This window comes from Dermacentor andersoni, chromosome 9, assembly GCF_023375885.2.
Source record: "Dermacentor andersoni chromosome 9, qqDerAnde1_hic_scaffold, whole genome shotgun sequence".
Classification (NCBI taxonomy): domain Eukaryota; kingdom Metazoa; phylum Arthropoda; class Arachnida; order Ixodida; family Ixodidae; genus Dermacentor; species Dermacentor andersoni.
The window spans coordinates 99,052,131-99,123,286 of record NC_092822.1 but is presented as its reverse complement, the minus strand read 5'-3'; the positions used below and the strand labels follow the sequence as shown (position 1 = coordinate 99,123,286).

The 71,156-nt window shown below is 46.0% G+C and overlaps 3 protein-coding genes across 3 annotated transcripts; all 3 read left to right on the top strand.

Annotated features, from left to right (window-relative positions):
* Positions 1–17,542: 17,542 nt before the first annotated feature.
* On the top strand, positions 17,543–23,705 carry LOC140213331 (uncharacterized). The gene is made up of 5 exons (XM_072284579.1): positions 17,543–17,642; positions 18,006–18,262; positions 19,477–20,442; positions 20,602–21,612; positions 23,682–23,705. Exons 1-5 carry the CDS (start codon positions 17,543–17,545, stop codon positions 23,703–23,705), a joined length of 2,358 nt encoding a protein of 785 aa, XP_072140680.1.
* A 499-nt stretch (positions 23,706–24,204) lies between these two features.
* On the top strand, positions 24,205–34,732 carry LOC140213238 (ATP-binding cassette subfamily C member 4-like). The gene is made up of 3 exons (XM_072284381.1): positions 24,205–24,663; positions 33,614–33,741; positions 34,498–34,732. Exons 1-3 carry the CDS (start codon positions 24,235–24,237, stop codon positions 34,727–34,729), a joined length of 789 nt encoding a protein of 262 aa, XP_072140482.1. The 5' UTR covers positions 24,205–24,234; the 3' UTR covers positions 34,730–34,732.
* Positions 34,733–43,565: 8,833 nt separating this feature from the next.
* LOC140213330 (ATP-binding cassette sub-family C member 2-like) lies at positions 43,566–61,669 on the top strand. Its single transcript, XM_072284578.1, has 5 exons — positions 43,566–43,595; positions 44,929–45,087; positions 48,712–48,878; positions 59,128–59,322; positions 60,707–61,669. Exons 1-5 carry the CDS (start codon positions 43,566–43,568, stop codon positions 60,855–60,857), a joined length of 702 nt encoding a protein of 233 aa, XP_072140679.1. The 3' UTR covers positions 60,858–61,669.
* The last annotated feature ends 9,487 nt before the right edge of the window (positions 61,670–71,156 follow it).

Genomic DNA, 71,156 nt, shown 5'->3' with positions numbered 1-71,156 from the left:
TGCGAAGAGCACACTCGGAGCTGAAGCTGGCGGATGAAGAGACAAGGCAGTGAACTGCAGTTATGGTGTTTGCAGTGTTCCATCGATGGTTTATCAATGGTCAAGCACTACGGGCGCGGAAGCCAGTTTCCCCAAAGCCTCTTTGCCCAGAAGCATCGAGGTGTACCTAGAAAGGAATTGGGCGAATACCTGCATGTACAAAGAACGGCTGTGAGCTTGTGGCCACGGTGATTTCGGGCCCCGCAGTGAATAAGTCTCCGCGAGAGCCGGTATCGGATGCTGAATTTAAATGAGCGAAACTTTAGAAAAGCACCATTTATTGAGAAAGAGATGCTTTAGATGGGGCGGGGGGGGGGGGGGGGGGGGGTTAACGTCAGGCCTATATACTCTAGTATGCTTGCGTGCCTTTGCGATGCTCAGTCTGCGAGTCTATGTGGGATGCTTGAACGTGCACAAATTAGACCTTCCAGGTTTGTTTCAAATGAATATTTCTAGAAAGAGCGTAGGTTAGGGCGTGTTGGTGTTCCATAACTGAGGTTTTTGGCACACGAAAAGGGACGAGAGACAGCGGCAAGACGCGGACAAAGCGCTAACTTCCAACAACTGTTGGAAGTTAGCTTCGCTCCAAGTTGAAGTTCCGCGCCTGTCCTGTGTGTTTCCTTCTTTGTTCTTTGTCGTTTGCGCGGTTACAAGATGTATTAAATTATGAGGCGCCACTTACGTCATGCGCCTCAGAATGTCAGACTTGTAGCGTACAAATCACTTATCAGGCCTAAAGTCGAATATGCGTCACCAATCTGGAACCCATATAAAGAATATCTCGTTAACGCACTTGAGCGCTTCCAAAATTGTGCAGTAAGATACATTCATTCATCCTACTCATATGAAGTAAGCATATCATCCTTAAAAGAGAAATCTGAGTTAGAGTCGCTCTCGCACCGCCGTAAGATAGCCGGCGTTGCTCTTTTTCATAAGTTTTTCTATAGTTCACTTAATCGTATGCCATACATCATTCCATCCGCAAGAATATCACAACGCGCTCGTCATCCACTCCAAGTTTCAAAACCATGCTCACACACCACTACCTTCACTGCTTCTTTTTTTTTCTCGAATAGCAACTGATTGGAATGCCCTTCCCCACCATGTTGTATATACAAATAATCACCATGTGCTCATTGCTGAGGTTGCTTCAATTTTGTCAATTTAATTACCTTTCTGTACAAATTCATCATCTACCGTACGTTTTCGATTGTATGCAATGTATCTGCCTTTTTTCAAATGTTCCACTAGTTACTGAAGTGAATTGTCCATTGCCACTGTTTCTTCTCTTCGGCCAAAATCATTGTTGCTTTTTTCTTCTAATTGACAACTTTTCACGAGTAGGTACTTCTTTCTACAGGGTATCTAGCACTTTTCAAATGTTTCTTTTGTTATGACATTGAATTGTTGTTGCAAGATGTACCCCACCCTTTTGTAACACCCCTGATAAAGGGGCCTTTGAGGAAATAAACTGACCTGACCTGACCTAATCCGAAATAGTTGTTTATGAAGCATTGCGACTGCCACTAACCATGCTATGCCTGTATTTTCACCTTTGTTGTGTGCCTTGCGTGTTCGCTATATTAAATTTGTGTTGCGACACGTCTTCTTTTCAGACTCGCATAATGGTCTGCAACCAAGGGCATTACCTGAAGGAGATGGACAAGCTTGTCTTGGTACATGGAAAGCGAATCAGAGTGTACGACAAGTTGGAAGATCTTATCAGCGACCCCGAGTCACCGCAAAATTTTCGCGAAGCGCTTGAGCAGGGTACTTCACAGCGAGGCGACAAAAGTGGGTGAGAAGCTTGTTTCTGCATCATCCCAATCGAGTCCCGCATCCAATTGGAGCTCTTGCTGAAATGGTTCGGTAGGATTTCTGAGGAAGTAGCGAGGGAATAATAAACTTAGTTCATATAAGTGGATGCGGCAAGCAGTAGAACTTCGGCAGTTGATTCTTCTCCTGCCTCGCGGTAAGACGTCATGATTAGGAATGTATATGATAGGCTCACGCATCCCAACTATTTTGCTTTCACTAGTCGGTGTTCTTCTCACTAAACTTATGAAACCATTATCTTCTTATTTATTTATTTATTTATTTATTTATTTATTTATTTATTTATTTATTTATCTGTCTGTCTCTCTGCCTATCTATTTGGATATACAGACCCGTTCAGGGATTGACTAGTCGCGTCATAAAGAAAGAGAGATTAGTTAAAAGAAACAGAAAATCATGTTAGAATAAGTGTAGTACCAGAAAATAAAATATAGAGGATATTATAAGAATTGTGGTGTTTTTAGCAAACAAGGCGTGGATATAAAATGTTTGAGTAAAACACGGGTACAAGCGTATTAGGACAACTGTAGCACAAGCACAACAAACTACAGTTTTGCATTTTTGTTTTACATAAACATTTGCAATGCTTTTCTCACGAGTGAATCCCTGACACTCAAGTAAAGCGGGAAGCATCACCACATAATGGAACTTCATTGTCAATGAGACAGTGCTTAGAATACCGCATAACGGTTCTGCCCACTTAAAGTGTATTCACAAGTGCTATGTTCTAGTGCAAAACTTCAACACCGAATCGATAGCGATCATGAGATGCATGTCCTCTTCAGACAATCATGTGCAACGTCATATACTGCCCAGTCATTTATGCCTATTAGAAATGGCGCTAACGGAAATTTCAACCAGCATTGCCAGGTGGGATCACACCGACTGTGCTACATACACTAATGGCGCCACCTACTTCATGGCATTAAGGGGTGAATGTCGTGGATGCATACAGAAGAAACAACGGTTGTACCGCCGATGACTTTGTGGTTCTTCATTACATTCGCATATTCGAGAACCTATTGGTCTTTACTGCTATTCCACAAATGTCATGGCTTTATGATTGCAAGGCTTCATGTTTTTGTAGTTCTTTATCATCCCAGGATTGCTTTTACAGCGGTGTTAATGCGACAAGAAGCGTTCAGAAACATCTTATGCCATTTCTTACGCCTATCAAAAAAAAGAAGATTATATAAATCACAAAGCTTACATTTCAGCAGAATGTGAGGACTGTTAGGGGCAATAAGCAGGCAAGCTTTGACGCGTGTGTGACAATTAATGGCTCAATAAAAGCTTAATAAACTATTGTTTTCGGCCCGTTTCGAAGCGCTATATAAAATGCTTAAAAATTTACGCCACTTTCCTGAGACGACCAAACACGCAAGAACTGTAATATTTGAAGAGAAAGGGAGCCACTCCGCAGATGACGTGTAGTGAAAGTTTGAAATATGCTGGTTTATTTTGTGTTTTCATATTATTTACTGAATACTTGTCTTCCCCGAAATATTATGCACCATACGAGGCATGTAGCTGTTTTTCCCTGGTCTCCTCGGCGAACTATGCGAGGTAGAGTGCTTACGTTCCGATAAAGTAGGAAACATGTTGTGACGGACGAACCACATATGTCTAATTAACCAGCGTAAGTTATTTACAACCTTTGCAGAAAGATGCTGATTCAAGCGTTCCAGTGTAGCGACAGCTTTTAATTGCGTAAGCATTTCTATGCCGACCCAACGAAGAAATCCGTCCGTCCGTCTGTCCGTCACGCAAGACGAATCAGCGTAAAAAAATGTATAAAACAAAATAAATTCGAAACTACGACCCCACGATCAGAAGCCCAGTCTCTTACGCTCTAGACTAAATACCCACGCTCGCAGAAGGTGAATATATCTGAACCATACGAATATGTTGTACCGGTGGTACGCAACAAATGCCAAAGGAGAACAGTTTCTATGAAGGCTTTCTCGAAAGATTTGACCATGATTGAATAAAAGCCTTATATACCCTTATATATATAGCCTTCATATATAGCTCATATATGACCTTTATATGTAGCTTTCATTGATTACGAGAAAGCGTTTGGTTCAGTCGAAACCTCAGCAGTCGTGCAGGCATTACGGAATCAGGGTGTAGACGAGCCGTACGTAAAAATACTGAGATATATCTATAGCGGCTCCGCAGCCACCGTAGTCCTCCATAAAGAAAGCAACAATATCCCAATAAAGAAAGGCGTCAGGCAGGGAGATACGATCTCTCCAATGCTATTCACAGCATGTTTACAAGGGGTATTCAGAGACCTGGACTGGCAAGAATTGGGGATAAGAGTGAACGGAGAATACCTTAGTGACTTCCGATTCGCTGATGATATTGGCTTGCTTAGTAACTCAGGAAACCAATTGCAATGCATGCTTACTGACCTGGAGAGGTAAAGCAGAAAAGTGGGTCTAAAAATTAATCTGCAGAAAACTAATGTTTAACAGTCTCGGAAGAGAACAGCAGCTTACGATAGGCAGCGAGGCACTGGAAGTGGTAATTGAATACATCTACTTAGGGCAGGTAGTGACCACGGATCCGGATCATGCGACAAATAATCAGAAGAATAGGATTGGGCTGGGGTGCGTTTGGCAGGCATTGTCAGATCATGAACAGCAGGTTGCCATTATCGCTCCAGAAAAAAATGTATAACAGATGTGTTTTACCAGTACTCACCTACGGTGCAGAAACCTGGAGGCTTACGAAAAGGGTTCTACTTAAATTGAGGACGGCACAACGAGCTATGGAAAGATGCATGATGGGTGTGACGTTAAGGGATAAGAGCAGATTTGGTGAGGGAACAAACGCGAGTTAATGACATCTTAGTGGAAATCAATAAAAGCAAATGGGCATGGGCAGGGCATGTAATGAGGAGGGAAGATAACCAATGGTCATTAAGGGTTACGGACTGGATTCCAAGAGAAGGGAAGCGTAGCAGGGGGCGGCTGAAAGATAGGTGGGCGGGTGAGATCAAGAAGTTTGCAGAGGGACAACATGGCCACAATTAGCACATTGCCGGAGTAGTTGGAGAAGTATGGGAGAGGCCTTTGCTCTGCAGAGGTCGTAACCAGGCTGATGTTGATGATAATGATGATGGTGGTGGTGGTGGTGGTGGTGATGATGATGATGATGATGATGATGATGATGATGATGATGATGAATAAAAGCCATGTGAGGCGAAGAGGAGCAGTGTAGTTATCAGGAAAATTCCGACTTTATGAAATATCAATGCCAAACGCACCACATACCGGATGCGTTTCAGAAATAGCAGTATGCGCCTTCCGTTGGACGTTCTTCACCTACCGAAATACCACCGATCTCTGAGCGCTCGTGCGCTTCACTTCGCGCAACACTGACAGATAAGCAGTCACTGAATTGGTAAGGATAATAAGTACTGATTAAGGGTTTTATGGGTCTCATCACGGTTTATAATGGTTCGACACATAGAAATAAGCTTCTAAATAGCAATAAGGACTTACAATAATTGGAGCACTTCTGATAATATTGACAAGGAACGATAAGGGACGGATCAAGTCGGATAAGATTGATAAGGACCGCTAATAGTTTGTAAGAGTCAGATCATGTCCTATAACATTGATGCGGACCGATAAGAATTGATAAGGCCCGGATCAATTGTTATAAGGTTCATAACGACCGATAAGGGTTGATGAAAGTCGGATCGAGTCTGATGAGGGTGATAACATACGATAAGAGCTGATACGGGTCGTATCTAGTACCATAAGGTTAATAATAACCGATAAGGGTTGATAAGTGCTATACTGGTCGGATCAAGTTTGATTATATCGATAATGAAATCGCGCTGAGTGGAGATGAGCAAGTGGCACGACGCTTGCGCATACTTATTCAACACCAGTGGAGTTTCTGCCGCAATTATTTTCCACAATATTTCCCATAGTTCTAGAACGGCTGTACGAGACGCCAGCTTCGAATATGCCGAAAGCAAATTAGGTACTATCACGTTCTGGCTTAAATAGAAGCGTTACAAAGTAGTACTCAACCCTCGTAGTGTTCCTGTTATCACGTGTCATAAGGGGTTGCTAGTTGGTTCCTCCAGTGTCTACGGCGAACAAAACAACGCACCGTAGTTATATGTGGCGAACAATAAGGACACGTTATAATTAATGTGTAGGCAAAGTTCGAAGTGTGCAGACTAAATTCGGCCGTTGCAATAAATTTCGCATGCAAGTGCTCGGGAGCCTATGACAGTATTCTACGAGCGGCGCGATATTTATACCGCTTCCCTGGCATAACTCCCCGAGCCACCGAGATCAAATTTAGCCAACATGAAGGGAAAAAGAAGGAAAAAATTTTCTGTAAATCCATGTGCCTTCGTAAAACATTTTTTTTTATTGTGGTTGAAAGCATTATCTGACAATTTTACCCTATGTTTCTGACTGTTCTCAGGGAACGACCCTTTAGACAGAGTTGATATTTTGCGAAAATAAGGGGAACGTTGTGGGTTGTGAGTGGACGAAATTCGAAGTTTTGGGGATCATTATAGCCTGCGCGATATATTACGCATGTAGACGCTTTTAGGCTTATGTTTAGGCTTTTACAAGCGCCGCAACATTTAGCACTCAGCCCAGACATCACTATATATGTAACTAACATCAAATTTAGCGAAAATGGGGGTAATCTGGTGGCAAATCTCTTTGTTGAATTAGATGTGTGTAGGTAAAGTATTGCTTTGGAATTGCTAATCAAATGTGTGAAAGTGTTATGCTGCCGTTATTCCCTATATTTTCCGGAATAGTAAAACAATCGTACAGACACAAAATTAATCTCAATATTGTTCAGCTACATTTGATGTTTAATTCGTTGCAAAACTATCACGTGCGGGTTCAATTATTACTTTCGCAAATCATTGCCTCAACCCTCATTTTTTGCCTTATTTTCATTTGTTATAAGGAATTCACAGTAGGCTATCTAGACAAGAAACCTGGCTTATGTCTAACAAACATGAGGGGAACATAATGAGCAAAGCCTAAGCAAATCCCGAAGTGTGTGGGTTAATTGTGGCCTTTGGAATGAATTACGTGTACAAGAGCTCCAGATTGGTATAAGTGTGTTTTCGAAGCCGTGCGAAATTGTGCATGCTGCCCTGGTATAACTACAAGTGCCAGAAGGATCCAACTTAGCATAATGGAGCTGACTAATATAGCAAATTTATGTGCGAAGTTCTGTGTGCATGTGGTTTAAATGCAACTTTTGCCAAAAATTTCTTTAGAAGTGTGAGAAAATGCCACACGGCCGTTTTCCGTTCCGTTTCCCAATTTACCAGGCGCCTTCTTTATGTTTGTTGAATGACAAGATCAGTTAATGAGTGACGTGCAGGTAAATTTGAAAGCGGCTGGGCGAATTGCGTCCTTTGTAATAAATCACGTAAGCATGCGCTTCCGAACGGTTTGAGTGTTTTACAATTCTGGCGCAATTTTTTGCTCGTTATCTTGCCAATACTACAAATGCAAATGAAATGTAATTTAGCAAAAATTCGGGGATCGCTATGGCAAATCTCTGTCCGATGGTAAATGTGTGTGTATGAACTGTAGTACTTAAAAAAAATTGTGATGAATTGTTCGAAAATCTCGCACGGCCGTTTTCAGCTATGTTTGTCACTGCCCTGAGATACACTAGGCCAAGTTTGTGCTTTGGTGAAATGGCCGTTGTGTTAAGTGCTTTCTGGGGCGAAAGTTTAGCCTGTTTGGCCTAATTAGAAGTGCTTTTTCAAGGTAGTACCAGTACGCTGCATTTGTTTCTTGGAGCTTGCACGTTTGCTGGTATTTCGCAAACCGGTTATCCTCTATGTACACGCCATTCCCCACGAATGTTTGTCGACTTGGCCGTAAATACTAGTATAAGCGGTTGACCTGACGCACTTAGTAAATACATGAAGTAGATGTGCCATGGCATAAGCTGAGCGTGTGTGACCTAAAGCACCAAGTAATACACCACATTTATTGCCTTACTTCTGGGTTATGGAAATGCCCAGCCCTGCTTTTACTAAGTATCTACATTTTAACTCGCCTTTTCAAGCAAGTCGATACTGTTTATATACTTAGTTCGTGGAGCCGGCATAGGAACTTCATAAACTCAACATACTCCTCTAAAGGCAATTCTAAATATGTAAATTTGCAGGCGTTTAGGGAACTTACTGTCAAATACTAGAAACTGATGATGAAAGTATCGCATTTGAATGTCTGGCATAACGCTTATTTCAGCGCTGCAGTGGAAACGCTAGAAGAAAATTACACAGAGGGACGAATAACTCGAGAGGAGCTCGGAAAATCAACAAAGGTGAGAACACTTCGCTAATCTTGCACTGTCCATTATAGCGGCTTTCCCAATGGCAGCTAGAAGTTCACGACGCGTCGCTGTAGGTATCAAAGCTCCAACGTTTAGCTTATGCGTATTTTGTTTCATCCGTTACGGCTTATCATGAACATAGTGCAACTTACAATAAGTGCATTGTTCATATGAATATTGGAGAGAGAGAGAGAGGAGGAAAGGAAGGTTTAATGTGGAAATTTTAACTAGGAAAATGTGTGGCCGGCTACCCAACACTTCAAAAAGGGCAAAGCGCAGTTGTGTTGCCAAAAATATGGACACGTGTACTCATTTATCCCTTTCTCGGGGACTGCATTTCACCCACTAACAACTTAAGTTATCGCTCAGCGCAACACACGCCTGCATGATTAGAACATACTGGAACGTTATCGATGGTTTACGCGTTGTCATCACCGAAGCTTGAGTAATCTGATTATATACGAGACACGAATAGCATAGTACTTTCTGGAAGACGCGCGGGCACCAGCGATTACTCTGGAAACTTCGATGACTCGTGTAATGCCCACGCGCTCGACCGGCAGATCAGGTTTTCGATGATCGCCGACTGCGTTCGCCGGAAGTCGGGCAAGGTAGCATGAAGTCTGGGTCGAGGTGCACCGGTCTCGCGCTATCTAGTAAAAAATAAATTTAAATTACCGGGTTTTACGTGCGAAAATCACTTTCTGATTATGACGCACGCCGTAGTGGAGGACTCCGAAAATTTCGGCCACCTGGGGTTCTTTCACGTGCACCTAAATCTAAATACACGGGTGTTTTCGCACTTCGCCCCCATCGAAATGCGACCGCCGTGGCCGCGATTCGATCCCGCGACCTCGTGCTCCGCAGCCCAACACCATAGCCACTGAGCCACCACGGCGGGTCTGCTATCTAGTAGGTGTTCGCCAAGCGTCTCAACGCGCTCGCTTGCCCGCGAGGATTTCATAACTCGAAGGAGCGCTCAGCGGCGTTCAAATGGACAATAATGATTTCGCTTTCACAACTCTTAAGACGTGCTTAGGCGTCCTCGGATTGCTTGTTGCCAAAATTACAATGGGCCTCTTGCCTATATCACCAAAACACCGACGTGTTATCCCGTCTGGTTTTTGACCACAAGCGGGGACCATGACGCAAAAATCTTCAGGCGGCCAGCACGCACCATCAATTAGAATGGCCGACGGCAAGGTCTACTTTGATAATTTAACCAATTTCCTAGGCTATTGAAGAATACTTTTTCTTCTCTATAATAATCTTCAACCCTACTCTTACACTTTTTCGATTACGGTCCTCACTCATTGTTCCTATTCATCCCCAGTGTTGCTGAACAGGATAATATGTAATTTGCAGACCTTAGGTTGTTGACACATCTGCCATTGATCCTCACTCCCGAGCCTCCCCGTTTAATAGCTTGAATGCCTCCTCTAAGCATGCATTGAATACCTTGGAGAGATTGTCTCTCTGGCTGACCACTCTCTTTATAGGCAATTTTCTAATTTTCTCGTGGAGAACCAACGTAGCTCTGGATTCTTTGTAGATATTTCCCAGGATATTTATATATGCCTCCAGTACTCCTTGATTAAGTATGCCTGCATGAGTGCTGGTATCTCTACTGAATCAAATGTTTCTTCGTAATCTATGAAAGTCATATAGAGAGGTTGATTGTAATCTGCTAATTGCTTATTTACCCGATTGGTGACATGTATGTAGTCCATTGTAGAATATCCCTTTCTGATGCCAGCCTTCTATGTTGGTTGATTAAAGTCAGGTGTTGCCTTGATTCAATTGGAAATTACCTTGGTGAATACTTCATACAAAGCTAATCGGCCTATAATTCGTCAATTATTTAACGTCTCCCTTCTTATGGGTTAGTATAGCGTTGGCACTCTTCCAGCTATCTGGTACACTTGAAGTCGTGAAGCATTATGTATAAAGGGCCGGAAGCTTTTCAAGCATATCGCCTCCATCTTTGATTAAGTCGACTGTTATTCCACCTTCGCCTGCCGCTTTTCCCCAGGACATGTCTTGCAAGTCCCTTCTAACTTCTTCGCTAGTTGTAGGAGCCTCTGTATTGTGTTCGTCGGTGCTTCCAATGAAGGTTCGATGGCTGCTATGGGTACTCTACAGGTCATCATAGTATTATTCTGCTATTTTACTATATCATCATAATTACTAATGACATTACTCTCCTTATATTTGCATACACCTTGCCTCATCCTATTAAAAGTTCTAGTCGCCCTGATTTCATACTGCGGCCATATTTTACGGCTTTTTCAATTTTTCCGACGCTACAATTTCGAATAGTGCTTACTTTCAGATCTACCAGTTTAAACAGTTCAATTAATTCTACATGATATCTTGAGTCCGACACTTGCATGCTTTATTGTTTCTTTATAAACTCCTTTCTTACTGCCGGACTGAAATAACCCCGTATTCCGCATAACTCCTATATTAAATAAAATCATTTGAATATGAGAAAAACGGGTTTTTGTGTGGGATCCTATATGTCGCATATCCGATTATTGGATATGGGACTTATGAGGCATATGGATTTTTCAAGAGGGCTGGAAGAGCTTACCTCCTGGTTGCCGTGGTGCCTTTAGAGTCTCTGAAAGGGTACGTATGTCTGGTCAATTACTCGTAAGACACCCGGATTATAAGATATGAAATCTAGAACAGAATAAAACTGTGCTCGCGCAAGACAGACGTGAGCGCAGACCGCTGAGAGAGACCTTCATCCTGCAGAGGACATAAAAAAGCCGGCAGTTCTCACGCCCTCTGCGAAACGATGTTATGCGAAGCAGTGTGCCGGGAGAGGAGCATACCAAGTTAAGGAAACGACCATGACAGCACCAAGGCCTAGGCGGCTGTTTAATGACCTAGATGACACGCACCGCGTGACAGTGATGTCATGAGCTATCATTTATGTACATCACACACTCTTGACATACTATGCCAATTTAGGTACATACTAAGTTAAAGAAACGATCATGAGAGAATCAAGACGTAGAGGGCTGTTATATGACCTACATGACACACGTGTCATGACATTCATGTCATGACCGATCATTTATGTTCGTCATACACTCTTGTCATACTATGCCAATTTTGATACATACCAACATGAGGGCGCCTGTTTCATGACCGACATGGCACGCATGTCATGACACGCTTGTCATGTCATAACCTATCATTTACGTTCCTCACACACTCTTGTCATACTATGCTAATTTTTGTACATACCATGTTAACGAAACGACGATGAGAGCACGAAGACATGGGCGGCTAGATAGATAGATAGATAGATAGATAGATAGATAGATAGATGGATGGATGGATGGATGGATGGATGGATGGATGGATGGATGGATGGATGGATGGATGGATGGATGGATGGATGGATGGATGGATGGATGGATGGATGGATGGATGGATGGATGGATGGATGGATGGATGGATGGATGGATGGATGGATGGATGGATGGATGGATGGATGGATGGATGGATGGATGGATGGATGGATGGATGGATGGATGGATGGATGGATGGATGGATGGATGGATGGATGGATGGATGGATGGATGGATGGATGGATGGATGGATGGATGGATGGATGGATGGATGGATGGATGGATGGATGGATGGATGGATGGATGGATGGATGGATGGATGGATGGATGGATGGATGGATGGATGGATGGATGGATGGATGGATGGATGGATGGATGGATGGATGGATGGATGGATGGATGGATGGATGGATGGATGGATGGATGGATGGATGGATGGATGGATGGATGGATGGATGGATGATGGATGAACGGAGGAGGAGGAAAAGAGAGAGATACACACGCGAGACAGATTATGTGATTTGATAGCTTGTTGAAGATTGTATTTTTGCAACGTTGAAGCTGAATGAAGACACATTTCTTTCAGTTACAAAGTTTTTATTTGAGATCATGCAGCCGTTGATTACAAGCACACACTCGCCCTTTCATGGACGGCTCTGCACTTGCACTGGATGGATGGATGGATGGATGGATGGATGGATGGATGGATGGATGGATGGATGGATGGATGGATGGATGGATGGATGGATGGATGGATGGATGGATGGATGGATGGATGGATGGATGGATGGATGGATGGATGGATGGATGGATGGATGGATGGATGGATGGATGGATGGATGGATGGATGGATGGATGGATGGATGGATGGATGGATGGATGGATGGATGGATGGATGGATGGATGGATGGATGGATGGATGGATGGATGGATGGATGGATGGATGGATGGATGGATGGATGGATGGATGGATGGATGGATGGATGGATGGATGGATGGATGGATGGATGGATGGATGGATGGATGGATGGATGGATGGATGGATGGATGGATGGATGGATGGATGGATGGATGGATGGATGGATGGATGGATGGATGGATGGATGGATGGATGGATGGATGGATGGATGGATGGATGGATGGATGGATGGATGGATGGATGGATGGATGGATGGATGGATGGATGGATGGATGGATGGATGGATGGATGGATGGATGGATGGATGGATGGATGGATGGATGGATGGATGGATGGATGGATGGATGGATGGATGGATGGATGGATGGATGGATGGATGGATGGATGGATGGACGGACGGACGGACGGACGGACGGACGGACGGACGGACGGACGGACGGACGGACGGACGGACGGACGGACGGACGGACGGACGGACGGACGGACGGACGGACGGACGGACGGACGGACGGACGGACGGACGGACGGACGGACGGACGGACGGACGGACGGACGGACGGACGGACGGACGGACGGACGGACGGACGGACGGACGGACGGACGGACGGACGGACGGACGGACGGACGGACGGACGGACGGACGGACGGACGGACGGACGGACGGACGGACGGACGGACGGACGGACGGACGGACGGACGGACGGACGGACGGACGGACGGACGGACGGACGGACGGACGGACGGACGGACGGACGGACGGACGGACGGACGGACGGACAGATAGATAGATAGATAGATAGATAGATAGATAGATACTGTCAAAGTGGCAAATGTTCGCCAAGAAATGCTTCACATTTAAAATAGGATAATGATAATGATGATTTAGATGGGGCATAAAACTATGCACAAATGACTCGTATTGCTTCCAGACAACGTGGCAGGTGCTGGGAAGCCTGCTCCGCTTGGCGCAGTGGCCAGCGCCCATCAGCGTCCTCATGTTCCTTGGTTCTGCGGGCGCCTTCGGAATGCAGCAGCTCTGGATCAAGCGATGGACTGACGCCTCCGCGGTTCACGACTCGGCGGCTTCATCGGCATCGCAACCACCATGGGTTGGCATCCTCGTCGCCTTGTGTCTCGCAGATGGTAGGTCACGTGTAGACGGTGTTTGTCCCGCTTTGTACCGGTTACTGTGACCCGGTTTCTCACCAGCTTCCGTTATTTTAACTCCGTCAATTCAGTTTTTCACTTAAATCTAACGTACTGGGAAGCCTCGGCGAGGAAATCCTCGAAGAATAAATTGTTTCGTTTCAATTCGAAAGCATGCTGCTTCTGTTCATTCGGCCTCCACCGACACCCACTGACGCCTCCTACTTAGGTGCATAAAGATACTAGAAGTTTGAAATCAGAAGAAATTCCGCGAACGGCGCTACTGCTTCCATAAGCGTGAAACTGTTTTATTTTATTTCTTACTTTACTTTCTTTTTACAATTTCTTTTTGATACCTTTTTTGTGTTGTCGCAAGAGCTTTTAAACTAGTCGGCGCTCCTTGCCGCTTGCTGGTCTAATCGCGCTTCTAGAGCAAAAAGTGAATGCCTATTACAGACTACATCAAGCAATGACATGGAACTCGTTCATTCTGGCGTTCATTCGTTCATGCGGATAATTTGATAAATGCTCGCACTCTTTCAAAGGTTGAATTACGGCAGTGAACTTCACAGAGAACGATGGGGCGGAAGTATAGCGCCTAGATTCTGTCTTGCGTAGATTTCTAAGCGCAGTGCAAACGGCTTTTTGCTAAAGCGCTGCAGGCTCATTTGTGATTAAACTTTCGACGGAAGCGACAGTTTGGGGGCACCTTTGGGGAATCTTGCGTTGGTAATGACTTGCAGCGGAGACGAAAAAAAGAACATGTAAACGTTGTCGGAAGAACAAACGATGGCTCCTATTATTGACAGCGGAAAAAATCTGCTGTGGATTCTGTCTTCCCAACAGGCTTTGCATGTTGAACCCTCATGGCACGCACTACTAACCTCAAATTGAGCCAACGCAATCCACAGTCAGAGTAAATTCGACTAGCAGAGCGTCCACTTTTCATCTATCGGATTCTGGAACACACTACCACTATATATAAAAACACTTAAAATTCACTAATTTAAGAAACAACTAAAAGATTACATTCTGTTGAACACTGATGCCTACTTCACAATCACAACCATTCTTTCAGGGTGCCTTCATTTCGTTTTCATTGCCATACTATTAGGTTTCTGCTTCTGCCTTATATGTAGATTCGAGTTAGCAAATTATACTGTATTCGTCACGTCACCTACGCTGTTACTCTATTATTTGTCAGCGATATTATGTTACAGTGCTTTATTTTTCATAACAGTTATGCACATGTAATTCTTCAGTCATGCTATTCATACTAATAGCTGTAATTCTTCCACGCTACCGATTTGTTGAAACTGCTGTAATTTTTGTTCTATTACGTTTACTTTGTCAAGGAGGTCCCATTCCAGTCTTTGACTTCGGTACCTCCTTCTGTGTATGAACATCTTGTAATCTTTCTAATCATCTCAATAAAAACTGATTCTGATTCTGACGTAAACGACATACCTGAAGCCCTCTTGCAGACTAGATTTGAAGAATTTTAAAGCGAACCTTTGGCTCTTTCGGCCGTTCTCGTCGGCGGTCGGTGGTACCACGCTGGTCGCAATTGGGGTAAGGAGGAAACGCGCCGAGGGAGAGCGGTGCGTACTCTCGGGTAACCATGTGGCGAAGAAGGGCGAGAGGGGGAAGAGGGGGCGCACTGTCCCTCGTTAGCTTGCTCGCTCGCTCACTCGTCACGAGAAGATGAGGGAACGTTCAGAATAGTGTTTGCCCTGAGCTCGTTGGTTGCACATAGTACGATCGGTTTCCAGCAGAACGTTCTGACACGGACAGGAAGAGACGACGACGCACGCTGGACTAGCAACTAAAGGTTTATTATTGCTTTCTTACACTTTTTATAGCGCAAGACAGCCAATGCTTCTTTTTTGTGTCACGCCGATTATCCGACTCCTCAGGTTGAAACATCTCTTTGGGCAGAAGAATTGACGATGCCTTAAAAGACAACCACGTTCTAGCAGTTTTTCGCTACGTGGAGTATTTTCTCGTGTTTTGCAATACACCGGACGAGCTAGAGCTGAACAAATGTAGCTGAACAAAATGAGCTGAACAAAAGCTGTCCTCACCACTTTCCATGAAGCGCGTCCTGGTTTAAACTTCCCCTTCGAAATGTCAGAAAAAAACATTCGGTTTCTTGATAGAGTGATAGGGTGAGAACCTAAACAACTAGCTCGCCAACATGTTTTAACTAGGTTTCTTGATTTGGGCATCGCCTTCGAAAAGCAGCACACATGCTGGAAGTACGAAACCCGCTCTTGTAACGGGTTCCTGCCATACGTTTTCGACGATTCGAAGAATGTAAAACGAGTCATCGGGACCACAGTGCTACAGGCCACCCTAAAGAAGTCGCGTCATCACGTAATGGAAGAGAGCTTCATGCACCAGGTAACTAGGCTCAACCACAGTGGCTATTCCAAAGGCCTGCTTACTGCGGTCGCCCAAGGGTTCCTAAAGAATACGAGACTCTTGAACAGCAAAGTTCAGCAAGAAGCAAACATTCTACAGAAAAGGAAGAAGGTCGCCGTTGTACCTTATCTACACGGCCTAACCCACAAGCTAAAGAAGATAGCCGGAAAGAAAGGCATCACGGTTGTGTGCTCAGCACCAAACAAGGCGTATTCAATGTGCGTACGAGTCAATAATGGCCAGCGAAATAAGCAATGCACAATAAACCATGAGAAGAAGCACACTACCGGCAGAACAAGGGTTATCTATAATATACCCTTACTATGTGGCCGACGATATATAGGACCAACAGGGACGTGTATCAACGACAGGACAAGAGACCATGCAGCATCTTTGGAAGGACTCTCCGCTGGGCATATCGCTTTTCATTATCGCCAGCACCATTGCACCGTTCAATCACACGACATCAAAGTTTTGGGAGAAAGGAAAGACAAGCTGATGCGCGAAATTTTAGCAGCCATGGCAATTGACAGAAGCGGGAAATCTTGCATCAGTACACCATCAATACTTCTAACAGAAAAAGAAAAGGGTTACTTGCGCAAAGACGATAATAAATCCTAACGAGGCGGATAATCGGCAGGACAAAAAGGAAGCATTGGCTGTCTTGTGCTGTAAAAAGTGTAGGAAATTGATAATACACCTTCAGTTGCTAGTCCGTTGTGTGTCGTCTTCTCTTCCTCTCCTTGTCAGAACGTTCTGCTGGAAACGAATTGTGCTATGAGGGAAAGTGCGCGTGCGCTCGGGCAAGCGAGTGGCCGGACGGAACCATGGGAAAGAGGAGGGTAGGCTGTCGCTCGCTTGTTCGTCTCACGTCTCGCTGGCCTCCCGGCGGTGACCTGCCCATCGTGGACGATGCGGCGAGCAAGAATCCACAGCAGATTCTCGCCCACGAAGTAAACACCTCACACGCAGGCGAGCGTTCGATCTAACACTTACTGTGTTGACGCCTGTTGTATATCCTCCATTCTGGAGCCAAAGTGCCCTTCCCCAGCGGCGCCGGACATTTGATAAACCCCCGCGCTGCGGGCCGCCGGCGAGGTGGCAAGGAGAACTCCCTCTCAGGGGCGCCGGACACTTGATACCCCTCAAACTACGTGCCTTAGGCGGGCGCGATCTACTAACAGCATACGGCGGTGCGGTGGTGCCTTCCAAGTCTGGAGCGGGTTCTTGTACGTGCGCGGTGCAAGAATGCCTGTTTGGCATGGTGTATTATGACTTTCTCCTTCTCTCTACTCTCTCCCATTTCCCCACCATACCTTCTAGTGAAAAATAAAGCAGTCTTCTTGATGCGCTCGAAGCGAACGGACGACTGTCGTTTTTCCATAAGTTCAAAGTTCTCCGTCTCTTATTCCATAACAATTTTGATGCCGAAACCCGGGAATAGGAACGTCAAAAGATGGACATCGACAGAATCAAGCGAAGAAGGGCCGTGGCGCGAGCATCTACAACCAAGCTGATCAATGAAGTATCCACCATGGACGACAGCGCATCAATCGGTGAGCTGGAAGAAAAGATAAATAGTCTTACTCTTAAAGAAGACTCACTGAAAGAGCTAGATCAGGAGATAGAAAAATGCGTTGCAGATGAAGCTCTCGAAGAGGAAATTGCATGCGCCGAAATGTACAGAGAAAGGATTAGCGTAGCGAAAACAAAGGTACAACGCATGCTACGCGACTTTAGCGGCACAAATGTTTCATCAGATCAAAGAGAATCTAGCGCAAACGATTCGCAAATACGCCCCACCGTAAAGCTGCCAAAGCTCGAGATCAACAAATTCAACGGAGAGCTTTGAGAGTCGCGAGGGTTCTGGAGTCAGTTTGAGTCGACTATCAACGCTAACCAGAACCTCTCAAACGTAGACAAATTCAAGTACCTCAACAGCTACTTGACAGGAAAGGCGGCGGCTGCGGCAGCAGGACTTGACTTCTCGGAAGGCAACTACGATGTCGCTCTCTCGCTATTAAAGGAGAGGTTCGGCAGAAAGGAAGTTATTATAGAAGACCACATGTCACGGCTGCTTAACATCAAGCCAGTGCGTGACTCACGGAATCTCGGTCAACTGCGCAGCCTCGTCGACGAAGTAGAGACAGGTGTACGCAGCCTCACTTCTTTAGGCGTGAGTGTTGGCACTTATGGAACTTTGTTACTGACCGTAATAAAGAAAGCGGTGCCTGCCGACCTTCGTCTGGAATACCAAAGAAAAAACGACGCTATGAACGAGGGAAGTGAGCTAGAGGAGTTCCTGCGTTTTTTAAGAAAAGAGGTTGCGACGCGGGAGATCATACAGCGGGCCGAAGCTCCGAGCGACAACAGTGCCGAATTGGTAAAGGAAAGGCGCAACAGCAACACTAAGGCGGCGAACATGCCTACTGCAGCGGCACTGCACACCACGATTAAGGATAGCACATGATGTCTATTTTGTCATTCGAACGGCCATGAGACCGGCAAGTGCAACGCAAAGATGTCTGTGGCGGATAAGAGAGAGGTGCTGAAGCGTGACAAACGGTGTTTCCGGTGTACAACAAAAGGGCACGAGGCAAGAGAATGCCGTAAAGCTAAGTGGCTCAGGTGTACGCATTGCAAGGGCAGACATTTAGCGACAATGTGTGACCTGACTTTAGGAGACGCCGCAACACTGATGAAGGGGATGCATCTTCGTCACCGGTGATTGAGCAAGCCACGGTGTTGAAGTCCTCATTGGGCACGGGAGATAACTTGATGTGCACTGAAGAGCAGCAGTTTCTGCTACAGACAGCTCGAGCATGGACAGAGGGTCCACATGAGCGTACACTTGTCAGGCTTCTCCTGGGTGGTGGCAGTCAGCGAACCTTCATCCATCGCAACCTATCCGAAAAGCTGCAGTTAAAAGTGCTGGAAGACTAGGAGCTTAAAATATTTGCCTTTGGTGAGCAATCAGCCATGACACGCACAAAAACGCGTCGAGTGGAGCTGTGGCTCAGAAGCCAGTACGACGGAAAAGGGGTGCGAGTGGAAGCGCTGGAGGTTCCTTGCATCTGTGCAGATATCATGGCTACTCCATCAAATTCGGTTCTACTTCAGCTTTCAAGATTTCACTTCCAAGTCGCAGGCGCCTCGCGGGGCGACAAAAGCGAAAATAATGACCTTTTGATAGGCGCTGATCATTACTGGGAAATTGTCACGGGATCCACTAAGCGTCTCAGCTCCAGATTGATGGCAGTGGAGACTGCATTCGGATGGACAGTCCAGGGCCAGGTCGGCGCAAGGAAGTCAACAGGAGTCTGCTCCTCGGCTGCTGGCGTGATGCGGATAGGAGTGAGTGAACAAATCTACAAAGAAATATGAGCACAGCTAAAGTCTTTCTGGGAGCTCGAGCACATCGGTATCAAGGAACATGAGCCAGTTCGTCACGAGGACGCAGTCCTTCAGCACTATAAAGAAACCGTCAACTTTGAGAATGGCCGCTATAAGGTGTCGTTCCCTTGGAATTCGATGGTTTACGAGCTTGGCGACAACTACGAGTGCGCAGCAAGGCGTCTTAAAGCACAGACAAAGCGCCTCTTGGAAGGAGATTCGTTGATTATGGAATACGACGCCTGCATAAGAGACTACATAGAAAAGGGCTATGCAGAGCCAGTCAGCAAAAATCACGGCACGCCGGAAGGTCCGGTGTACTATATGCCACATCAAGCAGTTGTTCGTCGCGAAAGCCAGACGACAAAACTGAGGGTAGTATTCGATGCATCATCAAGTGCCAAAAATCGCCTCTCACTGAACAATGTTTTGGAAAGTGGCCCAAACCTAAACCCAGAGCTCATTGATCTGCTGATAAATTTCCGCACTTACAACATTGCCATCGTTGCGGATATTGAAAAGGCCTTTCTCCAAATATCCCTATCAGAGGGCGATCGGAACGCTGTGCAGTTTCTCTGGTACGATATGACGCCAAAGAAAGGGGAAGAACTTCCAGCTGTGGTGACCTATCGCGTGACTCGCGTGCCGTTCGGTGTCACGTCGTGCCCATTTCTTTTGGCTTCCACGTTGCAACATGATCTTGAAGGCCTGCCAGAACGGTATGCTGAAACTGCGGGTATTCTGCGCAAGCATGTTTACGTGGACGACCTTGTAGCTGGGGTTGACAGCCTTGACAAGGATAAAGTCTTGTGCCAGGAATCCAAAGATATATTGTCTCAAGCAGGGATGCGGCTACACAAGTGGATGTCGAACGACCGCGATCTCGTCAACTTCTTAGAGAATGGCAATGTGAAGAGAACGAATGCTGATGCTGGACATACTGCAGCTACAAAGGTATTGGGAGTAAGTTGGAATGCTCAGACTGACCACTTTCAATACAGCCTAAATTGACTCATCGACTTCCTCTCCGCAAGAGCCGACAACAAGAGATTTGTGCTGCAGGTCTCGGCAAGAATTTTCGACCCTTTTGGATTTATTGCTCCCACCACATTATGCGTAAAGGTAATGTTCCAGAAGTTGTGGGAGTTGGGAATCGGTTGGTACGATCCCTTGCGTGAAACCTTGCGGCCTGAGTGGGACTGCTGGCGTAGGGAGCTTCCATGCATTGAAGGAGTGCCTATTCCAAGACTGATAGCAGCAGACTTTAGAAACCATGATACGGAGAAAGTGGTGCATGTTTTCTGTGACGCAGGCCCGATGGCCTATGGTGCTGTCGCATATATCGTGACCAAGTCTCCGTTCGGACTAACAAATGTCAGCTTGGTCATGGCTAAATCAAGAGTGGCCGCTTTGAAACGCCTCTCGCTACCCCGATTGGAGCTGATGGGAGCCCTTATTGGCGCGCGACTATGCCACTACGTTGCCAAGGCCTTGGATCTGAAGAACGTTACTACCATCCTCTGGACTGACTCTACAGTAGCTATGTACTGGATCAAGGGAAACGCTGCCAGATGGAAGCCCTTCGTGGCAAATCGAGTCTCAGAGTTGCAAGCGCTGACAGATCCCAGGGATTGGCGACACTGCCCAGACTCAGACAACCCCGCTGGCCTAATCACCCGCGGCATTCTCCCATCGGCCCTGCGGGAAAGCGAACTGTGGTGGAAAGGACCCCGTTGGCTTCAAGAGGATGACACGTGTTGGCCAACGATAAGTGAGCCGAGCGCGAAGGTTGGGGAGTGCCAAATGGAAGAGCGCAAGGTGACGGTGATGCCCATAGTATCATCGTCATCCATGGCAATTTTCAATGTTGAGAATTATAGTTCATTCAGCAGAGTCGTGCGAGTAACCGCGTGGGTCCGCCGCTTTGTCGACAACTGCCACAACAAAGAAGGAAGGACGATCGGCCCATTACGAGCTGAAGAAGTAATCAGCGCCGAAAGATACTGGTTGGCTAAAGCTGAAGAAGATGCGTTCAGCGACGACATTTCAAACCTGAAGAATCAAAGACCGCTGCACAAGAGCTGTCCTGTTTTGCCTTTCAACCCGTACTTCGACAAAGAGGGCCTCATGCGAGTTGGTGGACGCTTGCAATTCAGTGATAACAACGAACAGACTAAGCATCCCATCGTTCTCCCTGGCAAGCACCCCCTCACGTCACTGCTCATACGGAAGGAACATTTGAGAATGCTGCACGCGGGCGTACGCGATACTCTAGCACAGCTGCGAGAATCGTATTGGATTATCCGAGGACGTCAGGCCGTAAAGAAAATTACCAAGCAGTGCCTCGTCTGTCACAGGCAAAGTTGCCCTCCAGCTACGGAACCAGTGACACCACTTCCAGCTGACAGAGTGACAAAGGGAAACCCGTTCGACATCGTTGGTATCGATTTTGCAGGGTCCTTGATTTGTCAACAGTCACGCGACAGCAAAATATGCTACATCGCTATTTTCACCTGTGCTCTGTATGTGTACAGCGTGATGTTGTGTGCATAAAGAGGAAACTCAATAAATTCGATAAAATATATGTTCTCAATGTGTCTCAAAAGTGACTTGTCTGTATTCTTCTTCTTTCTTCTTCTTCTGCTTTCGTTTTCTTTTTCTCCATTTATTTACCCTGAAGGCCAATCAGACATCACATAAAAAGGAAGGGTGGGGGTGGGAAAGATATTTTAGCACAATAAACACCAAAAATATAATAAATGCAACAAAGCTTACAGAGGGTGCTAGAAAGTTTGGAAAGGACAACAGATTACAACACTAAACGAAGTACAAAACATTCATACTTCTTCATATACGATGGTTGAAAACATCATAGTTAACCACTTGCAATATAATGTGCAGGTAAACTTTCTCATTTACAATTGAATAACACATAATAAGAAACACTAGCTTATAAAAACCCAGGCAGGCGCATATAGAGCGGTAGACTACATTGACTTCGTTGCGCGCGGAGGATCTTTGATAACTGTCCTACATGTGTTGCCATGGAAGTGTTCCGTGCAGACCCCGAATGCTGAATTTGTTTCTCAAAACTGCCCAGAATGAGCCGCTTGTAACAAACAATACATGTGTAAGACTAGACAACATATTCATACAAGACTCAGCGGCCACCGCGCAGATGGAAAACACAATTTACCTAAGTAGCCAGCCACTTCGATTAACATGGTCGTATATTCCACAAGGCAAAGTGTATACACAACAAACGAATTTCTGTTCTCCTCGCAAGGGGAAATATGCAGCATCATACCTCATACACAAGTTTAGGTGCCCTCACTCAACGGAGATCAATTTCGCACGTGGCAACATAGAATCGCTAAAAGCTGTAATTTGGCCCAGACACACTCATATCACAATGGCACAAAACATGTTATGGCACCAGCTAACCTCGATTCTCAATCTCACCTATTCCTCCCTCTCCAGTTCTTCCCTGACTCCCCCCTACCACTCAATTTGTTATTCTCTTCCACGTTTTTGTGTATATGTCAACCATACGAGCCGTTTTCCCATATACACTTGCCCCCTCCCGTTTTCTCTGCTGTCACCTTCGTATTGGTTCTCCCGGCCGTTTTTTCTTTCCCCCTGTTTTTTTTTTTTTAACTCTATGATTTTACTTTGGCTTTTCTTTTAAAGAACCACACTGACATACTGCAAAGTCCGAGACGCCAGGATGCATTCTTTCGGCGCCTCGATCACACAGGTTCGCGCAACTTCTATATGCCGCTGCGACTACGCCTATGCCGTACTACTGAGGCTAACGGCCTTTGTAAGACCAAGCCGCGGCCTTGCAGCTACCCCATCCATTGTCCGCAGACTCCGCGTGGCCACCTTAACCCTTTCAAAATTACCCGACGCGTTGCTGCTACGCTACTCAAGTCATCTTTCAACTCGTGGTTTTCTTATTCGCACACTGACCGGCTGACCAGCTCTTCTGAAACGACGAATGCACGCCGCCTACGACACATCTGATGGCTTCCTGACCCCTCGCTCCCCCAACACCCCACCATCCTATGTCTTTCTCTTTTCTTTCTCCCCTGTTTTCTGCCGCCTTACCACTCTACCACTTTTGTGCTCTCGCCTAAGAAGCCACGCCTAGAGCCGTCAAACGACATCGTTCATTTTCTTTTCAATCTCTCTCTTTACAGCCAGCCGACACCGACCGCACGTGACGTCACTGCACTAACCCGTTAAAACTAACCTGCCGAGGATGACGAGGCCGCCTTTGACGAAAATAGGTCCTCCTATCGAAACGTTGGCCAGCCATTCTGAGACACCTTATCCCTGTTTATAACCTTTATATGACTTTTCTCAAAAATAGTAAGTTGCCTACCCGCTGCCATCGTCCTGTGGAACAAAAAGACGCCGGGCATTCTTACAAATGTGGCAACGATAGATTATGAAAGCATAATTACAATAACCTTCAAAACAATCATGCATTTCGTTGCCGCAAGTATGATTCTTCATCTTCCTTTCACAATATTCACTTTAGTGAACGAGCATCTGGATCAGCTGACTAGTCGGATATCAGAAACTGTTAAAGCAGAATGATGCAGGATTTATTGACTCAGCAGCCCTTCAATGTGTCTCACTTGGGAAATAATTAATTATCATTACGAAGCATTACGATTGCTAATAAGGAAATGTCACTGCAGTACAAATGGCTGGTTCTTGGTAGAAAAGCACAGTTGAAGGCGTGGTATGTATGTTTGTCTTCGTTCCGTTTTCGTGCACCGCAATTTCATTGAGATTATTTCGTTCCTTGCACGGTCAGTGGCAAAACTTCTAATTGTGACGTATCTCTGTGCCTTCCTCTCAGTGGGCTTTCGGATTCTTGGGAGCGTACTGGTCGCCTTCACCGTGAAGTGCCTTTCACGGTCGCTGCACAACGACATGCTGAGTCACTTGGTGCAGAGTCCCGTGTCCTTCTTCGATGCAACACCACGAGGCCGTGTGCTCAACCGCTTCTCGGCCGACATAGAAACCATGGAGGCCCGCTGCTTCCTCGCCGCCAAACAGACCATCCAGAACACACTCATCATCATCGCCAAGGTGGCAATCGTGGGAACACAGTCGCCTGTGGTCGCCGCCATTACGCTCATTGTCGGTCTACTTATGGCTTACATACTGGTGAGCACGTGTTTCGTTTTAGTCGGTGGCCTGTTACCAAAAGAAAGGCGGGTCAGGGGTGGGGGGGCTTAATTATGAACCTTAATCTGAAAAATATGTCGCATAAATAATTGAATCAGTAACTGAGCGCAATTAAAACCACAGGCACAAGAATGGTGGACAAAGGCAAGCGCTTGTTTTTGTCCACCTTTCTTGTGTCTGTGGTTTTTATTGCGCTTAGTTACTGGCTAAATTATGGAAAGCCAACTAGCCCAACAATCCGCTCTTCTAGATCACACAAGTATTTTCCCACCAAGTAAATAAACACTTTTTATGGGAGACGATTAGAAGCGTACCTGGCAAACTTTGTATTTACCCGTCTTGCTAAAAATTGAGCGGACGTCACGCACTGTGAGAATTGATGTAAGCGAAACTTTTTATGCTGTTTCCTTCGACTGACGATAGTTAGCGGTAATGTTGGCCGCGAATGTGTAATTTTTTTCAGCGTTTAGTGCAAAACGAGAGTGGTGAGTTAATGTTAAACGTTACCTTGAGTGCACCGCTGCTGTTTGTCTGCTTGAGGCGTTGTGCGCCACTGTTCATTATCTCTGAGAGTGTTGAGCATCCCCATTTCCTCAAATGTCATATGGCATTGCGGCAAAACTGTTTTATTTATTTATTTATTTATTTATTTATTTATTTATTTATTTATTTATTTATTTTCAATACTGCGGCTCGCCTTCGAGAGCGTGGGAGTTGGACAGTACAATAATTCTTCTGTACAGTGCCACGAAAACAAAGTGCAGGTTATACAAGAACTGATATAAGCAGTGCAAGTTATACGTACTATGCAAGTAATGGGGGGGGGGGGGGGGGGGCTAATGTTTAGATCAAACGGAATAGTAAAAAGAGAAAGACATGAAGCTTTACGAGAAATGGCCAAGGAGAATAACGATATGACTAGGGGCAAGTGATAAAACAGAAGTAATTAAAGTTAATGTTCCAGCGCTTGAGAACTATTACAGCAAACGACTAAACTGCCATACATGATAAGGTTCATTAAAATTTCATGAAAAAGAAAGAAATCTGTGCCGATGCCCCTGTATCCGTAGTTACTCTTACGCAGACACAGTTTTTTTTTCTTATTTGTGAGATAAATTCAGATATTGATTCAATGTTGGGGATATTAGCGGGAAGTTGGTTCCATTCTGCTATTGCGAACGGGCAGAAAGAATACTTAAACATGTGATTTTTGCCTGCGTATTCTGTCAATGAGTGTGCATGTTTATTACATGTAGGTCAAGCCTGCGAAATGAAATGTACTTGGAGGTATCTATCCTATAGTTATTTGTAGTAGCTGTAAGAAGAATTTTAAGCGAGCGTGTTTCGTTCTTGTGGATAGCGTTCGCAAACCGGACTGACTTAAAAGGTTTGTTGGCGAGTCTGTACGTTTATATTTGTTATAGATGAACCTCACAGCCTTCCTTTGTATTGATTCTAGTTTGCTTATGTTAGTCATTGTATGCAGAAACCAGACTGTGTTAGCGTATTCGAGAGCAGGCCTTACAAATTATGTGTAGGCTAGCAGCTTCGTTGACTTGGTTGCTAGCGTCAGGCTTCTCTATAAGAAAAACAGTTTCCGCAGCGCCTTTGAGATTGTAATACTGATATGTGTGTCCCATTTGAGCTCCGAAGTTAATGTATCGCCTAGATATTTATGTTCTTCAACCTTGTGAAATGGAGTGCCACTGATTGCGTATATAAAGATTGATGGTACCGTTTTCCTAGTTGCAGTCCTGATCGCGGACTTTCGTATGTAGATTTTCATCAGCCATTTAGAGCACAAATTAGCTGTGTCAGCGAGAAAATCATTCAATTTATTATGGTCATTATAATGAATAATTTCTCAGTAAATGACGCAGTCGTCCGCGAATAGTTTTATATTGCAATTTATGTTAGCTGTCAATATAAAGTAGAAAAGGTAATCGTCCAAAAACCGACTCTTGAGGGACTCCGGATGTTACTGCGACTGTGTCAGAAAGCGTTCTTTCGTAAACAACAATTTGCGAGCGGTTACTTAAGAAGCCTTTTATCCAAGCAGAAAGTTCTCCTATACCAAAAACATGTTCACCTTTACCTATTAATTTTCTATGACATACACAATCAAAAGTCTTAGATAAATGGAGTATAATCAAATCAGTTCGACCGCGGTAATAAAGGTCGTGGACTAGTTCTGTTAGTGGAGTTGCTGTCAATAGACCACAGAGAAAACCATGTTGGTTGAGAGAGAAAAAGATTAATGCGCTCTAGGAATACTGCCATGCGCTTTAAGATTATGTGTCCGAGGAGTTTACATGATGTGCGAGTTTGTGAAATAGGTCTCAAATTGGAAGGTAATGTTGTATCACCTCCCTCGTGGAACGATTACCTTTGCAATTTTTCAATCATGAGGTAGTTGTGAAGTCATAGGTGATTTCCGGAAAAATAGGCCAAGATATTTACTACACCACCCCGTATATCTTTTGAGAAAATTATTAGGTATGTCGCCGGGGCCACTACCTTTGTTGGGTGAAGTTTAAGCAGTAGATTGAAAATACCAGCGTCCGTAATGTCTAGCTTATCAATTTTCGTGTAATGTTGCGTAATTAAGTTTAACAGAATTATAGGCCGTACGTAATTCAAATAATTATTATATTTGTACGGGTACATTGTATACAAAGATACGTGGTCTGCACCATGTTTCACTGCATTGCGAAGATGCTCCTGTTCCGCGCGACACTTTTTTCGGGAGTGGGTGTCCTCGGCGCTAATTGCACCCTTTGTACCCATTTTGCTGGAGCGTAGTTACGTGCTCCTTCTGCATACGTAGCCAACACGCTGTTGAGAATGCAGTTCCAATCGCTTTCTTCAGTCTATGGACGATTGCATGTTTGCATTATCCGAGCCCCGCACGCGACCTCCACCGCCAAGCACCTGCATTTTTGTTGCATAGCAAAGCAGGCACAGCACGTGCCATACACACAAACTGTGAAACGCTGCCGTGGCGACGCCGGCCTGGAGGCGCAGAGGCGGGCGCCATCTGGTAGTGTTGCAAGAAATCGAGCAGCGCGCGCGAGCACAGATGGGTGGATGCTATAAGCGCCCTCTTTGGAACGGGGCGGTGGGTTGCGCCACCAAGCTGTTATTATTATATTGCCTGATGTCCTACCTATAATAAAAGAACAGGCGGAGAATTCCCCTCTCGAAACTTCCCGAACCTCTTTTAGCAACTTTGCTTTTGTACGCCTCCATTGTTTGTTGTCTCCCTACTTCCACCAATCTTCAAATCGCCTATTACTAATCTCTATGGCGGACATCTTTCCTTTCACACTGCCCTCGCTGAACCTAAGGGCTTCAAGGAGAGCAGAGGTGCCTAAATCGACCGCTGGTCAGATATATTCACATTCAAATAAAACATGCTCCATCGTTTCCCTAGCTTTGCCGCAACAAGCATATGCTTCTTCTTCTTTATTGTGACTCGCTTTAAAAGTGCCCCTTCTATGGCATGCTGATCTTGCTTCGAAAAATAAGGAGCTTCCCCTTGAGTTATCATAAATTCTTTCTTACCTGATTTTCCTTTTGCTTTTCCCCTTAATTACTTACTCATAACAGACGAAAGGCAAGGGCCAAAGCTCTCCTGCAAGAGATAGAACACGACAGAGAACATGCGGCATTTGTAGATGCTGCGTGGGTCAGAGGAAAGAAAGCCTTTACGGCAGTAGTAGTAGATGCAGATGGTCTCACTCGGGATGCTATTACAATCATGACTAAAGACACGACAGTCGCGGAACAAGTAGCGATAGCATTGGCTTTAAGGAATAATAAGTGGACGAAGATTTACAGTGACTCTAAGATGGCTATTAGACATTTTACCAATGGCTTTGTAACCAAAAGGGCTGCCCAGCTGATCGGTGAGTTGGACAGCCAAGAGATCGAAATCCGCTGGTTTCCTGCGCACATGGGGTCTGTCGATCCATCTCGGAAGAATTTAAACGAGATGGCTAACGCAGCTGCACGAGGACTCACTATCCGTGCACTACGTGACCAGGACCTTAATAATATACAGGAGGAGAACAGGGACCAATTACTAACATATAATGAAATCACGAGGCATTATTACATCAACAGAAGGGAATTCCCAGTGCCACACGCTAAGCTCAATAGAGCTCAAGCGGTGACTCTGAGATTGTTGCAAACAGGAACTTATCCAAGTCCAAACTTTATTAACAAGATATATCCTGAAAGAGAGATACCAATCAATTGCGAGAAGTGTAATGGCATCATTACTCTGGATCACATGCTTTGGCAGTGTCCTGTGACTTTCACAGACTGTGACAAGGAGAGAGACTGGTGGCAGCGAGTCCTACACAGTGGAGGTCTTTTCGATCAAGTACAGGCCGTCCAGAAGGCCCATGATACGGCGGTAAGGTTAAACCTTACTGTCCCGACGTGGGAGCCGCCTGCGTCAACCTAAGGGTTGATCTTCAGGACATTAAATAAAGTTCATCATACCATCATACCATACCAACAGGTTTCATCTCTATTGCTGCAACCCATCAGATTGTCGCAGCCTCTCTGCCACTTGACGTTGTTTGTTGCCATGTTGCTTACCATACAGGTCGCATACTTGCTGGTAAGCTTTTTGTTCTTTTCCTCCACGGTGAATCAATGTTTTTCCTGTACAGATACCTGAACATTATCCCAGCCCATTTAGGTTCTTCCATATACCTCAGACGTTCTTCACAACCAATTTTACTATGAGCTTCACTCACTTCAAAACTTGTCCAGCCCGTATCACCCTGCACAGCTTCATTTGTAGTCTTCCCGTAAGAGTCCAATGCGAGACGTGCCTCTGAACTTTGGTTGCCATCGAATACCGATTGTACCCCTGACTTCAAGGACCGCATTTCCAAATGCTAGTCCTTGAACCATTACACGTTACCACATACTCGGACGCACCTCGTACCTACCGTATTCGCATAGCATTATGTGTTTCATTAGGGCCGCATTTCTCTTCCCCTTTGCTGTTATTGTTTTTCCCTGTGTTTCATGTATCTATTTCCTTTGTTTATTCATATATCAATGTATTTATATTCTTTTACCCGAGGTATTTCCTGGCCCTGTATTGACATTGTTTTTTCACTGTTTTGATTGAATACCATAACACCCGATTTTTCAAGGCTAAATTTCTGGCCTAAATTCTCGCATTCCTGCCCACAGGTTTTAGCCAGATGTTGCATATCATTTTATTTGTTAACAAGCAGCACGATGTGGGCTCTTGGACAACGTGCACACAAACCAAACATGAGAAAGGGGACCGGACAAACACTTGGCTCTGTTTTCTTTCTCGTGTTACGTGTATGTGTGTGCGCTGCCGAAGTATGGATGGGTTCCAACTCACCCGCTTTTCAATCCTTCTGCAACACGATGTCGTCCGGATAGAACAAACCTAGAAGCTGTTGCTCTACTACTGTACCCGCCTGTTTGTATGAGAGATTCAACCCGATATTACTTCCTTCTGGCGCCCTCTCCATCCTCACCATGTACATCATAAACAGTAGCGGAGACAGAGGGCACACCTGTCTCAGTCTCATGTTGATATCAACTTGCTCCTCGTTCCTCCCCATTTAACGCAAACTGTATTTTCTGGGTAAATCTCTGTCAAAAGCTGTATACAGCTGTTGTCTATGCCTTCCCATTCCAGAATATCGCACAATAGGTTGCGGTTTACGTTGTCATACGCTCCGGTAATATATAAAAAATATCCGCCCAAGACTCTGTACGGACAGTTGACCAGGGAAGCTGAAACGTGCTGCCCCGGTGTTTATCACTCGATTAATCCCGACTGTTCATTAAACGACGGCTTGGTAGGCTGCCTGATCCTCGGTACGCAGTTGCTTCTTGCGCTCGGCTGCACTAGCCTGTCCTTGTGCCCGGGCTGCAGCATCGGCACGGCGTAGACGAGCTCGTTCCCGGTTCTGCTCGCGACGTTGCTGATCTAAAGCTGCCTGCTCCTCAGGGGTACGTATGACACGTGGCCGGCCCATTTCGGGACAGGAAAGAAACTGCTGCGCACACGCTCGGCGGCGACGGAGAGCACCGACGTCCCTACTGGCGCAGCCGATCGCGCGCCTCTCTTTCTTCTTTTTGCGCATGCGCATGGGGTTGCGCCGGAGGACTTTTCGGCGCACAGGCGACAGACGGACGAATCGGCTAGCCATATACAACTTCGCTGTAAAAATCCAGATATAGCGGTATCATTTCTTCTCCCGATACTTCAATGCACAGAGTAAGGACGATACGTTGTCATCCAGACGCCTACCGATTCCGAAGCCATTCTGAAGTTCTCCCAATATGCCATTATTCTCTGTCCATGCTTGCAGCTTTAGTTTAATTGCCTGCATTGCTAACCTGTATGCTAGCGATGTAATGATCAACGGTTCTCTTGCCTTTAAACATCAAATTCATTCTGCTTTGTCATCAACTGCGTGGTATTCGTCTATTTTTAAGGCTTTTTTTCTACTGCTTTCAACGGAGCTTCCTTACTTCTTTATTCTAGTTTAATAGTTCGCCTAAAGAGAACCTCCTCTAGCCCTCTGGCTGTGCGCTTAGTAATTTGCTCTTCGGCTTTCATCCCGTTGAAATTTGTCAGCATGAGATCCTTTTCCATCTGGTTCTCTTTGAGGCTCTTTTTTTCCTCAAATGCAACCTCGTAATTACCTTGCAAAGATTCGGCTGTTATTTTCCGGGTGTAATTAAATGTCGCGTCCCCTTCCAGTTTGTTTCCGTGTTCGTCTAGGGCATGTTGTTCTGTTGTTCCAGACTTCCTGCCTAATAAGTTTATATGGTTCCAAAATATTCTAGGAGCGGCCTTCTTTTACGCATTTCTGACAACCAACGTTCACTTCCACCTTTAAACTTTGGTTGAACCAGTATTTAAACCATAGATTTTTTCTCCCGGTATCTGTCCCATCTTCTGGCTCCTTCATCCTGCGGCAACTGCGCTTTTGCCTGCCTGTGCTCTCGTGATGCTTACTGTGATTCGGCGATCGCTTCTCGTATCTCCCAGTTCTGCCATCAGCTTTTCTGTTAGATTTCTTTTTTTTTGCCAACGAGCATGTTGCTTCTCTTGCTGTATTTCTGTCGTAATTACACTTAGAAGCTCTTTATATTCCCACACTTTGCTTGGCGATTTTCCAAGTTCTTCCTCTGCTCTTGCCACTATATTTGTTATTCGTTTAGTGTTCAAACTGGAACTGGCCAATGTTGTCTCCTTGCTGTCTTTCCCAGTCACATATCCCATTTTCAATATGATACAGTTATAATCTCACCCTATACTGCTATACCCTTTCTTGTCAATGGCCATTTCTCTCAACTTATGATAAATTCCTTTTGTCCTCAGACAGTAATCAATGGTCGATTGCCGGTTTTCCACTTCTCACGTGATCTACCCATCACACTTGCAACCTGCATTCACGATAACGAGGTTATGTTGCTCGCTAATATATAGCATTGACGTCTCGTTGTTGTCGGTATTACCATCTAGATCCTCTACTTTGGCATTCATGTCACCTAATAGGATTATTTCGACGTCATTCCCGAAATCCCTGATTTCAGCACTTAGGCATTTTACTAAACCTTGATCCTTCTACCTGCATTTATTTCTCGTCTATAAATACGTTACGCCAAGCGAAGTTTTCTTTCCGCTCATTGCGCATGATAACCAAAGATGCTCTTGACATTTTCAATGTACTCTTTTCCATTTGGCTCCCTGATGCATGAGCATTCTGACTCCCCCTCCCTTTCTTTTCTACTTAGTTCTGTTGCACCCTTGCCAAGCTTAATTCTCAATCACTGGCGGCTCTTCTGAGTCTCTAACGTGCGTTTCAGTAACCGCATACACTCCTGTTTATTCTCCATTTAACTGCTCCTCAATGTCTACCCACTTTTCCTTTCTTCTGTCGGCCTGCGTGTTTATGTAGCCTATTGCATGGCGAGCACCCTTTCTTGTTTTCCTCCATTTTCTCTTATTCACAGCGATGCTATCCTAAGGTTTTCCGAGGGGACCTTCTTCATTACAACCTACCCTGGCCTCCTGAGCGCCTGTGGGCTTCCAAGATAGCAACTGCGTGACCAGCAACTCACCAGCCCACTTCTTGTCCAAGCATGTGATTGAAGTGGATCCTGTCTCGTTGAAAACCACCATGCCTTCTCACTTCTCCGTTTACTTGTACAACCTCGAAACCTTCCATTCTCTCTGCTCAATCTTCATATAGCCTCATTTGCAGCCACAACGCGGGCGCCATCTCATGGTGTTGCAAGAAACCCAGCGGCACGCGTGGCAAGACCATGACAGTAGCAGTAGCAGCACCTGGAAAGTCAGGAGAAGAGGCAAAGAAAGCCTCTATTTAAGATACAGGCCAATCCAGGAGGCAGTGCAGTCTAACACAGCTGGCGAAAGCGCTTGCTGCCACGTGCGAATAATGCGAGAAACTGGCACGTGGCTCACGCGCCAGATGTTTCATAGAGCGACTTTGGTAAGAGAGAAGCATGCGTCCGATCGCGTCCCAATGGTGAGAGCATTGGGCTGCTGTGCTGGATAAGAGAGAGGTTCGATTCCACCATCTGTCGCGCATTGTTATGGCATTGTAGGCGGATTTAACTCTCTGGAGGCACCTAACAGAAACCTCAATGTGTGGTCAGTGTACGCAAGCGCGTCGCGGTTTGCAGGAAATCGCAACAGAGATACGAGGTATAGAGACGCAACTTTGATAAACCAGACTCAGCGACGTAGCACGTGACTCATGCTCGAGCAGTTGTCGAGAATTCACCATCTGCGCATGCTATCGTACACTTAGAGAGCTAGCGTTGCTAAGTTCTAGCCCATTTTCTTTCTCCGCTCTGTTTTCCTTAACCTTTTCACCGTTTTCAGTGGGTGGCACTGAAGGCAAACAGCTGTGGCCGCTACGTAGAGAGCCTGGCCATGTCTCGCCTTCTGCAGCAGGCTGCAGAAACCACGGACGCGCTGAGCACTGTGCGAGCGTACGGTGTGGCCGGCAGGTGATAATTTATTATTTCTATTGCCATCTCTTTTAAATCAGGTGGCGACAAATATTGTTGGTGTTGGAGGCGAGCTGCAGCTACAGGAGTGTTTGACATGGCGAAAAATGAGCGAAAATTGCCCGAGCCTGAGCGTCTCTTAAACATCACTGCGACTCGCCGTGGTTGCTTATGGGCTTTGGTGTTGCGCTCCTAAGCGCGAGGTCACGGGATCAAATCCTGGCCACGGCGGCCGCATTTCGATGAGGCCAAATTCTAAAACACCCAGGTACTTGGACTTAGGTGCACGTTAAAGAACCCCAGGTGGTCAAAATTAACCCGTAGTCACCCGTCACGGCGTGCCTCATAATCAGATTGTCGTTTTGGCACGTAAAACCCCCAAATTTAAACGTCACTGCAATATTTTTACTATGTGTCCTTCAAACCCGTCTTTCTTTGGAATGCAAAAGGAAGATGTGAAACGTGCGTAGGCTATTTACGCATTACGATATCGTAAGCTAGCAGTATTCCTATGTCTGTTTTATCTCGTAAGGTTAGCAACGTCCACAATTAGACTAACAGCGTAAATGCAGGCCTTGTACACACGAGACGATAACACGACGCTTCCGTTCTGTTGTGTGCGAGTTCTTAACTTAAGCCACTGTTTCTTCAACTAGAACTAAACAATTTGCGCAAACGCGCACCTAGCAGTCCGACCCCCCTTGCTCTTCCTGCTCTGTGTGCAGCCTATCAACGTAAGCTTGCTTCTTTCGGCAGGTTGCGGCGCCACTTCTGCCACCTGGTGGACGACGTCGCCCGCGGATTCATGTGCATCCTTACCGCGTACCGCTTTGCGCGAACGGTGACCGCTACCTTTGGCTTCGTGGTGGTCGTCTGCACCTTGGTAGCCAGCATAGCATTTGCTGGCTCTTTGGGACCCGACCCGAGCAGCCTTGGACTGGCACTGAGCAACGCCTGCTCGGTGCGTGTACTTTTGTCCCTTAAATGAATACCGGCAGAACCCGTCTATAGACAACCCTTCCCGTTAATTCCATTAGTACTCAAGCAATGTAGCGAGAAGCGACATTGCTGGAGACACCCTTATTCGCAATATGTATTCAGAGAAAGAGGAGAAGAACATTTTGATTTATTGACAGTGGAACGCAGACCCTACCGCCTCGGGAATATCCGATCGGAGGCCAGGATGTTCATTGTAAAGACGAGCGATACTGGACCTCCACAAGTTTCTAGAAGCGAGTGATATGCTCGGAAAGTGTTCAGTAGAATATTTATCTGTGATAAACTGACTGTATGCGTTTAAATTGCTCTGACTTCGGCCCATTCAATGCCTGGACTCATGTGCCTTCATGTGAAACTATTCCGTGTTTTCGTCTGTGCCGTGACTTTAGCGTGGTTATGTAACTGGACCTTGTGTTGCTGCATTTCTGGATTGACCTTGAGTTTTAGTGAAGTCTTACCCGATTTCATTTTCATATCTGTGGCCTTTACTATTTTCGCATCCCTGTAAGAAAAGCAGGAGCCGGCGCCATTTAAAGGCATCAGCATGCACTCAGCATCATCGAATAAAAACAATATCAATAGTCAATTGCATTAATACACACATGCTCGACAGCCTGTTCACCTTCGGACGCTACATAGAAAGTTTCTCTAAACGCGTCCTCTCGCACCCGGTGTTGTCCCGCTGGCATTGCAGAATTAGGGTTCAGCATATGTTTGACTTCAGGTGAACAACGACACGCTGTCATAGGCGCCTATTTCAGGTCTAAAACGTTTATTCGTTTTGAGATAGGAGAGCGCGCGTTCTCACTTTTACCATGAGGCCGTGCACGTGCAGAATGAAATGGTAGCAACTGAAGAGCGTCAAGAAAGAGGTTAAACACCCAGCGACTGATGTATTCAAAGAATGGGAATGGCATGGAAAACGGAACTATTCCGACCGATGCTTGCTAAGTCTAAATTCACTACGTCTGTTCGTTGACCGTCAGACTGAGCGTTTTTAAATCGCTTAGTTATCGTATGACCGTCACGCATGACCCGCTTAGGGCACTGAGCTTACTGCATGAAGCGATTACTGAGCCGAAAGCCTTAAGTGGCTCATACCCCCGATGGTCTGAAAAATGCGGCGTGCGCTACAGAGAGTCATGTGGGCCAGCCACGCGCAGACACGCGTTCGTGCTCTGCTCACGCTTCGCTGTCTTGTTGCACACCTGGCTCCAACACCGCTCAGCATGCCAAAAAAAAAAGGCAGAGTTGATTAAGATAGAGTTAATTCAGGTACTCTTACCCACGACTTTTATTGTTAGGACGAACTTAATGAAGGCACAGTTAATTAATATAGAGGGTATTAGGCGCTCGAACCCACGGCCTTTCGCGGGAGTTGAACTCACGACCTTTGGTGTTAACTAGGGCACAGTTAATTAAGGTACACTTAATCATAGCGCAGTTAATTCAGACACAGATAGTTAAGGTAGCGTTAATTAGGGCACACGAACCTAGGACCTTTGGTGGGAGAAAACAAGTCATTAGGAGTAACAACGCATTCGGATGGGAACATCAAGTAAATTAATTAATGTCTGCTGAGCACGCAGGCTTTCGCCTTCACCCTCTTTGGCGCATGCTAAAGTGACTCAATTTTAATTGCTGCAAAATGGAAAATTGAATTGTACGATTTCATGTACTCCGGAGAAATTTTGACTACGTGGAGTTCCATACCATCTACGTATGCCTAAACCTTACTTTCGCTCGCTTCGAAATGCGGACACTACGTGGACGGAATCAAGCAAGTGACCTCCAGATCAGTACGGCAACCTCACAGCCACTGGGCTACAGCAGCGCGTAAAATGAACCGGTGCTTCCATACCGCACATTGAGTGGTCGCTAGGCGAGCAGGCGTATGGAGACTTGGACCGAAAGTTACTGCAGGTACGTGTTTTCAGCTAAAAAACGGAAATAACTGCCGATGATCTGCAGTCTCTCTAGTCCTGGGGATAAATGAATAGAACACTACGCCACAGGGCATCGCGACCGGTGCGTGCTTCTTGTAAAGGGAATGTATGTAATATGCCATTCCCATGCTGGTTCTCACGTACTGGTCAGACCAGACATTGCTGGAATCTTCGACTGCGTGAGAATGCGAGAAATGCTAAGGCCCTGGCAGCCCAGTGTCGCTCGTGCGGCTCCAGACCTCAATTAGACAGTTGTAACCGATGGTGTACAAATCTAGGGGTCAATTTCCACCGTAAATTTTATACACTCTAAAAAATTTCGTTAACTAATGTGCCAGTGTGGCAAACCTGGTTCTGCTTCAAAACGGACTACATTATTCGTCTGTTTGAATTCTGCGCGTGAAGTTCAGTAATGCTTCCGTGTGCTAGATGTGATGATTGCCACCTTCCGTGGAAGTTCTTGTTCTGTTCCCTGTATGTACAACAGAGTTACTTTCGCTCAAGAAACTTAATGGGAAGTGAGCGCTGGTTAGCGTCTGCCGTCCTGTCGCTATATTGTTCTCATACTTCAATTCTATAGAATCCATTCCCGAAGTCGCACCGTCTCTCTTAGGCACCATCTGTCACCACGCATTCAAATTCCCTGCATTTCGCGCTCGATACGTACGGCAGTTGCATCATCTTCATTATGGCACCGCCGAAGCAACATTTTCCTTCAATTACGAAAGACTTCTTGCCGTTGTGCGACGTTTGAGAGAGCGAATGAACATCCTAACCACATTTATTTATTTATTTATTTATTTATTTATTTATTTATTTATTTATTTATTTATTTATTTATTTATTTATTTATTTATTTATTTATTTATATATTTATTTATTTATTTATTTAATTATTTACTTATTTATTTCCTCAAAGGGTCTCTTGTTCAGACATTACATGAGGGACGGGGGGGGGGGGGGGGGGGGGGGGTTAGTGACGCAGAAAGATACTACAAGTCACAAGTTACAAAGGGATATTTTCGATGAGTCGCTTGAATGCAGTGTAGTGAATGAGAATCGCTAGGGAAGTGAAGTAATACGATCATCTAACGGTGCATAAAACTGGAGCTTCGCTCACCGGGGCCTGGGCCTCTGAAGAAATCTCGGAGCCCCGTGTGAGAACTACGGAGCCGTTGTTAAAGTTGAGCTTTTGCTACGTTAAGCGTGATGTAAAACTGACGCTGCCTCGTAGCATGGCGTCGTGTGCGCAAGCAGCTCATCGTGAAGGTCGCTCTCCAAACCCTTTGCCACTGAAATTACTGGTATCGACGTAGTTATGAATAATGAAAGGAACAAGAATTGGCGTGATGTAGCGTGCTTCGTTATAATAGAGCAAGTTGAAAATTTCAGAAACAGAAATAAAACAGCGGGTTACGAGAATCGCGCAATGCGGCACCATGGTGGCGCCGCAGTAACACCATTAAAAAGTATTTCTGCCATTGAGAAGGAGCTCGTGGGTTCGATTCCTCAATTCTATGGCCATATTTTGTAACGACCGTGACACTTTCATCTGGGACCCCTCACTGCGGCGTCTCTCATAGCCACTGTATTCCACTTAAAGTTAGGACGCCTAAGCTTAGTTAGTAGGTCAAATAATCAACAAATATACATTCAACTACTTAACTGTCATAATGGATTAGCTAAGTCACCAGTCCCGTCTTGTGCTACAGCGCGCGGAGCGCTGACGATGCTTGCGACTTCAGCCTCGGTGGTTTCTCACCTGAGCCTAGCCTCGCACGCACCGATTGATGCGCATCGAAGTGCGAGGTATCGCGTTGTATTGTACGCGCAATAAGACTTGCAAACCGATGACGATAACCAAAGAACGAAGCATTTCATGTTTTCTGCTGCTACAGCGCATTTGACTCATGGGAACACCAAGAAAAAACATGAATAAATAAAGAAGGCGGTTCGTTTTGCACTGAATAAAAAAGGTGACCAAAAAACGGAACAATTATTTGGACAACTACAGACGATATGACAACGTATTCTGCGCTAACTCTCCACGCCAGAGGTAGAAGTGCTTAAACTAAAATAAAAACCGATAGTGTTGAACACAGTATTGTACGTCTTCACCCAGTTAAACAAAAGTGGGTGTCCTTATGCCACAAGCACCACTTCAGGACATTTAGAAAATATTTGTGTTCATGAATGAGAACGCAAGAAAGCAAATCCTTTACTCCCTTTTTTGTTTTTTGCTTTTGCCCAGGTCCCGCTCTCGTTGATGTCGCTGTGCATGATGCTGTTCAACGTACTTCAGGTGAACGTCTCGTTTGAACGTTGTCTGGAGTTCGCAGAACTTCCAGCGGAGGTGAGAAGCTTTCGGTGCGTTCCGTGCGAACTCACTCTTTGTCGACGTGTCATGCTCACAGGCGAAGTACTCGTCAAAATGGAAAGGAAGCACTTCACCTTCATGGGAAAAAAGTAAAATCTAAATATACCTTGAGGCTGCGATAGAAACGATGCTCCAGTAAACAAAAAATAATAGGATAGAGATGGCTAATTTTGCTATATGAGCGTGTATGCTTTGCTATAGGATAAAAGTCAGTCCATTGTCTGAACATTTCTGAACAAAAATTATATGTGCGTATTATCAACAGCAGGCGAGGCCCCATAGCTCGACTTCAAGTGCCTCAATTGCTCACGTGCCTCAATTGCAGCCTGGCCACCTTCTGATTATGACAACAACCTATCTTTTATGTGTGTCCTCTGCCGTGCTTTCAGATAGGCTTCGAGCATTGCAATAATAAGTCGGTGGTTAATTACGCTATACGGGTTTTTTAGGTGCCCAAGCCATCAAATCCCAGAATGGTCTACAATGCACATCTTTTAATACACAGTGGAATATGAACCAGTCAATAATTTTTGGTTCCTAATGGTAAATGTAGCTAAAAGTTGATTTCGCGTAACAAAATAAGAGAGAATATTCTCTTCTCTAGAGGGCCGAGTGTACAACGAACGATAAATATTTGTGTAGCAGTCACTTTTTCTAAAATAACATCTAGTTGGGAAGCCACCATACCAATAATTCTAGTGAACGTTTGTCTCAGCTAAGGGTGTTTCCCGCGCAGAGTGATGCTCCGGCCACCCAGAAGACAGAGCAGTCCCTGTGCAACTGGCCCAAGGAAGGAAAAATCGAATTCCAGAACTTTTCTGCATCGTACAAGCCAGGTGTTCTGCCCAATGTGCTCACAGGCATCACATTTCTCATTAAACACAAGGAAAAGGTATGTTTACCAGTCTTGCAGTATGAATGGGCGTCACTTTAATAGCACTAACTCTGCTCACGGACAGTAACATTCAACCACCCCTTTATAAAAATTTTACAACAATGATTGAGGAAAATTATGGAGCACTTGTGCACCTCTATACACGCAAGAACTTGGATCTGTATTTTGATAATAGGCGATTAGTATAGAAATGCTAAGTATTATCAGACTAGCAAAAATGTGGCGTTTTCCTTAACCAGCAGTAGTTCAGGCACATTCGCGTAAAATATGAAAACGACGTAATGAATGCTTGTGCACGTAACCTCCGCACAACCAGCACAACTGCTCTGGAGGTTGCCAAAAAAATGTGTGATAATTCGAACAAGATGTGCACCATATCTGATGGAACCTCAAGATACTGGTAACATTTAACACTGTTTGCACAAAACAACTTAGCATTAGTATCATTTTACATGCATTCGGCGCCGCACTAAACGAGAGACTTAACGAAATTGAAGCTATGGAAGCGTTGCAGTGGCGATCTTTTTTATCTTTACAACATCTGGCACATGTAAGCAGCATCGAGATAGGAACAGTGAGATACAGTTTGGAAATTTTGTTATCAGCATATATTTAATTACCTCTTATAAATCGGGAGTAACGTCTGCTTCCGGGCTAGTCGGTACATGGCTTTTAGAAATGGTTTTAGCTGTAAAAAATAAGACGTGGACAACAGTATACAAGACACATGTGCGCCTGTCCGTGTCTTTTATACTATTGTCCGCGTCTTAGCTTTTGCGCCTAAAATCATTTCTAATAGAAATGGGAAGTTCACGTGGTTTTTAAGAGCCAATAAAAAGCAAAGCGCGGAAAATAATTTTAACATCACTTATAACTTATATACAGGTATTTCAGGTAGCTCGACTCGAAGCAGAACGGCTCATTATTCATACGCTCATTTCAATATCATAAAATTCTGGTTTAAACTTTGGAAACGTAAAGCAAACGCAATATCAGCGTTTTGACACGCCGTAGAAGAGTTTCATGTTGTGAGTTGAGAAAACCATTTACTTAAAAATTATTTACTACAGTAATTATTTTATCTGAAATATATGTTATTATGTTAGCATGAATTTACGCACAAATTTACGCACTGTGGCCAGCATTAAAGGCAAACATTTTTTTTTCTCGATGGTAATTGGTATTTGGGCTTTATGGTGTTTATCAGGAACGCTTCTTCGTACAGCAAAAGTAGCCATAATCTTTCTCATCTATAAATGTGGTGACAAGCACACAGCAGTTAACTTACGACTACTACCAGTCCTTGGGCCATCTTCAAGAGGGTTTAGGAATTGTCATCATGCCTATCTGATATGATATGCAGAGAACTAGCATTGCTGACCGCATATGACATACATGACGCGGAACGAAGACGCAGAGTAATTTTTCTATGGATCTGTTTACAGACATTAGCAAGGCTTTTGACTGTGTTAACAACAGCATTTTGGCAATGAAGCTGTCATGGTGGGGACTACGTGGCGGAGCTTTTAGGAGGGTTATTTAATTATTGGAAACAGTGTGTACGAAAACACGAACCCCACTAATCCTTCCTACCTATAGTTAGCTGACTGTACCAATGAAGCCCATTGTGGCCACTGTTCTTTAGCTTATGCATAAATGACATTTTAAATGCGAGCAAGCTGCTCGCTTGTGTATATGCCAATGTTTAACAGCGTGGCATTGCTGGCAACGACAAAAACAACTTGGTACGTAAACGTAATGAACTTCTTGTCAAAGAATGCAGGTGCTCAGCGAAATGAAGCTAAAAATAGCCCGACTTTAACATTTTCACAAGCTTCTTAATACCGCCAATTAGGCTATCAAATTATCATGTCTTTTTGTGCACCTATCCCTGAGGACATACTGTCTGCTCAACGAACGTTAATACCCGTTAAAATAAAGCCCAGTTACATTAAGCTTTATTTTCGTCACATTTAAACCGCTCCTTTCTAGTCTGTCCTCGACAGGAAAGAACAATATTGATCAGGTGATTGTTTTGCAGAAATGACTCCTACGCTGGTACTTTCTGGCTGTAGGTCCTAGGAAAGAAATTTACCCTTGAAATATACGATATAATTCCTTCTTTTTACGAGTGCCTTAACTGATTTTAGTACTTCCGTGCTGGACACGGCAATTTTCAGAACATTCAGCTTCCTTCTATCGCAAGCTACTACTTCACTTACTCATTGTCCTTAACCTTGATCCGCGCAGCGTTTTTGAATGCGACGCTAGTTCAAATCTTTAAAACACAATTTGCTCATTACGAGTAGCCAAATCAAAGTTTTAAAGCATTTTCAAGAAACACTGTTAGGAGTACATTTCACCTAACTATAGACATTAACGCTGTGTAGAGATATTACCTAGCTGTTTTACGTTCCTTTGTGCTAGTGTTACACGTTAATTTTAATGCGATTAGCATATTTTGCCTACTTCCGCATTTTGAGACTGCGTACCTGTCTAGACTTTTACGCCGACCCACTGACCCAAGTTATCGACCCGCTCCCGCCACTACGTATGTGCTCGTGGGCGTGAGGCCCTCGTGGCCTTTTCATCATCTTCATGAAACCTTCGCCTTATGAGTCTGGTCATGCAGCCGTCGTCATGTCTTCTACGCAGGTCCAGAGAACCGAGTTGTCGTATAGCTTAGCTATAGCTTTTCGCTATAGAGCTATAGCGGCAGCGTCACCAGGGCGCGATGCTGTCGTGGTGGTTAATTGCATCGTCGTCATCCGATGTTTGTGATCCGTCTTTCGTCTTGCCGGTGTCATCATACCATCGTCATGCATTATCTTTCATGATGCCATGGTGAGGCCGTCGTGGTCGCTTCCCCGTCGTCACTGCAGCTTCGTCTTTTGATTCTCGCCAGGCCGCCGTCGTCATGCATACGTTCTCATGCCTTCGTCGTGGTGCCATCGTGGTCGTTCTGTCGTGATCATTCTAACTTAACTGAAGCATAACTGCGAGTCGGCCTAGTTGGAACAGATTCATCTTAAAACTTCTTGTGCGCAAACAAACTTTGTCACGCCGTTGTCGGCATTCCATTGTCGTCGCAAATCCGCTCTCATGCCATCGTCACGCTGTGATTTAGTGCCGTTATCGGCACGGAAAGTAATCACATTGGCATCACGCCGTTGCCGTCATAGCGCATTTGTCACACTATCGACGCCGTTCCTCCTTCATAATTCTTTGTAATCGTGTTGTCTTCATTAAGTAGTGATTATTCCGCCATAGTCGCGCTAGCTTAGCCATTACATCGTCGTCCGACAGTCGCTATCATGCATCCGTCGTCATACCGTCCGCGTCCTAACGTCCTGGTCGTGTCATTGTCGTCAGTCCAGCATCTTCATTCAATTGTCGTCATGCGATCGTTGTCATACACTGGTCGTCTTCATCCCATTATCCTCAAGCCGTTGTCGTCGCGCTGCCACCGTTATGCCATAAGCAACATTTCAGGATGACCATGTTATCGTCATCGCGACGTCGTCGTCCCACAGCTTCGGTCGTTCCATTGACGTCATTCCTTCTTCATCATTCCATCGTCGTCACCGCGTCGTCGTCATGCTCATGAATGACCTTGGCCAGCAAGAACCTTAGAAAGGTGCGCCAGTACCGGAGACATTGTCCATCGCACACTGCCGAAGCAGCGCAAGTCCCAGAAGGATTTTAACTAGCGTGTAAGAGGAAGCTGTAGCTCGGGCGCTCCTATCTGAATACGTGTAGAACGAGAATTCGTTTTTCTCGGCAACCACTGCACCGAATTTGATGAGGTTTCTTGCATTTAAATGAAAAACTTCAAATCTGGAGGCTATTGGTTTCTAATTCTTTATTAAGGTTGTAAAGTTCTTATTACAAATTGTCAAAAATCAAAAATTTTCAAAAACGACACCATGAAGTTTACAACTCTGTGACTAAGCAACGAAAAATGACAATACAGTTCTGTGAATTGCATCAAATAGAACATCTAAAGCGGACAAAATTGATATGCTACACAAGAATCTCAAAAAACATTTGTAGTATGGAAATACAGCTTTTGCAGAACCCTTGTAAACAAGGTAAGAAATTCACGTAAGATGTAACATGACATATCGCATTTGTCCCTTTTAGTGATCTAATGGATTCTGTTTACAGAACCGCTATATCTTTTTTGATGCATAGCTATAAATTTGCGAACATCGTGCTTCTGTTTTTTTTTCATACTTTCGTATTTTTGAAAATTCTTGCAACAAAATTCTTGTCCTAAATCGAAATTCCGCTTCCAACAGTAACTAGAATTTAACTTTCTCTCTCAAGTGCAACAAATTTCAATCGGTCCAGGGGTTATCTCAGAAAAACGTTTTTGTGTTTTACATGTATTTGAATAGACGCGTCTGAGTTGGGCTCGAGCTAAAGCTTCCTCTGAAGTGCGGGCTTATTGGCGTGGCATTTTGGAGTATTATTGTAGGGCACACAGACGAGGACGCAAAATAAAAAAGGCACATGAAGACACGTGTCTGTCTCTTTGGCGTACTTCAGAATGTTCTCAATAGATTTTAAATAAACGTGACCTCAGCAATACGGCCTGTCGCTACACTGCTTGCATGCTAATCGCTTTACCCCCTACAGTATTCGACAGATGGGTTCTGCCGTTATGGTTTTTTCTATATAGTTAGTCAGAAGTGAATAAACACAACGTATTGCAACGTTTATTTTTCACGTCGTTTACTATGAGAAAAGAAAGTGTACGATACTTTGTGAAACACCCTTAGAATGTTTGCGAAATAGTTACGCTCGCTAATGATACGTTCCTTCCTTCCACTGGCATTTACAATGTGTCCTAGGCCTTTGTCAGCGTTCTGAATGCAACTTTTAGCCTGCCTTCTTTTAGCCATACTTCTTTTAGAAAATGAAGCAGCTTTGGCTCGATTTCAGTGCTTTGACGCGTACGCTTTCAGGTCGGAGTGGTGGGCCGCACCGGAGCGGGGAAGTCGTCAGTGGTGCTCGCACTTCTGCGCATGCTCAAAGCCTCAGAGGGTCGCGTCCTCATTGATGGCGTGGATATCGCCGACGTTCCCCTCCGCAAGCTGCGAAGGAGCATCACCGTTATCCCACAGGTAAATGCGAGATGCCGATAGTCAAAAATTCGTCGCTGTTTATAAGAGTGCTACAGTAGAGCGCTTACGGCCCGCTTCGGTCAGACCTGCACGTGCTAGCACTTTCCGCACAACCGCTTAGCGGAAACGCTAATGCGCATGCGCACAGCACTCACGCTGGTAGCAGTCGCACCGATCTAACCGTTTGCAAAAGTGTCCTTCGCATGAGCAAGAAAGGTATGTTCCTACCGATACTGCGTAGGTTTGCAAATTTTGCCGTACCGATACGTGGTCCACGTGCGTCTTTGTGTTACTGGTTTTAGAATGAAACCTAAAAGTCTTAGCTAATTTTTTGCAGATCACGTCATCAATACTCAGCCGAAGGTAACACTTCCGTCAGGAACAATCAGCTTTTATTTTCTAATTAGCCCTAGAATTTTTGTTGGCAGAGCACAAGCACTTTAACTGGCCGCGGACTCTAGCTGAGGTGGACGAGAAGCGGTGATATATGACCGATTAGAATAGTGGGGATATGCTTTGTTTTCCAACCAGATTTTGTGGAGTAGCAGCAGCATCGAAAACGGCGCGCACTATTTTGCAACTCGTCCCGCGTCCACCTGGAACTTCGGTCGTTTTTCAGCCGAGCTGATAGCGAAGTCGCTCGTGTCTCGGCAAGACGCGCTTATCAAGAAATGCAAAACCTACGCACTTCCTTGCAGCGCCTCAGTACGTCAAATCTGAGGGGAGCGAAGCGTATGTGGGGTTCAACTAAAGCGGTCCATTCGGGCAGCTGCTGCGAGCGCTAAAATCGCTCGCCTTGCGTATAGTCGGCATATCTGAGATATAACACGGTGCGCAAGTTTTTGAGACCGTACCAATCGCCAAAGAAAAACGAATAATTCGGCATACAGGTAGCGTCCGATATAGCGTTTTGAATGCACGGATGATGATTACGGGAAAACGCTAGGGTTGTGCGTTGCTGCTCGCGCCAGGCACTAAAAGCACGTGATTAACCACGCTTACGATAAACAATCCTATCTACCGTGCCTGTTTGAAAACCAGCAGCTTTCTTTGGCTGTTTCGGTCGTTTTCGAGATCGTCGGTGGCCGGAAGTTGATGGTCGTTGAACTCTCACCGCCAACGCAAAGGACGCGTGATCTAGACGGACCTAGTAGCGGGCCGCATTGGCCGGCGAAGGACAACTCATGCCTTCTTGAGGCGCGCCTACGGTAGCGCCAGATCGTTGAGTCAGTCAAAGACTGTTGTTCTAACCTTACCTAATCTAGCGTAACTGTACTCACTCCAAACAGCATGCACCTTCAACAGCATTGTTACTTTAATAAGTCAATACCTTTCGAGAACCGTTCGGTTATTCACTTACTATGTTAACAATCATCCTCGATGGTTTCTGTACGTTTTTATGTGTACTTCTCATCTAATCGCCTAATTCAGTAGTGTTGTGCTGTCTCGTTCTTTAACGCAGTTACCAATTATTAGCACAATCGTTTACGATTCTACTGTCATTGTTAGTATAATCTCATGATTTCTCAAGAAGAGTGCAATTCTTTATCAGAGCACAGAGCCGAGTCCCTATTCGTTCGATAATTCTTTCGCTAACTAGACAAAGCTCGCTGACCAGTCCTGAAATGTCACTACTGCGTCTTGCAAAACATCGACCCTTTGGACATATTCGACGAGAGGTGCGGAAAAAGTAAACAATGCCTCGTATCAAAGCATTGATGAATTTGTTGCGCCACCAAACTTCAAAAAATCGCGGCGACTATTTTACTTTCCCACCAATTGTGCGTCGGTCGTCTTGCAGCTCACTCTCGCCGCTTGCGTTTCCAGGGTGATGAAAAGTGGTACAAGCATATTGCAGTATAATTAAAGAAATCTGAGCCCACCTAAACACTTCTTGCGAGTAGGGAATGCGAAAGCATTAATTTCCATTTCGCCGCCGCTGAGCGGTGCCTCGAGTTTTGCGCTGCGAGTAACGTTCCCTAGAGGTAGGTGCTGCCCGAGCCAGTAGCGCGGCATGCCATCAACGTCCTGCGCGACGAAGCACTCACCCCTCGCGCTACACTTGGCACGCTGGTGCAGCACATGGTGTTACGGTGTCACCCTTCCGCCCGCTATGCTCCGTCGAGGCGGCCTCGTGACGTGGCATCGCAGCCAATGGGAATTCATGTGTCGTTCCGCTGCTCCAGACGTACGCGCCCGTGTTGTCTTAGTTTTTCTTTCGAGCCACTTGACGTTTTTGCATCAATAACACCCAGCAACTGACCCTCAGCTAAAATGTCTTGATTTATAGGGCGGTGGCGCTCGAGGTGCTGCATTTTTTACTGAACGGACTACCGAGCATTTCAATGGGGCTTTTGACCACTTAATTCTCTGAGAGTGTGCATCACATCTAGAGGCATTCAGTTGCTGTAAATTAACAGTGAGCACAACTGAAACCTGGTCATTGCTGTAGCAATCCTCTGAATCCTAAAAAAGAAAAACTTTTTTACGCCACTTGTCTAACACTGACCACTGCCTTAACTCTTGCGAATGACACCCCTCAGTAATGATCTTAAGTTGTGCGAGGGAGTATATAATGAATCAGGTGCTTTCAAAGATGTCACGAATATGTCCGCTGCTGTGGCTTACTTGTAGCGTTCGAAGTGCTTTGCCTTTAGCGCGCAGTGTGAGCTTGAATTAAGCAGGCAGTGCAATACTATTGACCATAGTATCCTGCAATAATTTTCTGCTTAGAGCCTACAAGAGAGTTCAAAAGGCTTTATGTATGAGGCATAGCCCCACTATAAGGCTTGGCTTTCAATATCAGGAAAAGTTTAACAGAGGTGCACCCTTATATTAAAATGTATAGGAAGAGATTACATTACTTATCCTCTAGCTGTTCTTTTCTTGGAACCCTGTGGGGATCCAATACAGTCGCTGACAACAGGACCTCCTTTTGGAAAACATATCTTGCACTTGTACATTTCTGAACTATTAAAATGACTGTTGTGTGTTGTATTTCTCTTGATTATTTCATCTGACATCACTATACTACTGCGTTTCATTTCTCTTGTGTTCGCTCCTCCTTATGCAATACCCAAACAGCAGCCTTTAAAGGGTAATAAATTATTATGATGATGAAAATGCTGGAACAAATAAAACAGAGCACTTAGCCCGTACTAAAGCAATAATTTGCTGTATAGAGCCTCAAGAAACGCTTCCGAAGGGTTGAATTAAAATATATGTATATATAACTTGTATATAAGTTTTTGCATTCTGCTTAGCAAAATTTAGCAGAGATAGCCTCTTATAATAATGTCAAGGAAGGCAGCAGGCAATTTGACGTATCTACTTCTTGCAGTTATTTTCTTGTGGGAGGGAGGGGGGGGGGAGGGACACAATAAGGGTCACTCGAGAGCTAGTAGTCAAGGAACTTTTTATACGACACTGTCATCCGTTATCGGCCATCGGTGGAACAGTTCTGTTGTAACGCCAATCGCTATCATTAACAGCATGTACCTGAAGTCTTGCCAGTGAGGAAACGTTGTTATCTTGGACGAGTACGGGCCCTGTTTCCTACGTAGAAATACGCGTTTGGTTTTATGGCTGGGACGCACTGAGAAAAATTGTTTGTCCAATTTTCAGGACCCAAGCATGGTGAGGGGCACACTGCGAATGAACCTGGATCCTACAGATTCCCACACAGATGGAGAAATCTGGCAAGCGCTCGAGAAAGCACACCTTGCAAAAGTAGTCGCCGGTGACGTCAGGGGGCTGCTTCTGGAGATTACGGATGGTGGCAGCAACCTTAGGTGATCAAGGTTTCTAGCTAAGCTGTTATAAAACTTGTTTATAGTTACCACCATAATGCCGTATGTTTTAGATGTCATTCCAGCAGAAATATATTGCCAAATCAGGGCAGAAGCTGTAGCATATTCGTACAACTATTGCTTAGAATGTCACAAACCGAAAAACTATATGCACTCGAAGAACAAAAACAGTTGTGATAACTCTTTTTTGAGGAGTACTTCAACTGTAAGCTGCCCTTTCACCGTTTCTTGAGGTGTCCGAACGAGCTGGTTTATTCTCATTATGAACAAGCCGCGGAAGCGCATTCCAATGTGAGAGCAAACTGAAGAGTTGTAGCAACATGTTCTGATTGTGAAGTTGGTTTTTACGATACCTCCGGAGAAGTAACTGCTCCAGGCTGCACGCCATCTCCGGTGTCTTCTGTTTTCTTTTTCTTTAATTTGAGCACTGGCTGACATTGCATGAAATGGTCTGACAATCGGGGCTACTGGGCTGCTACGACATCTGTCAATGGCGATGCGCGAAGCCGCCAACGCAAGAAGTTTCTGATAATGGCTATTGCTATTAAATAAATCAACGAAGGCACCGTACGGACGTAGTCAGGCTGTGACATTACGTGTTAGAACTAAGCGCGCGCACAATCAAACCGATATAGGACGTTTGTGTCGCGCACGTCTTGTGAGAAAGTTGTGATGTGGTTCAGAAAGACGGAAAACTGGGGGAGTTGCTACTCGCTCTAGTATAACGCTACGCTAGACGCACTGTTACAGGTAAATGTCGCAGAACCCATCGAAGATTATTGTCATGAAAGATGGAGCGAAGAACAAAGCAAAATACACAGTTCCTTGCCTTACGCCGGGGTAGAAAGAAAAAGAAGAACAAAAGTAAATGAGAAATACAGAGCAGAAGAAGATCAAGAGGGTAACACATGTGCAAGGCAAATCAAAACACGCTGAAGTATATATAATTGTTTGCCCAGGCAGTTGTGCGAAGTAATCGCACAATCTTCTTTGCTGTCAACCGGCAAGGCTACTTTTGAATTTTCTGTGCCGGAAATTATGATTGCTCGTCGTGCACTCCTTTGCTCAGGGGATGCCAGCGTTGCACTCTGTGTATCCAGTACATACATTGCACTTTAAGCAGATGTGTGCTGGTTGCCTAAGAGTACACGGATGACGTTGGTCAACGACCGTAGCACGTATACGACTTGTCTATCCGCAGTTGGTACCTCATTAGCACGTGTGGCGCACAACGTGTTTCTTTGACAGCCTTTGCGTACGATAGTGCAGGCCATTATTTGGAACACTTAGCAGTGTCGGCTTAGGTCTCCGATGTGTCCTCAAATTCAATGCGTGCGCCGCTGGGGATAACTACTGGGAATGCAGACGTCACCTTCACAGCAGCCGTATTCTGCCTATGAGACCGTCGGTGGTGACGTCGGCGATGCGGCACAACTCCAGTGGCGTCTCCACACGTCGAATTTTACAACGATGCTGTTAGCCTCCATTTGGTCGAGGTGTTTCGTGGCATCAGCCTCAGGAGAAAAAAAACACCCATCAGTGACTGAAGCGAAAAGTGCATATATTCTTTATCACGCGTACAACATGCAGCACAGAATTAGTTTCAATAAAGAACAAGCACAATACTAACATCCAAACTACGTCATTGATGATAAGGCGCTCCTGCCAGCAATGCGAAGCACATGCACCTATCCATTTCCCGGTAAAGATTACTCTTGCGCAAGCTTCCACGGCGATGGCAGCTTACGATGTGAGGAGTGACGTCACTAGTCTTTCATATTGTTACGGAAGGATGAACGAAGAGAGGAAGAAGATCGCGGGACGCTGGCGGCTGCGTGTTGTTGGTGGCCAGCCATCTTAACTACTCTGACTCAATATATATATATATATATATATATTGTAATGACAATCCTCTATACTCCCAACATTACCGTAACATAGGGGTGAGAGCTGCAGGGTACCACGGCTGGAAACGGATCTCCACAGCGGGCGTCGCATCACCGTCTGCACCATGAATGACGGTGAGCACTCGGGATCAACGTCGTTGCCGCCTCCTGCGTCACCGTCCCATGCTACGTCGCTGTCACCTTCGGTTGTCGTTGTGCAACCCAAGGATCCTGGAACTTTCTGCGGGACCAATGGCGCCGACGTTGAAGAGTGGGTGGCCATGTACGAACGCGTGAGTGAACTCAACAAATGGTACCCTACGCTTCTGCTAGCTAACCTGTTGTTCTACCAAAGAGGCACGGCAAAGGTGTGGTACGAAAACCATGAAGAGGAGCTAACCAGCTGGGACCAATGCAACTAGAAATTGACAGATTTTTTTGGCAAACCAGCCGGCCGTAAAATTGCCGCAAAGCAGGAACTGGCCTCATGTACCCAATCCCCCACGGAGTCCTATGTCTCGTACATTCAGGACGTGCTGGCACTTTGTCATAAAGCCGATGACGACATGACAGAAGCTGAGAAGGTTGGGCATGTGCTTAAGGGCATTCCTGACGACGCGTTTAATCTGCTCACGTGCAAGAGCTGCTCTACAGTTGATGCAGTCATTAAATAGTGCCGACAGCTCGAGCAGGCCAAAATCCGACGCGTCTTGCAACGATTCGCCAGACTTCCTAATGCTGCTGCAACGTCGACGTGTGACGATCAACCCGCACAGCAGCATGCGTCGCCATCCGAGGACGTGGTGCGAATCGTTAGACGTGACCAACATGCGATGGTGCTCGCAGCTTTGTGTTCGCATAGCCCTGATGCTACCACATTTTTATTTCCCCTCGTACAAGCCATCGTTCGCCAGGAACTTGAAAACATTGGTTTGCAGTCTGTGTGCTGTCGCCAATCCCACAGCTAACGAATGCCCTTCAACTATTCTCGCTCCACCCCGACGCTTCTCTCCGCGTTATCGCAACCCGACTGAATGGAGAACTGCGGACGACCAGACGATATGTTTCACCTGTCGCCGCATTGGTCATGTCGCCCGATACTGTCACAACTACTGGCCCTGAACACCTCACACGCCCACCAACCTGAGCCGTTTTTATGGAAATGCCCGCAATGTTTCGCCCACCGCCGAGTCTAACCGCGCCGACAACCTTTCCGGAAAACTAGGAAATGCAGCCCTCGGAGATGGCGCTGCATTGCCGGCTACTGCTGCAAATCCTCTGTCTGCGCCCACGATGAAAAGTGTAATAGACGTTAGAATAGACGGCGTGCCTGTCCAAGCACTCGTTGCCACTGGAGTCCACGTATCTATGATGAGTACTAGCCTACGTAGACGTTTAAAAGATGTCCTCACCCTAGCACCTGCCCGAGTGCTTCGTATGGCTGACGGCGGCGTGCTGGTTGTTCTTGTAATGTGTACTGCGCGTTTAAGTATAGCCGGCCGCCCCACTTCTGTTCTCATTGCTGTGATCGAGAACTGCCTTCGCGACGTTATCCTTGAATTGGACTTTTTATATCCATTCATTCTGCTCTCATCGACTGCGCGTTCAGTTGGAACTGCCTCAAGTCGCCGATGCTCCAAGCACCACACCACTGCACTTGTGTTTGCTTCATAATGTGCGTCTGTCACCCGAGGCAGTTACGTCACTTTGACCGCCCAGCCACCGGTTCCTGACGCTGAATATGTGCTTCGCCCCATCATCGACGTGCTTTTGAACCGGAACGTAGCTGTCCCACATACGCTGGTCACGGTTACTAATAACGACGTCGTTCTACCGCTTCTGAATTTCAGCTTGTGCCCTCAAGTGATTCCGGCCAGCATGTTCTTGGCCAGTGTTTCTAATGGTTACAAATTTGATACTGAGAGTCTGAATGCCGAGAGTGGTTTATTAGCACCAATTGCAACTCACAGCTCTGGTTCCCTTACGGATGACTTCGCGAAAATCATTGCACCTGACCAGGCCTCTGCACAGGCCACGCACATACGTCTCCTGCTTGTATCGTACAGTGACATCTTTGATTTCGGCGACAGGCCTTTAGGCCAAACATCTGTTGTTCAGCACCGTATAAACACTCGAGACACGAATCCTATTCGTCGGCGACCCTATCGTGTATCGCATGCTGAACGTCGAGTCATCCAATCATAAGTGGACAAAATGCTCCGCAAAGGGGTCATCTAGCCATCAGCCAGTCTTTGGGCTTCGCCTGTCATCCTTGTGAAAAAGAAAGATGGTACCGGGCGTTCTTGCGTCGATTATCGCTACTTAAACAAAATCACGCGAAAAGACGTCTACCCACTACCACGCATCGATAACTCCTTGGACTGCTTGCACAGAGCTAAACACTTCTCGTCCATCGGTCTTCGATGGAGATTCGATGCAGATGGCAGATTTCAGTTGATGAAATGGACCGCGAGAAGAAGGCCTTCATCACGCCGTGTGAATCTCAGTTCAAAGTCGGGCCATTTGGCCTATGCAATGCTCCTGCGACATTTGAACGTATGATGGACTCTCTTCTGCGATGCTACAAATGAACCACCTGTCTCTGTTACTTTGACGACGTCATTATTTTTTCTCCCGCGTTCGGCAGCCACCTTTGCCCACTCGCTGCCATTCTTGCGTTCTTCCCCAAAGGCGGCCTCCAACTGAACTCCTCGAAGTGCCAATTCGGGTGCCGTCAGATTACCTTGTTGGGACACCTCGTTGACGCAGCCGGTGTCCAACCAGATCCGGAAAAAGTTCGCACCGTACGCACTTTCCCTGTGCCATGTTCTGCTTCTGACGTGCACTGCTTCGTCGGTCTGTGTTCTTACTTTCGCCGTTTTGTCAAAAACTTCGACGACTTTGCTTGGCCCTTGAAAGATCTTCTAAAGAAGAACACGCCATTCTCATGAGGCCCGGAGCAGGCTCACGTGTTCGCCGCTCTCATCGGATTTCTGACCACTCATACAATATTTGCCCACTTTGATCCATCTGAACTGACCGAAGTCCACACTGACGCAAGCGGCCATGGCATCGGCGCTGTTCTCGCCCAACAAAAGAATGGTACCAAGTGTGTGATAGCTTACGCCAGCCACCTGCTGTCACCGAGCGGGAGTGCTTGGCTTTGTTTGGGCTGACGCCAAGTTCCGGCCATATTTGTACGGCCGCACGTTTTCGGTCATTACAGACCACCACGCACTCTGCTCGCTGTCTTCGCTCCGGGACCCGACAGGGCGGCTTGGTCGCTGCGCTTTGCGGCTCCAGGAATTTGCGTTTGTTGTCGACTGTAAGTCTGGACGTCCGCACAGGGACGCTGACTGCCTCTCTCGTCGACCCATGGATCCCCGGAGCCCGCTGCGCATGATCCGGGTACCTGCGTGATGGCTGTTACTCATATGACCGACATGCGCGCTGAACAACAACGCGACTAATCCTTACAGCTCATCATCGCCGGAGTGCAATCAGGCAGCACTGACGCCACGTGCCGCATGTTCGTTCTGCACGACGGCATCCTCTACCACCGCAATATCAACCCTGAAGCCCCTGAGTTGCTCCTTGTCCTTCCTCGTCATCTGCGATCCGTCGCTCTTAAACAATTTCCCGATGCACCGACAGCGGGACAGCTTGGCGCTTTGCGTACATACGACCGCGTACGACCCCGGTTCTTCTGGCCGGGTCTCTACCGCTCCGTGCGTCGTTATGTCGCAACATGCGATTTGTGTCAGTGCCGGAAGAAACCTCCCTTGCCACCTGTCGGACGACTCCATCAAATTGAAGTTCCCTCTGAAGCCTTCTTTCGCGTAGGCCTTGACCTGCTTGGCCCTTTTCCGACGTCGGCTAGAGGGAATAAGTGGATGGCCGTCGCTACTGATCACGCGACACGCTACGCGATAACAAAGGCGTTGACGACTAGTTGCGCAACAGACGTCGCCGATTTTCTCCTCTACGACGTCATTCTCCACCACAGTGCACATCGACAGTTACTTACAGACCGCGGCCGCTCGTTCTTGTCACGAGTTGACGACGACCTCCTCCGCTCTTGTGCCACTGAGCACAAGTTGTCCACCGCCTACCACCCACAAACGAACGGTCTTGCGGAACGTCTCAGCCGCACAATCAGAGATGCTGTCGATGTACGTCTCCAATGACCACCTCGACTGGGACGCCACGTTGGCCTACTTGACGTTCGCGTATAACTCGTGCCGACATGACACCACAGGATATTCACCCTTTTATCTTTTGTATGGTCGCGACCCCACATTGCCGTTTGACACCATCCTCCCTTCTGTGCCACGTGTTGCAACTGAGTACGCTCGGGAAGTCATCGATCGCGCTCACATGGCACGTCAAGTCGCCCGATATTGTTTATAAACCTCGCAGCATACACAAAAAGAGCGTTATGACCGGTGCCTTAGCGATGTTAAGTTCGCATCAGGTGCTTGGGCACTCCTTTTGTCGCCATGTCGTCGGGTTGGCCACTCCAAGAAGCTTCTCTCTCGCTACACAGGGCCTTATGAAGTCCTTCCTACGTCAAGTTAACGACGTAAATTACGAGATTGCGCCGCTACAGTTTGATGCATCCTCAAGTCCGACGCCTGCTGACGTCGTCCACGTTTCGCGGCTGAAGCCATACTTCGCTCGTAATTCTTCGCCTGCCACGCGCCGAGACGGCGCTTCACCACCCAAGGGTCCTGTTACGGAAGGATGAAAGAAGAGAGGAAGAAGAAGATCGCGGGACGCTTGCAGCTGCGTGTTGTTGGTGGTCAGCCATCTTAACAACTCTGACTCACGATATATATATACATATATTGTAAATACAATCTTCTATACTCCCAACATCCCCGTAACAATGTATAAAAAATCAGCATAGTGACTAATTTTATTGTTGTTGCGGCACCGCTATGGGTAGGCAAAACATAGGACTCCGGAGGCCAGGAGTCCTATGTAGTCCTATGAACATGGCCAGGAGGAGCCACAAAAGGAAAAAACGTCAATACGATCAGTGGAGGCTTGCTGCATGCCAAAATCTATACCACGCGGTACAGATCGTGTTTGTATTTAATCTTGGCCAAGAATGTAAAGAAAGTGCTCGCGCAACCCATCACAGTGTATCACAGCTACCATAATGCGATTGTTACTACCATTACTCTAAAGCAATAAAGCACTGCATACCCATTTCAGCAGTTGCAGGGATGCTTTTTAACAGTTTCGCTGGACATTCACTTTCGCAGGGCCGGGATGACGAGTCAGTTTTTTTTCTGCACCATTTCTCTGAGGATAGCGTACTTGTTTGAGGGCAGTCTTTGGAAGCGGCGTCATGCGAGCCATTGCAGTTCGAGCACTCGAAGATGGTTTCACGGCAAATGTCTTTTCTGTACATGTTCTGCGCGCACGAAGCAGAAAGCATTCAGCCTGCACACACGGCCTTGTGGCACTGAAGTGGTTTTGGAAAAAATCGGCGCCTAAGCCAAATGAAGCTTCGGTGTCCATTGCTATAATTTATTTAAACACCTGCTTACAAAAAAAGTACAATCCGCAATTTGAAACGCAAGCGAGAAACAAGTCGATCTGTGTGAAGTGTGTCGAACAGACCAGCAGAGTGTGAGTCACCTTGTCCAAATGCAGAAGTTTCTTATCCAAGTAGATATGTGATGCGCGTCGTCTGTTTTTTGGGGGAAAAGATGAACTCCTACATTGCTACCTTTCCCCCCCAATGACACGCATAATATACAAAATAATTATTTCGACTTCCGTCTTTTTTTTTCATTTTCGGGCTTGTGCGCGGTGGCATCAAGACTAATTTGAGAACTACAAAGCATTCAATGCATGTCGTGATAGGAGACCACCTTTCGCTTCAAGTCTGAACCTGGAGCGGCTGTTTCTCGACACCGCCATTAGGTGGCGAGCGCAAGGTAAAAATTTAAAGATTTGCTATTTGTGACTTGGAGTCGCAAATAGCTGCTAAGCTGCTAAGTGTCGGGCTCAAGTTCCCAATCGGGATCAGTGGACAGACGCTCCTGAATCATTTCACGGGACGTCGTGTCTTACTATTTCAAGTGACAAGTACGAGCGCCGCATCATAGCTCTAGCTCAGAATTCCGCTACAAAAGCATGAGAGCCATGTCGAATAACGTAAGCAGCTAGCTCTGCCTGAGAGCGCACCATGAACGCAACGCAGCGCAGCCAAGACATGCCTTGTTGCGACAAGCAAGAACCGCGTAAACATCCGAATTCCAAACTTCCAGTCACCAAATTCGTCACCGATCGTCAAATGTCCGAAAAGATGAAGTAGCGGCCAAAACTTGTCTCATGTTTTGTCCCGCAATATTTGTAGCACGTGAAAACTTCGGTATGAAGTGAAGCAGCGCGAAGGCGACAAGGGCGGGTATCGAAAACAAGCACAGCAAGATGAGCGCTAAACCGCGAACTGAAAATTTTCTTGAAAGAACAACCAGCTTTAAAGCACGTGGAAAAACACTAACAAAGACCAAGAGGTTGATGGGCACGCGTACAGCCTATAAGTACAGGTGTTTAATAAATATAGCTCTCAAGTTTTATTAGACCGAATGACGCTGCACTGACAGATTTATCTTCTTGTTTAGCAATGCAGTACGCTTCTACAACCTGTCTCTTTTTGTGAATTTTGCGAGAAAAAAAACAAAAACCTGATGTCTTGTGACACTATAGGTTTCTGAAGCACGCTTTTGGTTTTCGTTGGTGGTTGTTGACATGATATAAAGATGGTTGTTCCTTCAATATAATTTTCAGTTGGCACTTAAGTGCTCGTACTGTTCGTTTTCGATTCCTGTCCTCGTCTTCTTCGCGCTGCTTGAAGATATGTTAAAGAGGAACGAACTCGGCAAATCAAGTTGTCGAAAATGTGAATTCTAGAATTTTCGAGTTTTCTGCCCAAACGTATGCATAATCAGTTAGCTGCGCTTCGAGGTTGTGACTTTAGATGCATTGTAAAGCATCTGACTTTGTTGCGCTTTCTATGAAACCATAGAAAACAATTAGAAGCTATTTTTCAACTTTTCCAATGTGTACACGAAAGAACAATTGAACAATTTCTTGTATTGCAGGGCTTTGTCTCCTTAAAAGTTGCGGCACGTCCATACTAGTCGAATGATGTGTCGTTCACTCGTGCTTTCTTAATAGTGTCGGCAGAGTTATGCAAGCGTACAGCTTAATAATTAGTTTATTACTTATGCGTTATTCTCTATCGTTTTTTGCTTTATTTCGTTATGCATCATATCACTTTGTTTTAAAACATGCTTTGTAATTCACGCGCGTCGAAAGGAAGTTTTTAATGTCTTTTCGCTATGTTTCATTGACCAGTGCCATCGTTATCCCGCTAGTTGTACCGATTGGCAGGCATCCTCTTGTGCTGCAGTTTTCGTTTCAGAGCAGGTGTGTGAAAACTAGACCAGATGCACGATACAGCGCGTTTAACTAACGCAATTCAATGCAATACATCCACCCTCTGGCTCTGAAGTTCTTCAGAAAGTTCAGAACTTCAGAAGTTCACCACTAGAGGAACTTTCGCGCTAAAATCATTCAGTGACCACATGTATAGGACAGCTAGCAGTCTTCATTTTTAGAGCTGGCGATTGCTTTCCAATGTACTCTCTCTTTAAGTGTGTCCTGTGCAAACCCACTAACTTCCTTTTTCTTTTATGGCAGACAGGTATTCTGCGTTCAAAAAGTCATTTTGTCACATAAAGCACCCACTGTAGTGGCGTTACTCCGGAGTACGCGCATCGAAAATTTTAGGTGGTGTTTGTTAATATCCTGTCACAATGCGAAAATATATGTTTAACAACTTTTTGTAGTGTTCTTACACTACCTATCAGTAGCAACTTTAGAGGTTAACTGAGACCAATTACTGACAAAGAACAAATGTGTTGTTACATGTGAGCCTGAACGAGAATACTTGAGGTGTCCACGAGATTGCTGGAGTACGGATCTCCATGTGTCCCCCCTCATTTTCACATCCTGACGGCGCAACCACACTGTCGACGCACGCAGACATAACTACAAAAGTTATCTCTAGTGATCTTAATATCAAGCTCAATATCGGCAGACATACACGTGTTCAAAAGTTACAGGAGTAGTTGTTGGCCACGTAATCTACTGTTATTCGTGTGATCTCAACATTCATCGTCTCCTGGGCCCCGTCAGGCTGTTTTCTTGCAGCTTTTAGCCCAGGAGTCCAGCCAGGATTTGTGACGTCATGGTTCAAAGCGCCTCGATCCTCCGTCGGGAAGGAGGTGTTGGCTCTCTAATTACAATTGCACGCCCCGCAGTGTGGGTCAGCGGCAGCTGGTGTGCCTGGCCAGGGCCCTCCTGCGCGGATCCAAGGTTCTTCTGCTGGACGAGGCGACGTCACAGATGGACGGCGACACAGACCGCCTGATCCAGGTGGCGCTGAGGGAGGCCTTCGCAGACTGCACGCTCCTCACCGTCGCGCACCGCGTTCACACAGTCCTCGACTACGACAGGTGAGGCGGAGGCGCGATTCCGGCGATAGCATGTGTGACCCGCGTGCGGACTCCGTTCGTAGGCACCTGACGTTTCTCTCAGCCGTGTGATCGTGATACACTATACAGGAGAACTCCGGACTCTTTTGCCGTTATAACATTAACTCGCCAATGGTTTGGCGCACTTGTGACAATGGGATGCCTTGTGACAATGCACAATTACGGGTCAGATTGCCTAGTTCGATGCACCTTCTTCTCAGTATTTCTGCATGCGAGTTACTACGCGAGTTACATGCTGCGGATTTCTATCGGTGATTCTGTAGATGGTATTTCTGTTGTGCTAAAGATGCAAGTCGCATTTTAGATTTTAAACGTACGGAGTGTCGCCTAGATAAACGGCAGCGCCAGGTACGCATATCCCTTATAGCTATAGACCACTAGCTCGTTTGCCCTGAAAGTTAAATTATAGGGTTTTACGTGCCAAAACCACTTTCTGATTATGAGGCACGCCGTAGTGGAGAACTACGGAAATTTTGACCACCTGGGGTTCTTTAACGTGCACCCAAATCTAAGTACACGGGTGTTTTCGCGTTTCACCCCCATCGAAATGCGGCCGCCATGACCGGGATTTGATCCCGCGACCTCGTGCTCAGCAGCCCAACACCATAGCCACTGAGCAACCACGGCGGGTGCCCTGAAAGTTCACGCACAGGCCGCATTTCGTAGTGGGTTCGATTTATTACCACGTTTGGGCGCATTACTTGAAGGTTTCATGACAACAAAATAAGAACTGCATGACAGCTGCGGTGAGGCCGTAGTAAAATTGCCCAATCTACTCGGGTCGGTCGGCCATGAATCGGGCGATACGAGGGTTCAAAAAATAAATAATTAGGGTAAAATAATTTAACCGATATGATTAACGACGCGTTCTCAAATTAAAGGTTAGATGATAATAATATGAAGTGAAAGTAGATAAATGTTACCGTAAACAAATGCAAAAATTCTAAAACATAGAGCATTGATCAGCATGCATCTATTCTTGTCTCGCACATTGGAGAGGATCACAACCGTTGCCAATCGGTATGTAGCCATTTTTTCGTCAGTCCTCCGTAATCGGTATGCGCCACTGTGACTCGAGGGGCATAGAATCCTTGCGTGTATTTGTTTTGTAACGTGTAGCTCTTTGTGCAAATTAGGTGCAATTTGGTAGAGTGCGTATTGTGATGTGTGTTATTCCGACGTCCCATGTGATATAATATCTATCCGTGCAAGCTGACACTTCGTTATCGTTGCAAGTCCCCACACAGTAATGACCTCGGGCAGAAGTTAGGTAACGAATGCATGTAAGTAACTAACATTTCGAGCGTTGTCTGTTTGTTTTTATTTTTGATTTCCTCTCTTGCAGAATACTCGTGCTCGAAGACGGGAAAGTTCGAGAGTTCGACTCCGTGCAAACGCTGCTTTCGGACACGTCTTCTGTCTTCTACAGGATGGCTGCTGAGTGCGGCATCTACAGCGCTGGAAGGGAGCCAGATCTAATCAGTACTTGCTTGTGACAGACTGATCTCATACCAGTTTTCATTTTTTCTAAGTTCGGCAGTAAGGTTTGTCTTCACGTTGCGTTAAGTGTTAATTATGATAAGCAACTTTATAAGGTCCTAGAAAACGGCGTAAATAATATTTGACAAATGACATTCTTCGGCAATCTGCTTGCAAACGCACTACAAATGTTTTTTTCGTATTTTACCACCCCTAGTGTTGCGCACCATTGCTACACCCCTCTCTACCCCATCTCTCTCTTCCCCTTGTCCATTACCGCAGCGTTGAGTAGCCAACCGGACTCTTGAGTTGGTAATATCCCTGCCTTCCTCATCTCTCTCTGCCTCTTTCTCTCTCTCCTACACCCCTGGAGGTGAATAGCACGAATAAACATGAACAGATCATTAATAGAAACGTTGCCTCAAAATCGCCTGTGACTATGCCAAAGCTATCACTGTAGTGTGGATATAAAGCACCGAAGTAGTTGTAAAAGCAAGAAATATATATATATAGTTTTTTTGCCGGGTGGCTGAATTACCCATCTCCATCCGAAGTGTTTGACCCAATCAGGGGTTTCATATGGGTTTTAGTTTCCGTGCGTCGGGGTCAGTTCGGGCAAACGTATAATTTTTGTACGTTTATGTGTTCTCGTGCGAAATGTGTAAAAACCGGCGACCAAGAACAACTTTTTAAAAGCGACACGCTCAATAAAGTGCAACTAAAGAACTGGGAAAGGGTGAAGTGGCAGGGACAGGGCACAATACTGCTGCTTGTAATAGTGACGACATGCAGAGGTGCGGCTGTTTCAACCCTGTAACGCCAAAACGCAGTTCTACACCAAATAAAGTTACAAAAACTTGTTCGACTTTATTTCTTGGCATGCACAGTACATTTACATATAAAAAACAACTAAATAGCAATTTAGGTATAAACTAGATAATATCGCGATTATTTCATCGGCACTTGCTTTGCTGAAGTACCCGCAACTGAGCACTCACACGAGTGTATCAAAAACAGCACCATAGGCTTTGCCTAAAGTCTTCCATGCTGAAATGAGATCTCTCAGGTATCGAAATAGCGTATCGTGTGCATGATGCGATTGGTATAACAGGCTTAAGCAAATGTAGGACAAGCACACTCCGCGAATTGCCCGGAATACATCTGCCGCCTGTTCTATTTTGTTCCTCCCTTAGATAGCTTGTTCATTTTGCGTCGTTGTATTTAATTATCTGTATTTAGACTCAGTTTATTATCATGTAATAGTGGAGCTCTTTTCTGGATGCGTTATTCCTTTTCGATTACCTTCGCGTCGAAGGCAGACTAACCTAAGCAGACTTATCGAGAAAAGTTGAGGCCTTGCTGCCATTGAGTTCGGTATGTGTCAGTGAGTGAGGGAGTGGCTTTATTAAAAACTAAATCAATGAAAAGAAACAATAAGAAAATACACTTGCACATGGATCCACTACCCAAGCATGAACATTATTCATGAGCCCGTTGTTCCTTCTAGAGCCGTACAGCCTCGTGCAGACGGGCCCGTGTAGAAGGGCTTAGTGTAGGACGAACACCATTCCTTATAGGCCTTATCGTCTGCACTGCGGAACGACAGTCCCTGGAAGGCCTTCTGCCTATGGGCGGCCAACGCTCGGCAATAGGAAGCCTACAGCTACCTTCACAAGCTATTCTGCAGAAAAATAGTAAAACAGACGCAGACATTTCAGAATTCCAGATTAAGCATAACATCCACCTTGCGCCTACGTGAAAGCTTTGTAGATTGTATTGCACACTTAATGATCATATTATATGATGTCATTACATTCTCTAGATGCTAAAGATAACTAAAAGACGGCGCCTGATTCACAGCCTGAAAAGATTACGGCAGAGCCTATCTCAAGATGGATTTCGACGTTAATACGATTAGAACTGAAGCAATATCGTGAGACACCATATTTCCACCGCCGAACACTGTCATTCATTTGCACGAGACATGTGTGCCACCGGGGTTTCTCTCGCGCATTCCTATGGATACGCAGTGCCATCTAGCATCGCCGCCGTGAAGTCTGCGCGTGGGTTTGCGCGAATATATTTAGATAAGATTGCCTGAATATTGTCACGTGGTAGTGACGGTGAAGAAGGCAGCAAAACTGTGATCAACGAAATTAGCGTTTTATTGGGCGAACTTGTTCCATCAAAAGCAGGCTACACTCAAAGAACGATAGCGGCGAATGCACTCGGCGATCGTCGAAAATCTGATCAGCGGTTCAAGTGCGTCGGCTTTTATACATCAGTCGTCGAATATTCCAGAGTAATCGCTGGGACCCGCGCGCCATCCACAAAGTTATACATTATTAGCATCGCGCACACATGCCATCAGATACACAAGGTTCGGTCACAGACAGCGGATGGAACCATCGATAACATTCCAGAAACTTCCGATACATGCAGGCGCCTCCTGCGCTATGCATTAACATTTGTTAGGCGATGAAACGTGTCGCCCGATAAAGACAAGTACACGTGTCAATACCCTCTCTTAAAAAGCATCGACCCGATGCTGTAAACAAACGAAAGTAATAAAGAAAAGCACTCGTATCAAAGAAAACAACAAGATAAGGAAGTTCGTCACCGTCCGTAAAAGGGTTTAAGACGCACCACGTGGACCACTTCAGATCGTGCGCGGCGCCGCTGTGAATTCGAAATGCCGTCTGGCGCGACCTCATAGCCGATTGCGCCAATATGTCGGATGACCTTGTAGGGTCCGAAATAGCGTCGCAATAGTTTCTCGCTCAGTCCTCGTCGGCGTATCGGGGTCCATACCCAAACACGGTCGCTGGGCTGGCACTCGACGAAGCGTCGTCGGAAGTTGTAGTGTCGGCTGCTGGTACGCTGCTGGTTCTTGATCCGTAGGCGGGCGAGCTGTCGTGCTTCTTCGGCGCGCAGGATATAGGCAGCGACGTCAAGATTCTCCTCTTCAGTGACTTGCGACAGCATGGCGTCGTCGGGTTCCTGCCGTAAACCAGCTTAAACGGCGTGATCTGTGTTGTTTCTTGCACCGCCGTGTTGTAAGCGAAGATTACGTACGGCAGGACGGCATCCCAGGTCTTCTGTTCGACATACATTGCTAGCATGTTGGCGAGGGTCTTATTCAGGCGCTCCGTAAGACCATTCGTCTGTGGGTGGTAGACAGTTGTCCTCCTTTGCCTTGCCTGACTGTACTGCAGAATAGCTTGGGTGAGCTCCGCTGTAAAGGCCGTTCCTCTGTCGGTGATGAGGACTTCTGGGGCGCCATGTCCCAGCAGGATGCTTTCGACGAAAAACTTTGCCACTTCGGCTGCGCTACTTTTCGGCAGAGCTTTAGTTTCAGCGAAGCGGATGAGGTAGTCCGTCGCCATGACGATCCACTTATTTCCGGATGTTGACGCCGTAAACGGTTCCAACAAGTGCATCCCGATCTGCTGAAAAGGTCGGCAAGCGGTCTTAATTGGCTATAGTAATCCCGCTGGCCTTGTGGGTGGTGTCTTGCGTCACTGACAGTCTCGGCATGTCTTAACGTAACGGGCGACATCGGTGGTTTGGCGCGGCCAGTAATACCTTTCTTGTATCCTCGATAGCGTCCGGGAGAAACCGAGGAGCCCGGAGGTCGGATCGTCATGTAGGGCGCGCAGTACTTCTGGACGCAGCGCCGGCGGAACAACAAGAAGGTAGTTGGCGCGGACTGGTGAGAAGTTCTTCACGAGTAGATTGTTTTCAAGCGTGAACGAAAATAATCCATGCTTAAATGCCCTAGGGACAACGTCGGTGGGCCCTTCCAAATACTCGACGAGGCCTTTTAGCTCCGGGTCTGCCCGTTGCTGTTCAGCAAAGTCTTCCGCGCTTATTATTCCAAGGAAGGCTTTGTCATTCTCGCCATCTTGTGGCGACGGGTCAATGGGGGCGCGTGATAGGCAATCCGCATCAGAGTGTTTTCGTCCGGACTTGTAGGTTACAGTGATTTCGTATTCTTGTAGTCTGAGGCTCCACCGCGCCAGTCGTCCTCAAGGATCCTTTAAATTCGATAGCCAACACAGCGCGTCATGGTGGCTGACGACTTTCAATGGCCTACCATATAGATAAGGGCAAAATTTAGCTGTAGTCCAAACGATGGCGAGGCAACTACAAACTACAGACGACTACAAACTTATACGTATCCGCACCCGGTAATGGCGAACCACATGTTCCCCGAGGCCAGGAGCGATAGATGTAATCTTTGTGGGGCGAGAGGGACCCTCGACCAGATAATATGGGAGTGTCCGTACTCTTTCGGGGGAACGCACAAAATAGGTAGTAGAGACACCTGGGAGACCCTGCTGCGCGGCTCGGACTCTGAGCTACAGCTCCGGCTCGTCCAACTGGCTGAAGAGGCTGCTGGGACCCAAGACCTCCCAGCCTGCATCTGAGGCGGCGGCACTCGCCCCCTGACCTGCGTGTCGGGGGGTGGGTAGATCACCTTATCCGTTGGACAATAAAGTTTATTCTATCTATCTACGTACTTTCTCACCTAAAGTTTACATGCTACCCAAAGGTTTTGCATCGTATCCAATTGCTTCGGCGCTGGCAGCAGGGATGTCATGTTTTCCCGGTGATGCTTTGGTTGCTGTACCCATCTGAAGTGGCAGGGTTGCACGTGTGCCTGGCTGTCCGGCGAAGGCTGATCATTAGGCCTTCACTCGTAAGCCTACTTCGTCGGGGTCTACGTCTTCTGATACAATAGCAATCTTGCTGCACACAACTGCACGCTGTGGCCGCTAAAAAAACAGACGTTTTATTGGTGCGCATTAATTTCAACTAATTGCCAATTTTTGGTCAGGCAATACTGTGCCAGTAGCTGTTCGCCGAGGTTTGAAAGGATGTCCGCTTTCCCCGCTACTGTACGTGCGGTACACAGCGGGGTTCGAGCATGATCTCATTGAATCGGGCATCGACATTGCGCTACGGTTCCAGTACGCCGAATGGCCACAATTTAGGAATGCTGCCAGAATCGCCTTCGTGGATGACTTGGTGCTCCTGGCAGAAAGTGTAGAGCAACAACAGAGCCTCGTCAACGTATCCGTGAACCACCTGACTTCGCTGAGGCTGACCTTCAACGCGAAGTCGGCGGCGCTGCGATTCTCGGGACCAGCGAACGACCGAGAGCTACTGCTACCGAACGGCGAATCCATACCACGGAGCGATGAGTACCGCTATGTTGGAGTGGCTCTCAATGCCGAAGGAGACTGCTACGCAGCGAAGGAGGCCAAAGTGAAGCTATCGTGACAGCGAGCAATTGGCATGCTACAGAAATGTTGCATGTGGAGCTTCAATCGCTATGTTATAGTGAGCGAACTGTGGAAAACAGTACATATTCCGGGCCTGACTTTCGCCAACCCTGGCGTGCCTGCCGACCCGAACCCGTGGGTGCTAAGAGCGCTGGCAACGGCAAGCGAAGCGGACCGAATGGCCCTCGGGTGTCATGGGAGAGTGGCTACGGAGGCAGTGCAAGGCGACATTGGCTTGTCGTCGTTTGGGGCTCGAGAAGCATACAGCAAGATAGCGTTTGAGGCACCCACCAACGCTTGAGTGACTCGCGATGGGCCAGGCGCATATTTCGCTACTTCTCCCTCAAAGGTGTCCGGACTCGGTGGTCGAATGGAGTACGCCGACCGCGTCGAAAATTCGGTTTCTTCGGCGAAACTGACAGTAGTGCGTCCGAAGACCTCACGCCCCAGTTGGTACGAACGCGAGTCTGTGAGATGGAAAACATGCAATCGCGCTCGGGGCTTAGGTTTGATGTGTAAATTCACTCTGTGGGTACGTGGTGAACATAAGCCAACAGCAGCCAAGGAAAAAGAAATGTTGCAGCTTCGCCCGAGACGCGAAGCCTCGATTGCAATAGCAAACTAGTGGTTAACTATACTAAGTAAGGATAGTAGTTTTATCGACTGTATCAAATTTTAAACATAGGCATGCTAACTAAATTAAAAATCACAGTGTCGCGCTCACGAGCAAACATAAACACATCTCACTCGATGACCGCTGAAACTCGCTGTCAAAACGCTGGAGGTGTAAGCAAGGAGCCACAGCAGCGAGCGAATTGACCTTTGCGCTGCCGCTCGCAAAAGACGTAAAAGAAATTGACATCATAGTACACGTCCTTACATTGAGATATGTATTCTCCTGTATTGGAACTGTGCCCTTTACACTGTTCTTTTGTACTCTCATGTATTCACTTACTTTTAGTTGATTTGTGAATTAACAATCACCCGTCGTGGTTGCTCAGTGGCTATGGTGTTGGGCTGCTGAGCACGAGGTCGCGGGATCGGATCCCGGCCACGGCGGCCGCATTTCGATGGGGGCGAAATGCGAAAACACCCGTGTACTTAGATTTAGGTGCACGTTAAAGAACCTCAGGTGGTCGAAATTTCCGGAGTCCTCCACTACGGCGTGCCTCATAATCAGAAAGTGGTTTTGGCACGTAAAACCCCATAATTTAATTTAATTTTTAATTAACAATGAACAACTTTGCATATACAATTACCGTTGCTCTTTTTTTATTCTTGCTGTGCTAGGATTTCCTTTATATTTTTTATCGGACCTTCAACTAGCCTTCGGCTACAGGTCCAACAAGTGATTGTTACTTATGTATATAATCTGGAAAAAAATAAACATTTCATTTTTCAAAAAAAAACTTACCCAAGGCAACATCTGTTATTTGTGTAATATGTTGCTTGAATAGACGGATTAAAGCTTCATCAAATAATAAAACACAGAAACCAAACGTTTACGTGTTTATGTTTTACTCCGCACTGTAACAGCGATGTATGTACTTCTATTTCATCTGCTTGTTCCAACGTCATGCAGTCGCATGCGCAGACACCGAAGCAATGTCATTTTCTGATATGTCCCAGTGCGTGATTATGCTCTGTGATCCGCTTGTGTCTCGTTTAGTATTCATGTAGCACTCACTTATACCTCTCGTCAGGTATTCTCATGCACAGCGCACAAAATCGTGCGCTGCGCCAAATGAGACAATCGGAACAGCTCGCGCACGACCCCGTCAGCGGAAGTGCGCTGCACCGCTAAAAAGTGAGAAGAAAAAAAAATGAAGGTGGGGCCCATGCACTATGTGCCAAATGATCCTCGAGCTACAGTATGGAAGAACGCAGAGAAGGAATTTTGCCTGCAGAGGCTAGACGGGGCAAGTGGAGAGAGCTTCTATGTTTGCAATGAAGCTCGCCTCCTGAAATCGTGAGTTGACGGCACTGAAATATTTTTATCTCGGCTGTTAATGAGCCGATCTGAAAACTTTTTGTGGCAGAACGCTCCCTAGAGGACACATAACTTCCACCGTATAACCAATATTTGCTATGGAGCCTGCTGAGGGGCCCTTTAATAACCCGGCTAACGACTGTTCACGTGACACCCTTATAGTGAAGGATATCAAATGCCGACAACAAAAATCACCATGTATCACTAATGACTCGCTGATATTCCTTATCTTCTTCAATTAATTGCTGGCATATGACACTTTGTTCTACTTGGCAGCACTTACAAGTAAATGCTATCACGGTAAGAAGGTTCTTCGCTCTTCATTGTCAAGTAGCAATGCTAACAAAAAAATGCTTCTTCAATGATATTTTGAGAGATATAAGCGACTAGGTGCACAATTGATGGCTACCACTGTCAAACCAAACAATGTGATTTGTTACCACCAGTTCCAAGCATCTCTTACTTATTCAATTTGAATTGCCATGTGACTCATTTTAATCTGATACCCATGACTTTATGCTATATGAAAACATGTAAACACCTAATGGAGCTTATCACTTGTAGTGACTAATCATTTTACATTATCATTTACCAACGACAGCAGAAAAAATGATCATTTAATTACATTTTCATAGACAGCAATGATGATGTGCACGAATGATGGCTATCACTGTCATACAGAAATATGTGATTTGATCACTAGTGACTGCATCCTAGCATCTCCTAGTTATTATAATTGAATTGTTGTTTAAGAGAGTTTTCATCTGGCATCGATGAAGCTATAATGCATAAAGTACAAGAACACCAAACGGAGCTTATCAGTAGTGATCATTAATGACTCTGCGATATCAATTAGAGATGTTGACTGATTCAAGCTCATTTATTGACACCTTCATTTAAGCCATCAATGGTGCGCACAGACGATGGTGGTTGTAGCCTTTACATTGCTCAGCGATAAGGTTGAGCAATGCAAGGGTGACAACACCAGGACAAGAGGGCTCTGGATTAAAGAGACCCTGAAACGATTTTGACGATTTTGTACAAACGTACTGATTCGTCAGAGTAGGTCCTTCTGATCATTAATTGACTCATCTAAGTGCTCCGCGTAAACCGTGTAATTTGTTACAAGGTTTTAAAAATGTCCATCACTGCCGATCGCAGCACACTGCTCGGCGGAATTTTCAGCCGCCCCTACCCAATGACGTCATCATCATCAGCCTGGCTACGCCCACTGCAGGGCAAAGGCCTCTCCCATACTCCTCCAACTAGTAATTGTGGCCAGGTTGTTCCTGCAAACTTCATAATCTCATCCGCCCACCTAACTTTCTGCCGCCCCCTGCTACGCTCCCTTCTCTTGGAATCCAGTCCAGTCAGGTCCTGCCCATGCCCATTTCTTTTTCTTGATTTAAACTAAGACGTCATTGACGTAAACCACCCATATGACGTCATTAGAGCGAGCTATCCGATTGGCTGTCCAGGGCGTGTCATCGATAATTGTTCCACCTTTATGGCGAACAAATGATGTTCGTAATAGTTGGAATGTAGGTAATTTGTTTCTATAAAAAGAAAGTAACAAAAGAGAATGCTACGACGTACTCCATTTTGTACCCCGCGGTCAGAGTCGGTCTCAGTCTTTTCGCGAGCACTATGATTCGACTTTGACGCGTTGTGGATTGCAAACGTAGCGACTGGCAATATGTCAAGCTGCAACCTTGTGTCCATCTGCAAGGCAGCAGACGAGCGAACTGGCTGCTGCGCATCGAACTGCCGCTGTCCGATTTGCGCCAGGGTTTGCGCGTTTGCAGCCGTCACTTTACACCGGAAGATTTTGCCCTGATCAGTATGCAGACTAGAATCACAAACATGCTAATTTCTTATTGGCAGTAGCGTCATACACCCTTGAGCAAGTCATACCAAGCTAGGTAGACTTGGCCATTTACAACACTCACACATGTACGCAAATGTAAGAGAAGTGCAGGTCACTGCCTACCTGAGGTGCAGCCTAACTGATCCACAGCCTCCGTAGTCTGCACGCTCCTAGACACGCTCCTTGCTTTAAATGAGCACCCGACGGACTTGTCAGCCAGAGGCAAGCTGCAATGCATGCCAACCCCGACCTGACCGACGACCTTGAAAGGGCTGTGGCACCCTGTTTTGGCAGCGATGCTTTCAAGTAGGCTCATCGCATTTGTGAGGCCTGCAAAAAACAATTGGGACTATTACAGTCCTGTTACAGCATCAAGACCCCGGGGTAGATACAACAATAGAAATGAAGGGGCACTTTGCGACGCACAGCCAAGGAACACAAAATAACCCTTTTGGCTGAGAATTCCTAAAGGGCTACAATAGGACAATCCACATTGAATAATCGAAAGCAGGGCAACCTCTTTTTTGTGGAAGGCTTACGACAGCAAAACATATCTCAGACACTTTTTTATTTCGCACATTTTAAAGCTATTGGTGTAGTCCAACTAATGAAAAGTGATTGCAACATCCTGAGGTCATCACAATCAGCCTATTTAATGCTGACTGTAGGATCTCCAATCACCCCATGTCTTGTGCCAGCTGATACCATCCTGTGCTTGCAAATTTTCTATTTTCTCACACTACCTGTCTGCTGTCTACGATTGCACATCAGTTCCACTGATACCAATTCAATAACCCCGATAGGGCGTCGGTTACCGGCCCTACACATTACACAGCTTGCCCAAAGACGCTCCACTACGTGGAGCACCTGGATGCCTTGGAGAAGGATGTCCGCAAGCTTCATATAAAGCCTGCAAGACTGATGAACATAGCGTTTCCTCATGCAAGCCAGTGAGAAGTATGTGGCGAGATGCTTGCTGCAATGTCGCCTCAGCGTTCCTTCTTGATTTCTTAAGCTGACAGGCTGTTGCGGCAACGTTCTCGCATTCTTTAAAAGGCCCTTTTTGGGGCCACCAAAGCGATGCCACGGCAGACCTCGCATATCGCTTGTCACCCATGACTCCTCTTTGCAGTTGCTATAGCAGTGCCATTCTTTAATGCCGGCAGCCACG

What these genes read in the sequence shown, in the direction of transcription:
- LOC140213331 (XM_072284579.1), top strand. Translation starts at nt 17,543, where the DNA reads ATGGACATCGACAGAATCAAGCGAAGAAGGGCCGTGGCGCGAGCATCT. An exon ending in CAGCTACAAAGGTATTGGGA is followed by an intron (nt 20,443 to 20,601) that starts GTAAGTTGGAAT and finishes TTATGCGTAAAG; the next exon opens with GTAATGTTCCAGAAGTTGTG. An exon ending in ACAAAGAGGGCCTCATGCGA is followed by an intron (nt 21,613 to 23,681) that starts GTTGGTGGACGC and finishes CTCTCTTTACAG; the next exon opens with CCAGCCGACACCGACCGCAC.
- LOC140213238 (XM_072284381.1), top strand. Translation starts at nt 24,235, where the DNA reads ATGTATGTTTGTCTTCGTTCCGTTTTCGTGCACCGCAATTTCATTGAG. An exon ending in TACTTATGGCTTACATACTG is followed by an intron (nt 24,664 to 33,613) that starts GTGAGCACGTGT and finishes CACCGTTTTCAG; the next exon opens with TGGGTGGCACTGAAGGCAAA. An exon ending in GCGTACGGTGTGGCCGGCAG is followed by an intron (nt 33,742 to 34,497) that starts GTGATAATTTAT and finishes TTCTTTCGGCAG; the next exon opens with GTTGCGGCGCCACTTCTGCC.
- LOC140213330 (XM_072284578.1), top strand. Translation starts at nt 43,566, where the DNA reads ATGACCTTGGCCAGCAAGAACCTTAGAAAG. An exon ending in GATGGTGGCAGCAACCTTAG is followed by an intron (nt 48,879 to 59,127) that starts GTGATCAAGGTT and finishes CACGCCCCGCAG; the next exon opens with TGTGGGTCAGCGGCAGCTGG. An exon ending in ACAGTCCTCGACTACGACAG is followed by an intron (nt 59,323 to 60,706) that starts GTGAGGCGGAGG and finishes CCTCTCTTGCAG; the next exon opens with AATACTCGTGCTCGAAGACG.